This window comes from Nicotiana tomentosiformis, chromosome 6 (genome assembly GCF_000390325.3).
Source record: "Nicotiana tomentosiformis chromosome 6, ASM39032v3, whole genome shotgun sequence".
Lineage (NCBI taxonomy): Eukaryota > Viridiplantae > Streptophyta > Magnoliopsida > Solanales > Solanaceae > Nicotiana > Nicotiana tomentosiformis.
This window is the reverse complement of record NC_090817.1, coordinates 51,548,881-51,620,969: the sequence shown is the minus strand read 5'-3', so window position 1 is coordinate 51,620,969 and position 72,089 is coordinate 51,548,881. Positions and strand designations below refer to the sequence as shown.

General features: G+C 41.2%; 1 protein-coding gene and 1 long non-coding RNA gene across 3 annotated transcripts; both read left to right on the top strand.

The window, feature by feature from the left end:
- Positions 1–28,177: 28,177 nt before the first annotated feature.
- On the top strand, positions 28,178–62,357 carry LOC104107680 (uncharacterized). Of its 2 annotated transcripts, XR_011408561.1 has the most exons (5): positions 28,178–28,451; positions 28,530–28,591; positions 29,959–30,020; positions 48,082–48,171; positions 61,683–62,357. It is a non-coding gene; the product is annotated as an uncharacterized lncRNA (long non-coding RNA). The 2 variants fall into 2 exon arrangements; XR_688843.4 differs by lacking the exon at positions 61,683–62,357 and having other exon boundaries at positions 28,179–28,451; positions 48,082–48,536.
- A 1,344-nt stretch (positions 62,358–63,701) lies between these two features.
- Positions 63,702–64,868, top strand: LOC138893989 (uncharacterized). Its single transcript, XM_070178661.1, has 2 exons — positions 63,702–64,287; positions 64,345–64,868. The coding sequence occupies exons 1-2, from the start codon at positions 63,702–63,704 to the stop codon at positions 64,866–64,868; spliced, it is 1,110 nt and encodes a 369-aa protein (XP_070034762.1).
- Positions 64,869–72,089: the final 7,221 nt, after the last annotated feature.

The window sequence follows — 72,089 nt, the reverse complement described above, 5'->3', positions numbered from 1 at the left end:
GAATATGAAATTCTAGGAATGATTCGGGTATGTTATTCGTGGTGGATGTAGTGTTTTAGGAGAAGGGATTCACTCGTTTGCTTAAAGGTGGGGTTACTTCTTTAGGTGTTTATGTTCTAATGGAGCACAAGTCATTCGGCTAGTATTGGCGGTGCATTGGATATTAGAGCAGAGTGGATGACTCTCGAGGAGGTCCTAATTAGTTCAAGGTTCATATGTGGTATAGAGGGTTCCCCGGATTTGTATATATTTAAGATTTGAGATTTGCATTGGATTGTACCGAGAATTGCGGTATTTCTATATCAATAGTGATTCTACATTTCATTATTAGAGAGGTTAAAGGAACAACTTCAAATTCACAGAAGGTCTCTTCAGAGTGGGCATCTCAATTGTAGTACTAGTTGGTATTTAAGAGGGAATACTATTTGGGCCATAAGATGACGTGCTTTATGGTATCATCTCTTGAGGTGAGCTTTGGTTAAAGGATCGTAGTGTAATGGCAAGGAGAAGTGTTAACTTGAAGGCAAGTCTAGAGGAATTCGAAGAAATGGGTCAGCTTGGTAGTGGTTTGGATCAGCATAGTAATGGAAGTGATCGGTTCCTTTGGTTTGGTGAAACTCTACCGGTGTTTTGCGGTAATATTTTTGGGCTTGTCGATATGCTTGACTTAGTTGCGTTAGCGGGATTCGGTTCTGATGGCTTGGTTATATGCAAATGTGTTTCGAAGAGTTCTCGATGGCGTCGACCACTGCTTAAGATAGATAACTTCTACAAGTATAAGGAATCTGTTGCGTGTTATGATTTTTTTTATTTCTCCTGGATGGGGGTTAAGTGGGTGGTTTCTAGCTAATGGAGTATGTATCCTGCTTGTGATTTAGAGTTGATAATAGGATTCTCGTGTTTGCATATGATAGCATGATTGATAATGTGCGACATATGCGATTAAGGTTTGCATGTACAAGGTTTCGGTTCTGTTTTGAAGAGGAGGTCATGAGTTCTAGACGACATGGACTATTTCGGATGTTTAGAAGAATGTTAGCACTATCTGGTATCACCTGAGAAGGGTGTGCATTTCAGAAAGCGCATTGTATTTTATTTTGTGGATTCTTGATTATTATTTTGGTAATCGTCTGGTTGTTGACTGCTGATTTTCAAATTTTGCTATGTGGCGCGAAAGATTCATGGGAGTGTTTCTCGTGAGTTGATTGTGTATGAGGGATGTGTCAGTCATTCGAGTGGTAGAGTTGGGACCAGATATGGAGATTCTTGTATCCTTGGGATTTGGAGACTGGGAGTTCTCTAGGCAGATTGTTCCTTGGTTGCGGACGGTGAAGGTATGATTAAGAGTTTTACGGCTGATTGTATATGTTATGGTTAGGTTATGGTGGACTTTTTGGAATATTATTTACCTATTTGTGGATGATCATAGTTGATTTGGGGGCCCATTGGTAGGCCTAATAAGAATATGTATCCTACATCAGATCAGATTTTCTCACTTTTGCGCATCATTTACTGTGGGAGTGTCATCGGGCGGAGAGGATGTTATACGTGCCATGATTTGTTTCATATGTTGCTCTTTATGCTACGATGTGTCTGAGACTATGTGGCTATTCATGCGTACGATGTGGTTCTATTTAGGTCTGGTGGCAAGATTCGAGCGAGATGGCTCCTGATGTGTCGAATTATTTATTTTATCGTGGTTGTGATTTTCCCATCTGTGGTATTTTGTGCTATCCATTTATCTATAGTTATGGTCATGCATTTTGCGTGTCTGCTGTTGCTACATATGTGGTTGTTGATTGTGAGCATTATGGCTCGATTGATATTCCATGTGAATCGGTATGTTTGGATTGGGCTATGTGTCGCAGCGAGGTTTATGTTAGGATGATATTCTTTATGGTTATTTCGTATTTTTTACTTATCCGTTGTGGGGTGGATTCAATGTATGGTGTGGTTGGGGTTGCACCTGTTGGACTTGTTGGATAGTTCTTTCATTTGGTTCTCTTTCCATCTTCGGTTATATTCGAGTTGTTGCTTGTTGGGTACGGATTGTGTCGCATGTGACTAGGTGACATTTGGTATGGCTTGTCAGTCGAATAGCTTGTATTGGATGGGATGAGATCATTGGAGCTGGAATTAGTGCAATTAGACTTGGATAATGTATGTCTGGATAAGAATGTCATTTATCAGCTTAGAGTTTGGCAATAGTTTTTGTAGAGCAAAAGAACTCCGCAAATTGTTCATTAGGTGAGTGGTTTTGAGCTTATACATGTTTCTTACATCATTAGCAGTGTTGTGAAGGTTTTGAATAAGGTTTTTATTCAATATGGGTTATATTACCGGTATTGGGTTTAGTAATGAGCAGCTATTTTGGTCGGAAGATATTACTATGAGTACATGAGTTATGAGGTATATCGTATGATTAAGTGTTTGAATATTGTTACACTTGATGCAGCTTGGTTAGACTTATACAGTGAATATATTCGAGAATTGGTTCTTATAAAGGATTCCGGATGTTGGAGATTGGATTCTAAAGTTTATGGAATAAGGTTGAAGAAAGAATCTCTAGTTAGGTTGTGTTGACGGACTTATATGGATTGAGGTGATCTGAGATCAGCCAAGAGTATGTGTATGGTGAGTTTATACAATGATTTGATGGCTTTGGAAGGACTCTTGGCACGTTATAGGAAAAATATATATTTAAGTGGGGGAGAATGTAACAACCTGATCATCCGTTTTGAGTGTTAGCATTCCATTTAGTGGTTTGAGGTCTTTAGTAGCTTCATATGATGTATTATGACTTGTGTACATGGTTGGTTTTGATTTTCGGGACGTTCGGGATTGATTTGAAAGAGTAATTCTTAATTTAGAAGCTTTAAATTGGAAGAGTTGACCAAGGTTTGAATTATGAATAAACGACCTCGGATCATGTTTTGATTGTTCCAATAGGTTTGTATGGTTATTTTGGACTTAGGCGTATGTTCGGATTCGTGTTTGGAGGTTCCTAGGATGATTTGGCTCTTTTTGTCGAAGGTTGGCAGTTTGAAGGTTTAGAAATTTTATAAGTTTTACCATGAGTTGGCTTTGTGGCTATCAGATTCGGATTATTATTCCAGGACTTAGAATAGGTTTGTTTTGTCATTAGAAACTTGTGTGCAAAGTTTGGTTTCATTCCGAGTTGATTTAGTATGAATCAGACACTTGGTTGTGAATATTTGAAGTTCTTGAGTTTGAAGGTTGCATGATGAGTTTTGGTGTTTAATCCTCGGTTTTGATGTTATTTGTGGCTTTTTGAGCCTTTGGATAAGTTTTTATTAGGTATATGGACTTGTTGGTAGGATTCGACTGGGTCCCGAAAGGCTCGGGTGAGCTTTGGGATGGTTTCAGACCATTTTTAGCCCATTTAAGTCTGCTGGTTTTTGGCTACATGGGTGTACATCACGATCGTGGAGCTCTGGGCCGTGATCGTGGAGCTCTAGACCGTGATCGCGAAGCGTAAAATGCAATATTGGATTTGTGAATCGCTTTCGCGGAGGGAAGGTTCGCGTTTGCGAAGAAGAAATATTTGTTGTCAAAGCACTGACTTTGGGAGCTTATATCTTGCAAGAAATTTGGAGGTTATCCAAAATTGAAAGTTGTAGCCCATTGTTTCTAGTTTTCAGAAAATTAAACCATTTGTAATTTGGAGCATTGTACCCAATGTTATAGCCGTTTCACTAGAGGGTGTTTGGAAAGAGTTGAGAGAGTATTTCACAGGGTTGTTCAACACGATCGTGGAGCGTCTTGGCCGCAATCGCGAAGAAAAAAATTGTGCTGGACATTTTTGGAATCGCGATCGCAAGATTGGTGATCGCAATCACGAAGAAGGACAATTGGCAGGGCTTTAAAACATCCTATTTCGGGATTTTGGGTTCATTTTCTTTACTTTTTGAGTTCTTGGAGTACAAGTAAAGCGAATTTGGAGGAGATAAACACCCAAATCATGAGGGCAAGTAATTTTATCTTTGTTTTAATTATATATTTTTTTCTATAAATTATTACCCTAAATAAAGGATTTGAAGAGAAAAAATTGGGGTTTTTTAACATGAACTTAAGAGAATGAATTTTGGGGTTTTGAACATGAAATTAAGATTGGATTTGGAAACCAATTATCTATTTGGACTCGTATTCGAATGGGTTGTTGGAATTTGTGAGTTTAGTCACGTTACGGGTTGTGAGGTCGGGTTTAATTTTTGGTTGACTTTGAGTATATTAAAGTTTCGACTTTTATCGTTTGGGTTTGATTCCTTTGGCATTATTTGATGTTTTTGAGTTGCTTTTGACTAGATTCGAGCCGTACGGTGGTCGATGCGCGCATGAAGGCATTTTTAGAATATGGTTTTGGCTTGTTTGAGCTAACTAACATATCTAAACTTTGTTTGAGGGTAGTTGTCCCTAGGGTGTATGATATTGAGATGTGTTGGGGGTAACGCGCATACTAGGTTATGGTCATGTATGCGTACACCAGGGTATTCATGGATCGGGTAGACTTTAGGCTACTATGAGACTTGTTTTCTATCATGCCTCGTTATTTCTGTGTTTCTTTCTCCACTTGTATGACTACTTGAGCTATTAAGCGTGCTAGGGATCATGACTAGGCTATGTGCTTACCTGTTGAGACATGTTAGGACCATTGTTGTCATGTTGAACTGTCGCCTTGATTGTAATCACATTCCTAGTCATAATTTTTCATCTTCATGTTATATCTCAATCTCTGTACATTATTTGTATGTCATATCACATGTTGTTGATGCCTTCTATATGTGAAACTATTTGGGGTGAGTCCTCTGCGACTTGAGCCGCTGAGACTCGAGCACTTGATGACTGATGTGGGCCTTAGAGATGTATTGTGATTTATATTTGGATCGGGTTGCATGCCGTAACAGATTGATATTTGGATTGGGTTGAACGCCGCAACGGATTGATATTTGGATCAGGTTGCATGCTGCAACGGCTTGATATTTGGGTCGTATTGCACGCCGCAATGGGTATATTGATTGTTGGCTTATATTCGATCGGTGCTCGGGCAAGGATCCTCCCCTCCGGAGAATGGTATTCATAGTGAGCGCAAGCACAGGGTCATATATGTACTTTGGTGAGGGGCATTTATGCCAGCCATCCGTACAGTGCTGAGGTGGTTGTGTGTGTGATGGTGAGGGGCACTTGTGCCAAGCACCGTGAGCGTGTTGAGTGTGAGTATACTTGATGGCTTCACTGTGATGTTATTGTCTTGACATGTATGTTTTACATGTAAGCAAGAGATGTATTTCTCTCATGTTAGATGATAAATAAAATTTCTTACCTACTGTTAAAAGTTTGAAAACCACAGTTTCCTTGATAAACTCATGTTTTTGTGATTTTGGTAGTAACATTGGGCTTTGATGATTATACTTGGAAAGCATGTCTAATTTTTCGTATTTGTGAACGAGTTGAACACAATATCTCTTGAGTTGTTTACTTTACAATCATCATATATCATATGTTGTTATTGATTATTGGTGTTGGACACTGACCGTCTTCCGAGATCGTCACTACTTTCAATCTGAGGTTAGGTTTGTTACTTTTGTGGATGACGGGAGCTGGCATTAAACATGTATCTTTTTTCCGAATATAACTACCACTTGTCCTTGGTAGTTTCGGACTCGTACTCTGTTTATGTACATTCAAAGTGATATTTTATTTATTTTGTACCAGCTTTGTTAATTTAAATCTTATTGGCTTGTGATTTATACTACCAATCCATGGAATATTGTAGGGAAATTTAGTTATATCACTTATTGATTAATTATTATTTTCATTAGAATTATGTAACTGTTATTTGATTTACCTAGAGGGTTGGGGTTAGGTGTCATCACGACTAGGTGAATTTTGGGTCGTGACACGATCTCAGTCATCAATCCGCTCAGATCTCAATATTCCAACATCTCATAGTACCAAAATCAATATACTGCACAAATTATGCCAACGTGCCACAAATCCACTCAAAGGCATGTCACACAAGTAAGGACGTGAACAACATGTGAGATAACATGTAAGAAGTATGCAGGGATGGTGATATAACATGCGGATATAATATCAAGACTGAAGAGTATGACTACAGCTAAGGCAAACATCTCAACATAGCAAAAATAGCCCTATCATGTCTTAAACAGATAAGAACATAGCCTAGACATGATTTGTAGCATGAGTAATATCTCATGTAGTCATACAAGTGGAGAAAATACGATATTAAATAAGCATGATAGCAAAATAAGGCATGTAATGGCTGAAGAAGTACCCGGATAATTAATAACCACAGTTCATGCATATACACTCGTCACCTGCCATATACGTCACCCCCAACACAAAACAAATATCACAGCCAACGGGGAAACTACCCTCAAACAAAGCTTAGGCAAGATACTTACCTTATTCGGACTAGTCTTCAGTCTCGAATCGCGTCAAAACCTCGATCTTGCTCTCTAGTCGCATAAAAATAAGCCAAACATCATCAAGGGAAGTCAATAATGCCATAGGAAGTGATCCCAATCCAAAAGGCCTCGCTCTTTAAAGAAATTCCCAAAAGGCAACAAAAGTCAACCTAGACCCACGCGATCAAAATCCGAAACCAATACCAAAATCCGATGACACATAGCCTGCCGAGACCAAATATGTAATTAGTTTCTAAAATCGAGTACAAATCGGTACTCAAATCCCCAAAATACACTATCTTAAAGTGTAGATAAAAATCTCAAATTTTCTACCTTAGATCCACCAATCAAATACGAAAATTGAAGATAGAATCATGAATAATAATCAAATCCGAGATAAAAAATATTTACCCAATCTACGTGGGTGAAAATTGCCTCAAAAATCGCGCCCATTCGAGCTCCCAATCTCAAAATATGGTAAAATGCAACAAAACAACGAATATAATATGTTGTCAGGCATTCTCACTTCTACGGACCACGGCAGCTCGCTTTTTTGACTCCTCTGCTCTCTTCTACGAGTTCCAGTAATATAGGCCTTGATCGCATCTATGGCCACAATCTCGCATATGCGCACTGCAGGTGCTACTCCACAAGCGCAGAACCACAACTCCTCAATCCAGCCTAGCTCCGCAGATGCGCACATGCATCCGCAAGTGCGGCTCTGCACCTGCAACCATATTTCTGCAGAAGCGACCAACCCCAAGCCTCACCACTTTGTATCTGCGAACTCCATATGCGTAGGTGCGAATTCGCATCTGCGAGCAATCTTCCACAGATGCGGCGCACCAGAACCAGCAACCCATGCAAACTCTGAAATGATCTGAAATCCATTTGAAACATACTCGGGCTCCACAGGACCCCGTCCAATCATGCCAATAAGTCAAAATACATTATCCAAACTTATCCAAAGGCTCAAAAAGCCACATATAACATCAAAAAAAATAATTTGAAGATCAAAAATCGTTCTCTTAACTTCAAGAAATTCTCACTTGCAATCAAGCATCTGATTCATGCCTAACCAATCCGGATTCCAATCAAACTTTGCACATAATTCCCAAATGACAAAATGAACCTATTCTCACTTTTGAAATAATATTTTGAACCTGATACCATCAAAATCAATTCCTGGTCAAACTTGTGAACTCTCATATTCTTCAAATTGCCAACATTTGCCAAATAGAGCCAAAACTTTCTAGGAACATCCAAATTCAAATACGTACATAAGCCTAAGTCCAAAATAACCATACGGACCTATTGAAACCATCAAATATCGATTCTGATGTCGTTTACTCAAAAGTCAAACCTTAGTCATCTCTTCCAACTTAAAGCCTCCGAATTGAGAATTAGTCCTCCAAATCAACTCCGAACCCTTTGAAAGTCAAAACCAACCATACACGCGAGTCATAATGCATAATAAAAAGTTTCTCATAGTCTCAAACCCCTTAATAGAAGTTCTAAAGCTCAAAATAACATGTCGTATCATTACTTGTTCAAACCCAAGTGAGTAAGTTTTACAATTCAAGAGTTGGCATAAGTTTCAAAATATTTGATAACAAATGATTCCTAAAAAAACTAAAATTTCAGCAATAATTGAAATATCATCTTAAGTATGGTCTAGATCGTTACTGTTTTCGTCTTCCTTTTCACCATTTTCTCCACCTACATAAAAGGGTATAAAAGTCAGTACCCTCAAGCTCTAGTTGACAACTCAAGGAAGAATGAAAGGAAAGAAAGCAATTTAATTAAACTTCGTGTTAAATAAAAAATTTCTAGTGGCCTTTCATTCTCCATGATAATTGAGAGGAGTAGAAACAAATTCACAGTAGAGTATTTTCTCAAAAAAGTGACAGTAAGTTGAGAGGGGGAAGTAGAGAACTAGAGCAAGAAAATAGCAGAACAAGTAAAGAAGCTGGACTGACAATTAAAAAGGAAAATTCCTACATGAGAATGCTTGGAATTATCTCATACTTGTGGGATTCTCAAGAATTTTCAAGGCCTCAAATAGGCTGTGTAGTAATCTGCACATTACTGGTACTATTGTCTTATTTTGTGGATCAATTCACTACTAATTTCCTTTAGTTTCATGCTACTCCAAGTTAAGTGGGAAAATAGCATAGAAAAAGAAGTAGAATCTATCAACGTGTAGTTTAAAATCCCCTTACAACTTTACAACTTTGAGATGGATTGATGATGTTTAGTAAGGGCCAGATTTCTGCATTTAGAAGTTTTGTTAGCTACTAACAAAACATAATTATGCAACTAAGGTTGCTTCAAGATACAAATAAGCAGAGGGTATCGATATCTCATTGAACTTTAGGCTCCTTCAAGTGACCGAAGAAACCATTTTTGTGGAGACAAATCTGGAATCATGTACCATATATAATAACATGGAAACTACAACAGAATTAACCTCACTAGATAAAACAGAATGTTGTATAATCCTTTTTCTCTAATCAAGAATGTCGCATCATCAATTCTTGAAAATCCATGTGATGCCAATGACTGCAGAACAACCTACGCTTTAGCCTTGACACAGTGGTAAAGGTGCTCCAGTGGATAGTTTGCATGACATAAATGTCTTTAAATTATTTTGGTTTTAAAGATAGTAAAACTAGGTGAGGACATAATTTGAAGCTTCGCATGACAAATAGAAAGAGCAGTTAACGTGGATCTCTAAACCAAGAGTTACAAATCAATAGTGCATCATGATTATAACAACCAAATAAAACTGTCTAGTTATCTAACTACCAGTAAGGATGGCCTGAAGCATAAAACAACCTCACTCTTGTGCGCGGGTAAAAGGTTTACATTTGACCATTCCCAAACTACACGGCGCAGAGTCTCATGTTGCCATCATTTAAATCCTGACAATCCCCTACTCTTCCTTTCCAAAATTATAATATCCTAGAAGGACAATGTTGAGGAAGCATAGCCTCGTACCAAATGTGAAAATCATTAGCATGTTAAACACTGCTAGATATAGAAAATTAATCTAACAAAAAAAATGTGTGATCTACTTATACGAATAAACCAACATTCCACATGGGCCAGCTTACCATTTTTATTGACTCTAGCTAGATAAAGACTCTATAGTTTTCAACTGAGAAGATATACATATACCCAAAATCGACAGGGAGAAATAGAGAGAGAGGACGGGAGGGAGAGGATGCACCTTCAAGGATAGGTCCAATTGGAAAAAGTCCCCCAAAAAGAGTTTAGTTAAATGATTCACCAATTAACCAACAACAAACCAGAACCCAGATCGAAACCAAAACTATGATAAACCCAAAACCTGGACGTTGATAGCAGTGTTTCTTCAATAATATGAAAGAAATTAAAAACTAATAGCAGCAAGAACACGAAAAAATTTATACCACAATAACATAACATGCGGTCTAACCAAAGAACTATCCAGTAACAAAGAGCCGACAAGGCAATAGGAAAAGAATTACTAAACCAGTAAAAAAGAACATGATGAGAAATCCACACAACCAGTAGAAGGTCAAATAATATTTCTAGATTAATCAGACTTTGCCAGCATACTAATTTGCCTCTAAGAAAAATTGTCAAACATGTTGCATGCATGAAGCAAGATCACTCAGTTGCACGAGAGAGAAGAAAAAATTGTGAACAGAGAAAGTGAGTTTGGTAGAAGAAGCAAAATAAGGAGTAGAAGAACAAAGAGAATAAGGGGTGTAACATTTGGAGTAACTACTAACCTTGATTATTACTACCAGTAGATAGATAATTGATTAGTTGAATAGCATTTTGTTGTGCAGATGAAGCGTCTCCAGGTGAACGAGCACTAAAATTTATCATGTTAGGATCAAATCGTAATTCGAATTCAGACGTTGAAGTTGTGCAATGACGTTAAGTGTAATTTCTTGCTCCATAGCATCTTTTTGGGCATTGAATTTTTCCAGCATTCTTTGTTGCATCCTCTCTTCAATTTCCTCCATTTTTTGTTGCATCCTCTCATCAGAAGCATTTAAAGAGGATCCAAAATCTCTCATTTTCCTTTTTAAGATGGTCTTGGTAACCACGCGTCCATAAAATCTTATGCGCCTTGATGCTCAAATCCCATTACTAATGCAAATGTGTCAACAGACTGACTACCATCTTCACTTTCTGTCATGAACCCAATTTTCTTCTGTAGGATATCGTGACGGCACCTAGTCTCTAAGACTAGGTAAGCCTAACAACATGGGGAATATAACTAAAATAACAATTAAAGTCTCAAAATCCAACAACTAGTATAAAGTGTCATGCCCCAACCTCGGGTAGCGTGACCGGCGCTCAACAAAGTTACCTCGGTTGAGCAAGCCTGCACAGTGCCGTCTATCCAACTCACCCACAAATAAAGGGAAGAATACATTTCATTAATAAGTCAATAAGAAGTCATGTGAACAACACCGATTAATTTTCATTAGTTACGTCATTAACAAGTCTTCAAAACAATACGTTGTACAATCATAGTTAAAGTGGAACAGATGATACCATTAAGACATTTTTAGTTAACTTTCCCAAAAACAGATACAACACACACTATGTCTACGGAGCCTCTAACACGAACAGAAGATTGTTATGAACGTGCCGGCAACAAGGCCCCGGCTATACCTCAAAATGCTATGTACAAAGAATAGAAGATACAGGACCCCGAAATGAAGTGGGGCTCACCAAATCAGTTGAGGAGAGGGTGTGCTGCTATCACTGATCAATACCACCTGCATCCATTAAAGATACAGTGCCCCCGGCAAAAGAGACGTTAGTACATATGGAATAGTACTCATATGTAAAACTAAATACCCTCTCAATAGAACAAGCAACAGTAAACATAGAATAAAACATGATATCAATAAGGGACTCAAACAGCATCAAAGTGCCACATTAGGGGAAACGTAAATTTCAAGTAGGTTTCCATAATTTAAGTTGGAAGATCTTTAGCACCGATATACCACTGTGTTTTAGCACGGAGTCCGATCTCAGCCCGACCGGCTAAGCCATCTCACCCCGAGACATACACTCACAATACCACCATGTGCACGGCATGGTGTCCGATCTCAGCCTGATCGACTAAGCCGTCTCACCACAATACCATGTGGGTCGACATTACATCACATCTAACTAGCAATAATCTCATCCCATTTAAGGGGAAATTATCTCAACACACCAATCTCATCCCATATAAGGGGAAACAATCTCATCACATTAACACAGGAATTTACCCCCCAATCATTCCTATACCGGCATGTGTAATTTCGGGGTTAAGTTGTTCCGACCTACCCTTCCTCGGTGGCTAATCGATACTCCCAAAGTATTTACCTCTCAATTCATATTCTTTTACATGTCATTCATTTTATCGACATCATTGGCCATAACGCAATATCATTCTTGGCACATTGGTCGTACTTCATAATTCAGCTCACTATTCTATTTTAATTCATTATCATGAATAATCAACAACAGGGCGTTTCAAATTAAGACTCCAATCACATACATGAGCAAATTAGGGTCTTAGTCTCATATGACTTCTTACACAATTGACATGGTAGCTTTCATAAGAATTCATGCTTTCAAATCATAACATAGTAACACACAACCCATACTTAAACCACATCCTCAAACATTAACTTAATATAGCAAGAATCTTTGGAATGCATATTGAACACATAATTATTTCGACACAAGGCTTATTTGACAACAATTCAATTTATAAAGAGCATCACGAGACTTACAAGGACATTGCGGGGTTCAATTCTAAGAGAAGGGTTTAGCCAACATACCTTGCCTTGAGCCTTTTTAAATTACTACAATGTTCCGGAATTCATAGCTTCTTCGATCTATTTGGAAATATTGCAAAATTGAACACAAATTAGGAGAGATTTTATGGTTCTAGCTCATTTGAGCATTTTATCAAATACTGGGTGGGTATTATGATTTCAAGGTCCTCCCATGGTGGATTCTTTCACCCCACTACCCAAAATCTACCCTATTTAGCTCAACATTCTCCCCCCAACCCTTGATAGTACATGCATGTAAAAATAAACAACTCCCATACCCAAGATTTGCCTTACTAATTACCTATTATCAATTAGAATCACGAAATTGAGGGCTTGGAGTAGAAACTTACCTCTAGGATGAAAACCTAGTGATTTCTTCTTACAATTGTTTTAACTTTGAGCAAGAATTGATGGATGATGGGCTTAGTAACTCCCCCCCCCCCCCCCCTTGGCACTCCCTCTCTCTAGAATGTATGTTTTTGCTTCAGAAGTGGTCTATTACTCTAATATATCGAAATAGGGTCGTGTAAAAAAAATTAGAAAAAAGGAGCCCCGTCACAGATCTGTGGTCGCATATGTGACCGCATAATGATTCTGCGGTCCGCGAAATGGCCCCCGGAACTCAGCACTCCTTTCCCACTCTGTGACCATTATGCGGTCCGCAGACCTGTTCTGCGGTCTCATAATGTGTCGCAGAACCTCCCTCCAAAACAATCTTCATGTTGGTTCCACGGTTGATGTGCGGCCCGCGAAATGGTTTTGCGATCGCATAATTGACCGCACAATTCCATCCAAACTTGCCCAGTTTCCTGCTTCACTCTGCGGCCATTCTGCGGGCCGCAGAGTGATTCTGCGTCCGCATAGTGGGCCGCAGAAGTGTCTTCTTCTGCCAAAATTCTTCCTTTATTCCCTAGCGCAATTTTCAACCCAAAAAGTCCGTACCGCGGTGAGCAAGCTCGCCGCGAAGAATCTCTACAATCGTCAACACAAAAGCCTACTTTGGCACCACGAAACCCCGGGGTTTTAGGAAAAATTTATGGGGCCTTACATCCTCCGCCACTTAGGATCATTCGTCTTCGAATGAGGGTCAAAATTCACCATTAGCGCACAATGTGACTCAGTTTCTACAACACACACCAGTAGTTCAAATTTTTTACTAACTCCCTAAATTTCCAAAAGTTTTGCTAGAGTCTCCCCTATAATTGGGCCTATCCACCTGCCAAAGAATCCCAAAAGTAGTCCTAACAACATATACTGGAACCAACGACACAATATAACATTAAAACAAAGTCAAATGTGGCCTCACGAGCAGTATACCACCAAAAAGGAACACTTTTAACATCAACGCTACAAATGATACATAATTCGTAGAAGGTAACTCTTAGTATTTTCATAGAACACAACTTTATAAATACATGGCTATTTAAACAAATAAGGATACTTCTTCTTCATTTCTTCCTCGGCCTCCCAAGTGGCCTCTTCAACCTGCTGGTTTTGCCATAACACTTTCACGGAGGCAATCTCTTTGTTCCTCAATTTTAGGACTTGCCTATCAAGGATGGCAACTCGAATTTCTTCATAAGTCAATTCTTCATTAACCTTAATGGTCTCTACTGGAAAAATAACGGGCGGATCTCCAACTACCTTCTTCAACATAGACATAAGGAATATCGGGTGCACTAATGACATCTCAGGTGGTAGCTCAAGCTTGTATGCCACCTGACCAATCCTCTGAACGATTATGTACGGCCCGACATACCTCAGACTCAATTTCCCTTTCTTACCAAATCGCATTATACCCTTCATGAGGGGAACCTTCAAGAATACCCAATCATCTTTTTTGAACTCCAAATCCTTGCAACGCACATCCGAATAGGACTTTTGACGACTATGAGCAGTTTCCAAGCACTCCTTAATGATCTTAACTTTTTCCATAGCCTGATGCACGAGGTCTAGCCCTATCAACTCCGCTTCCCCAATCTCGAATCACCCAATGGGATATCTACATCTCCTACTATATAGATCCTCGAACGGTACCATCTGAATGGTGGCATGATAATTGTTGTTGTAGGCAAACTCTATTAGCGGCAAATGATCATCCCAGCTACCTTTGAAGTCAAGAACACAAGCGCGCAACATATCCTTAAGCGTTTAAATAGTTCGCTCGGACTGCCCGTTGGTCTGTGGATGTAAGGTTGTACTAAGATTCACCTGAGTACCCAAACCTTGCTGAAATTTCTTCCAAAAATTAGTCGTGAGTTGTGCCCCTTGATCTGAGATAATAGAAACTGGGGTGCCATGCAACCTGACTATTTTCTTGATGTACAACTAAACATATTGTTCTGCTTTGTCGGTAGTCTTAACATGTAAGAAGTGTGCTGATTTCGTGAGTCGATCCACAATCATCCAAATCGAGTCAAATTTACGAGGAGTGCGAGGTAGACCTACTACAAAGTCCATGTTAATTATTTCCCACTTCCACATTGGAATTTCTATGTTCTATGCCAACCCACTGGGCCTTTGGTGTTCGACCTTCACTTGCTGACAATTTGGACATCTTGCCACAAAGTCCTCTATGTTCCTCTTCATATCGTTCTATCAATAGACTTCCCTAAAATCATAATACATCTTTGTAGAGCCCGGGTGCACGGAATACCTAGAAGTGTGAGCCTCGGTCATGATTCTTTCCCGGAGATCATCCATATTTGGAACACATAGTCGCCCTTGGTACGTTAGTGTACCATCATTAACGCCAAGAGAAAAGGCCATGGTCTTATGTTTTTCAATCCCCTCCTTCAATTGTACCAACAATGGATCGTTGAATTGCTTCCCCTTGACTTCCACCACAAGCAACAATTCAGCCCTATTTTGCACAATCACCCTTCCTTCACTAGAGTCCGCAAGACAAACTCCCAAACTAGCCAACCGATAAACATCCTTGGCCAACAGCCTTTGATATGCCTCCAAGTGAGCCAAACTGCCCATAGATTTCCGGCTAAGAGCATCCGCTACAATACTAGCCTTCCCCGGATGATACAGGATGTCGATGTCATAATCCTTAAGTAACTCAAGCCATCTTCTCTGCCTCAAATTCAATTCTTTCTATTTGAAAATATATTGAAGGCTCTTATGGTCTGTGAATACATCCACATGGACCCCATACAAATAATGACATCATATATTCAACGCAAAGACCAACACTGTAAGCTCTAAGTCAGTTCTTTTCATAATTCTTGAGTTGCCTAGAAGCATACGCTATCACCTTGCCATGTTGCATTAATACACACCCAAGTCTGATCCTTGAAGTATAGCAATATACCACAAATCCATATGTACCCTCTGGTAGAGTCATCAATGGTGTCGTAGTTAATCTTGATTTCAACTCTTGGAAGCTCCTTTCACAATCATCTGACCATTGGAATTTAACCGCCTTTTGCGTCAATTTAGTCAACGGAGAGGCAAGAGTAGAGAAACCCTCCACATATTTTCTGTAATATCCAGCTAATCCTAAGAAACTACGAATCTCTGTTGGAGTAGTAGGTCTAGGCCAATTCTTCACGGCTGAAATTTTCTGGGGGTCAACCTCAATTCCTTTTCTAGAGACAACATGACCCAAGAACGTAACAGATTTAAGCCAAAATTCACATTTCGAAAACTTTGCATATAACTGGTGCTAATACAAGACCTGCAAAATTGCTCTGAGATGATCGGCATGGTCCTCCTGACTCCGCAAATAAACAAGAATATCGTCGATGAACACTATCACGAAGGAGTCGAGGAATGGTTTGAAGACCTGATTCATAAGATCCATGAAAGTTGTGGGGGCATTTGTTAGCCCGAAAGACATTACCAGAAATTCAAAGTGCCCATACGGGGTTCTGAAAGCTGTTTTCGGAATATTCTGCTCCTTGATCTTCAGTTGGTGATACCCGGACCTTAAATTGATCTTGGAGAAGTACTTAACACCCTGCAATTGATCAAACAAGTCATTTATCCTTGGTAATGGGTACTTATTTTTTATTGTAACCTTGTTGAGCTGTCGATAGTCAATACACATTCTTAGCGACCCATCCTTCTTTCTTACAAATAGAATTGGTGTGCCCCAAGGCGACACACTCGGCCGGATGAAACCCTTCTCTAACAAATCTTTCAATTGTTCCTTTAGCTCTTTCAATTTTGCTGGTGCCATTATGTAGGGTGAATTAGATATAGGATGCATACCTGGCATCATATCAATCCCAAACTCAATCTCCCTGTCTGGCGGGATCCCAGGGAGCTCATCCGGAAAGACCTCTAGAAATTCATTCACAACAGGCACAGACTCAAGTATAGGTGCCTCAGCATCGGTGTCCGTAACCAGGACCAAATGGTAGATACACCCTTTGTTAATCATCTTTGTGGCCTTAAGGTAAGAAATAAACCTTCCCTTTGGCACCACATTATCCCCCTTCCATTCAATCACTGACTCAGTTGGAAATTCAAACCTAACGGTTCTGGTTCGATAGTCAAGATTAATGGAACATGAGTAAAGCCAATCCATCCCCATCATTACATCAAAATCAACCATCCCCAATTCAATGAGATCAACCATGGTGTCTCGACCACGCACCGTGACAACACAATCCTTATAAACCCGTGTGACCACAATAGACTCACGAACCAGAGTAGATACAAAGAACGGCTCATGGAACTGTTCCGGTTCTATCCCAAATTCCATAGCAACATAGGGAGTAACATAGGACAAAGTGGAACCGGGATCAATAAGAACATACACATCATGAGATTGGACAGTCAATATACCTGTGACAACATCTGGAGAACCTCTGAACTCTGGCGACCCATCATAGCATAAAAACGGTTGGGTCCTCCCGAACTCTGTGCGCCACCCCTAGCTGCACCACGCCCTGCGGGTGCTGGGGTGCCTCAAGCTGGAGGAGGTGATGCGGATGTAGTAGCTGCAGAACTAGCTGGCTGCGCTGTACCTCTGCCCATGATCTGGTGAGATGAACGGCAATCCCTCTGAATGTGACCCCTCATACCACACCCGTAGCATATGGGCTGGTCCATGTAGCATGTCCCAAAGTGCATCTTCCCATAACTAGGGCATGGGGGCCTCCGCTGCTGCTGAAATTTCCCACCAGATCGACCCTGCTAGTAGGATCCCATGTTGCCCTGGCTGGGCCTAAAATAGTTCCCCTATTGCTGACTGGGCCCCGATGGCGGTGCACTGACTGAAGAATGAGAAAAAAACTGGGATGGCCCTGATGATCCTCCCCTGAAAGTTGTCCTACCACCACCACCACCAGAAGTACCACTGAAGTTACCTACTGACTGGGCCCTGTTGCTACTCTCTCGTTCTATTATATTCTTTAGTTTGTGGGTCTCTGTGGCTTGATCAAATTCCACCCTCTTACCATAGTTCATATCATAGTTTAAGGCAGTTGTAGCGGCCTCATTAATAACTAAGGGGCTAAGGCCCTGCAGAAATCGCACACTCTAGCCTCCATAGTAGGCAACATGTAGATGGCATATTTGGACAGGCATGCGAATCTCATATGATACTCCCACACACTCATGCTCCCCTGTTTTAGGTTCTCAAACTCGGTGGCATGGGTTGCCTTAGTCTCGGCAGGCAAGAAATGATAAATGAAAACATCTGCAAATGCAAATTCACTCCACCGTGTCGGAGGGCTTCAATCCTCACGGAAGTCCTCCCATATCTCAAACCAAGAATAGGCCACCCCTTTCAGGTGGTAGGAGGCCAACTCTGCTCCCTCCATCTCAATAACACGTATACCTCAGAGGGTCTTGTGCATCTGGTCAATAAAATCCTGGGGGTCCTCCTCAGGATCAATACTTGTGAACACTGGAGAGTCCAACTAGAGAAATCTGTTCACCCTGGAACTAGTGGAATCCCCTGGCTGACTAGCCGAAGTGGGTGCAATATCTGATCTCTGGGCCTAGGAAGCTACTATTTGGGCCAACATTTGTATGGCTCCCATAAGATCCCCATCAGATACACCGGGACCAGAAGCTGGGGCTGGAGGTGGAACTGGAATATCAGTTGTAGGGATCGTTGCACCCTCAATAGGTGCAGGAACTGGTGCGGTCTGACCAGGTGTATTGGAATCAGGCAGTGTAGTAGTCGGGGGAATATTCTCACCCCTCGAGTGCTCACCCGTATCATCAAGTAAAGGATCAAGTGCCACTCTTGGGGTGGCATTGGCTCCTTGTCCAGTTCTTGCTTTCTTCCTAGGCGCCATATACTGAAAATTAGAGCAGTGCACGAGTTAAAGGAGGAACAATCTTACAATCAGCTTTATCGCACGATCTAGAATATCAAAGAAGGGTATCATTCCTAAATGCGCAAGTAGCCTCTTAATTATAGATGTGGTTGACAACATACCGATAAGATGGATTCTACTAGACACGGCTCTGACATCCTAGGATACTTTAAAACCTTAGGCTCCGATACCAAGTTTGTCATGCCCCGACCTCGGGGAGCACGATCGACGCTCAATAGAGTTACCTCAGTTGAGCAAGCCTGAATAGTGCCGTCAACCCAATTAACCCACAAATAAATAGAAGAATACATTTCATTAATAAGTCAATAAGAATTCATGTGAACAACACCGGTTCATTTCCATTAGTTACATCATTAACAAGTCTTCAAAACAGTACGTTGTACAATCATAGTTAAAGAGGAACAAATGATACCATTACAACATTTTTAGTTAACTTTCCCAAAAACATATACAACCCACACTATGTCTACGGAGCCTCTAACAGGAACAGAAGAGTGTTATGACAGTGTTGGCAACAAGGCCCTGGCTATACCTCAAAATGCTATGTACAAAGGATAGAAGATACAAGACCTCAAAATGAAGTGGGGCTCACCAAATCAGCTGAGGAGAGGGTGTGCTGCTATGACTGATCAACACCACCTGCTATGGAACCACTTGCATCTATTAAAGATGCAGCGCCCCCGGCAAAAGGGACGTTAGTACAAATGGAATAGTACTAGTATGTAAAACTAAACACCCTCTCAATAGAACGAGCAACAGTAAACGGAGAATAAAACATGATATCAATAAGGGACTCAAACGGTATCAAAGTGACACATTAGGGGAAACGTAAATTTCAAGTAGATTTCGGTAATTTAAGTTAGGATAACTTTAGCACCGATATACCATCATGTTTTAGCACAGAGTCTGATATCATCCCGACCGGCTAAGCCGTCTCACCCTGAGACATACACTCATAATACCACCATATGCGTGGCATGGCGTCCGATCTCAGCTCGATCGGCTAAGCCGTCTCACCACAATGCCGTGTGGGTCGACATTACATCATATTTAGCTAGCAATAATATCATCCCAATTAAGGGTAAAACATCTCAACACACCAATTTCATCCCACATAAGGGAAAACAGTCTCATCATATTAACACGGGGATTTACCCCTCAATCACTCCTACACCGGCACGTGTAGTTTCGGGGTTAGGTTGTTCCGACCTACTCTTCCTCGGTGGCTAATCGATACTCCAAAATCATTTGTTATTAAAAGTATTTACCTCTCAATTCATATTCGTTTACATGTCATTCATTTTATTGACATCATTGTCCATAACGCAATATCATTCTTGGTCGTACTTCATAATTCAGCTCACTATTTCATTTACAATCATTATCATGAATAATCGACAACAAGGCCTTTCAAATTAAGACTTTAATCACATACTTGAGCAAATTAGGGTCTTAGGCACATATGACTTCTTACACAATTGACATGGTAGCTTTTATAAGAATTCACGCTTTCAAATCATAACATAGTAACACACAGCCCATACTTAAACCACTTCCTCAAACATTAACTTATTATAGCAAGAATCTTTGGAATGCATATTGAACACATAATTATTTCGACACAAGGCTTATTTGACAAAAATTTAATTTATGAAGGGCATCACGAGACTTACAAGGACATTGCGGGGTTCAATTCTAAGAGAAGGATTTAGCCAACATACCTTGCCTCGAGCCTTTTTAAATTACTACAATGTTCTGGAATTCTTAGCTTCTTCGATCTATTTGGAAATATAGAACAATTGAACACAAATTTGGAGAGAGTTTATGGTTTCAGCTCATTTGAGCATTTTATCAAACACTAGGTGGGTATTATAACTTCAAGGTCCTCCCATGGTGGATTCTTTCACCCACACTACCCAAAGTCTACCCAATTTAGCTCAATATTCTTCCCCCAACCCTTGATAGTACATGCATGTGAAAATAAACAACTCTCATACCCAAGAATTGTCTTACTAATTGCCTATTATCAATTAGAATCACAAAATTGAGGGCTATGGAGTAGAAACTTACCTCTAGGATCAAGACCTAGTGATTTCGTATTACAATTTCTTCAACTTTGAGCAATAATTGATGGATGATGGGCTTAGGAACTCCCCCCCCCCCACTCCTTGGCACTCCCTCTCTCTAGAATGTATGTTTTTGCTTTAGAAGTAGTCTATTACTCTAATATATCGAAATAGGGTCGGGAAAAAAAATTAGAAAAAGGAGCCCTGTCACATATCTGCTATCGCATATGCGACCGCATAATGCTTCTGCGGTCCGTGAAATGGGCCGCAAAATGGACCCCGGAACTGCACACTCTTGTCCCACTTTGCGGCCATTATGTAGTCCGCAGACCTGTTCTACGGTCGCATAATGCGCCGTAGAACCTCCCTCTGGAAAAATCTTCATGCTGGTTCTGCGGTCGATGTGCGGCCCGCGAAATGTTTTTGCGACCGCATAATTGACCGCACAATGCCATCCAAACTTACCCAGTTTCCTGCTTCACTCTGCGGCCATTCTGCGGCCCGTAGAGTGATTTTGCGGCCGCATAGTGAGCCGCAGAAATGTCTTCTTCTGCCAAAACTCTTCCTTTAATCCCCCAGTGCACTGTTCAACCTAAAGAGTCCGTACCGCGCTCGTCACAAAGAATCTCTACAATCATCAACACAAAAGCCTACTTTGGCACCACGAAACCCCAGGTTTTTAGGCAAAATATATGGGGCCTTACATAAAGGAAATCTCCATAACTCAGTATATACATAGTTGCCCAAAACCTAGCGAAATATAAGTAACAAGTTCTAAGTAATAGTACTGGATAATACTATACATCAATGTCTATAAAAGGGTAATCAAATAAGGAAATCAAGGCAGAAGGGGAAGTCGAGGCCTACGGACGATGGCAGGTATACCTTGAAGTCTCCACGCTCGTACTCAAATCACTAATGCCTGGACTGGTAGGAGGTACCTGGATCTGCACAAAAAAGATGTATAGAAGTATAGCATGAGTAAACCATAATGGTACCCACTAAGTGCCAAGCCTAACCTCGGTAGAGTAGTGATGAGATCAGGTCAAGGACCTACTGGAATAAATAAAAGACTGAACAAGTGTAAGGCAGAGTAATAATGACAATAACGAAATTGAAACAACAATTAGCATATCAAGGTTAGCTACACGGAACCAAAACAATTAGTGAAACATGGAGAAAGACAATTAATAATATGCTAAGGAAACAACAATCAAAGACAAGTGCAAAAATGGAGAAATGCCAACAAGAGTCACTACCGAGGTACTGCATCGTAACCTCAAATCACAATAATAAATTACAATCTTTTCTTATATCACCGCGGGAGCCTTTACATTTAGTTTTGAAAATTATTTTCATGAAATAGCATCCCGCATTTTAGCTCACCTTATCACACCGCATGACTTCTAGTAGTTTCCCTACTAGCCACGCATATCAAGCCCACGTTATCTCACCGTATGTGTTTCAACCCCAAAATCTTATACCACCGCATGCATATCAATATCACAATATATCACAATTCGCACCTCAAGTGCCCAATATCACAACTTGCAAGAGAAACCAAACAAATATAGTAGTTTTGCAGTAAAGAGCCCATGGCTCAACCACAATGTACACAAGAGTCTCAACAATAACAACCGGAATGAACAACTCAATAGAATGGTATTTCACAACTTAACACTTTGCCTCAATGTGAATCATGGCCTTTATATCTCAATACCAATTTCAACAACAAGATATTCCACGATTTAACAACTTCAAGTAAAGAGTTCAACGATCAAATATCGAATACGGAATAAAGGAAACAAGAACTTCAATTAAACATGTAGGGCAATTAGCATATAAGAGAATAAGACAAGTAGACATGTGAAAATAGACTAAAAATGATGACTATAACATGTTAAGGTAACTCAATTACGGTATGAAAGGAATATACATAGCTAAAACTAGTAATTTCCATATTTAGCCCATGTACACACTCGTCACCTTGCGTACACGGCTTTCACATATCACAATTATCACAACCAACACAAATTCTAAAAGGTAATTCCCCCACACAAGGTCAGGCAAGTCACTTACCTCAAATCACGCTAAATCAATCCACTAGTAGGCCTTTCCCTCGATTATCCAACATCGAACAGCTAGAATCTAGCCAAAACAACTTCATACCATAAATATAAAATATAGAAAACTAATTCGAACAATAAAATTACGATCTTTGCTAAGAAATAAAAAGTTAACTCAAAAAGTCAATCTGGGCTCGCGTCTCGGAACCCAACAAAAATTATAAAATCCGAACACCCATTGGATAACGAGTTCAACCATACAAGAATTACTCAAATCCGACCTCAAATTGCCTTTCAAATCCCCAAATTTTAGTCGAAGGAGTTTCTACTATTTTTCCCCAAATTTCCAACACAAATCCCTAATTAGATGATAAAAATGACAATAGATTCGTGTAATTTAACCAAAACCGAGTTAGAAATTCTTACCCTATTAATCTCTCTGAAAATCTCCCGAAAATTCGCCTCATAATGAGCTCTCTAAGTCCAAATTATGAAATAAGAGATAGAACCCTCGTTTTGAAATTTAAGCTCTGCTGTCAGTGATTCCTTCTTCGCGAACGCGGAAAATGCCTCGAGTTCGCGAAGCAAAAAAATGTTGCTGCCCCAAATAACACTCCACGAACGCGGAAGACCAAACGCGAATGTGACACACTACTTCATCAAGCTACGTGATCGCGGAACACACCACGCGACCGCGATGAACAAAAATGCGTGGACCTGCAGCCCCCTATTCCTTCTACGCGGACACAACCTCCTTCACGCGTTCGCGATTCACTGAAAGCCAGTTATCCGTGATCGCGGACCTCTTCTCGCGATCGCATAGAGTAAATTTCCCGCAGTGCCAAACTACTCTTCGCGATCGCGTTAATCCACTCATGATCGCGTATAAGAAAACCAGAAGCACCAGATTCAGCAATCTTCAATGTTTCGAAAAGCGCCGAACATGGTTTGAATTACACCTAAGGCCCCTGGGACCTCAACCAAACATACCCACATGTCCTATTACACCATACGAACATGCTCGAAGTGTCAAATTATATCAAACAATATTAGAATCATGAATCGTACATCGATTCAAGCTTAAGGAACTTATGAACTTCCGAATTCCCAAATTAATGTCGATTCATACCAAAACAACTCTGATTGGCCTCAAATTTTGCACACAAGTCATAATTGAGATGAAGGACCTATTCCAACTTCCGGAATCTAAATACGGCCCTGGTATCAATAAAGTCAACTACCGGTCAAATTTTCCAACCTTTCAAACCTTCAACTTTCCAACTTTTGCCAATTCACGCCGAAACGACCTACGGACCTCCAAATCAATATCCGGACATGCTACTACGTCTAAAATCACCATACGGAGCTATTGGAACCGTCAAAACTCCATTTTGGAGTCGTCTACACAAAAGTCAAATTACGGTCAACTCTTTCAACTTAAAACTCCAACTTAGGGACTATGTGTCTCATTTCACTCCGGAACTCACCCGAAACCAAAACACCCCGGCAAGTCACATAATCACAATATATCATAGAGGAGGCAATAAATAGGGGATCGGGGCTAAAACACTCAAAATAATCTGCCGGGTCGTTACATCCTCCCCCTCTTAAAACAAACGTTCGTCCTCGAACGAGTATAGAGACATACTTGTAGTGGTGAAAAGATGAGGATAACGGCTACGCATATCATGCTCGATCTCCTAAGTCGCCTCCTCGACTGGTTGACCCCTTCACTGAAGCAACGTTCTTCGACCTCAACTTTCGAACCTACATGTCCAAAATGGCCGTCGGCTCCTCAACATAAGACAAATCCTTTTCCAACTGGACTAGCTGAACTCCAACACATGAGACGGATCACCGTGATACTTCCGAATCATAAAAACATGGAATGCGGGATGAACTGCAGCTAGACTTGGTGGTAGTGCAAGCTTGCAGGCCACCTCTCCAATCCTCTTAAGAATCTCAAAAGGTCTGATATACCTAGGGCTCAGCTTGCCCTTCTTCCTGAACCTCATAACACCCTTCATGGGAGAATTCCGGAGCAAGACCCGCTTCCCAACCATAAATGCAATGTCACGAACCTTCCGATCCGTATAACTCTTCTGTCTAGATTGGGTTTTACGAAGTCGATCTTGAATCAATTTAGCCTTTTCTGAAGCATCCTAAACCAAGTCTGTACCCAATAGCCTAGCCTCACCCGGCTCAAACCAACCCACCAGAAACCGGCACAGCCTCCCATACAAAGCCTCATACGGAGCCATCTGAATGCTTGACTGGTATTTATTGTTGTAGACAAACTCCGCAAGCGGCAAGAGCTGATCCCAAGAACCCCCAAACTCCATCACACACGCACGGAGCATATCCTCCAATATCTGAATAGTGCATTCAGACTCTCTGTCCGTCTGAGGGTGAAATGTTGTACTCAAATCCACTCGCGTGCCTAGCTCACGTTGTACGGCCCTCTAGAACCGCGATATAAACTGCGTACCCCGGTTAGAGATGATGGATATCGGCACGCCATGAAGTCTGACAATCTATCTACAATCACCACCGGAATGAAATGAGCCGACTTGGTCAACCTATCCACAATCACCCATACTGCATCGAACTTCCTCTGAGTCTGTGGGAGCCCAACAACAAAATCCATAGTAACCCGCTCCCATTTCCACTCTGGAATCTCTAACCTCTGAAGCAATCCACCTGGCCGATGATGCTCACACTTCACCTGTTGACAATTTAGGTACCGAGCTACATATTCCACTATGTCCTTCTTCATTCTCCTTCACCAATAGTGTTACCTCAAGTCCTGATACATCTTGGCGACACCCGGATGAATGGAGTACCGCAAACTATAGGCCTCCTGAAGAATCAGCTCACGCAAACCATCTACATTGGGCACACATAGCATGCCCTGCATCTGTAAGACACCGTCATCCCCAATAGTGACCTCCTTGGCATCACAAATGAGGGTCATCATACTGACGCTCTCTGATACAATCGTAAAGAGAAGACCAAGAAACCACACAAGCCAAAACTCGACTCGGCTCCGAAACAACCAATCTAACAAACTAGTTGGCCAAGGCCTGAACATCCAATGCTAATGGCCTCTCCGCTGCCGGTAGATATGCTAAACTGACCAAGCTCTCTGCCTTGTGACTCAAGGCATCAGCCACCACTGGCTTTCCGGGATAATATAGAATGGTGATATCATAGTCCTTAAGCAACTCTACCCATCCCCGTTGTAGCAAGTTAAGATCCTTTTGTTTGAACATATGCTGCAGACTCCGGTGGTCGGTATAGACCTCACAAGAGACACCGTACAAATAGTGCCGCCAAATCCTTAAGGCATGAACAATAGCTGCAAACTCAAGGTCGTGGACAGGATAGTTCTTCTCATGTACCTTTAGTTATCTAGACATGTAGGCAATCACCCTAGCGTCCTATATCAACACCACGCCGAGACCAATACGCGACGCATCACAGTACACAATATAAGACCCCGAACCCGTAGGCATTACCAACACTGGGGCTGTACTCAAATCTGTCTTGAGCTTTTGTAATCTCTCCTCACACTCCTTGGTCCACCTGAACGGAGTAACCTTCTAGGTCAATCTGGTCATAGGTGCAGCAATAGATGAGAAACCCTCTACGAATCGACGGTAATACCCTGCCAAACCAAGAAAACTCTGGATCTCCGTAGCTGAAGACTGTCTGGGCCAACTCTGCATTGCTTTAATCCTCTTCGGATCTACCTTAATCCCCTTACTGGACACTACATGACCCAAAAATGCCACCGAATCAAGCTAGAATTCAGACTTTGAAAATTTTGCATACAACTTCTTTTCTCTCAATGTCTGGAGCACGGTTCTCAGGTGCTGCTCATGATCCTCCCAGTTCCGGGAGTACACCAAGATATCGTCAATAAACACAATGACGAATGAGTCAAGATAGGGCTGGAATACACTGTTCATCAAGTGCATGAATGCTGCTGGGGCGTTGGTCAACCCAAATGACATCACAAGGAACTCGTAATGACCATACCGAGTCCTAAAGGTAGTCTTCGGGATATCTGGCTCCCGAATCTTCAACTGATGATAGCTTGAATGCGAGTCAATCTTTGAGAACGCTCTAACACCCTTTAGCTGATCAAATATGTCATCAATGCATTGCAATGGATACCTTTTCTTCACTGTAACCTTGTTCAACTGGCGATAATCAATACACATATACATAGAACCTTCCTTCTTCTTTACAAACAAGACTGGAGCACCCCAATGTGATACACTGGGCTGAATGAAACCCTTATAAAGCAACTCCTGCAATTGCTCCTTTTACTCCTTCAACTCTGCTGGAGCCATATGATATGGTGGAATAAAAACGGGCTGAGTGCCCGGTAACAAATCAATACCAAAATCGATATTCTTGTCGGGCGGTATGCCCGAAAGATTCGCCTGAAATACATCTGGATAATCCCTCACTACCGGAACTGACTCAATGGTAGGAGTATCAACATTGACATCCCTCACATATGCTAGATATGCATCACATCCCTTTCCAACCATCCGATGTGCCTTAAGGAAATACACCATCTAGCTAGGAACATAATATAAAGTACCTCTCCACTCTAGCATAGCCAACGTCACCGTCTTGGTGTGACAATCAAGGCTAGCATGATAGGGCGACAACCAGTCCATGCCCAAAATAACTTCAAAATCTATCATATTGAGCAACAATAGATTGGCTCTGGTCTCAAAACCACCAAGAACAACTAAACATGACCGATACACACGGTCAACAATAATGGAATCCCCCACATGCATGGACACATAGACAAGGGAACTCAAAGAATCACGGGACATACCCAAATACGGTGCAAAATAAGATGATACATAGAAATAAGTGGAGCCTGGATCAAATAAGACTGATGCATCTCTATGACAAACCGGAACAATACCTGTGATAACTAAGTCGGATGCAACCGCCTCTGTCCTAGCAGGAAGAGCATAATATCTGGCATGGCCTCCCCCTCTAAGGTGACATCTACCTGCCCGACCTCCACTCCTGGCTGTTTGTTGTATAGCCCCATAAATTTTGGATGTTTATTCGGGCCAATTATAACTTTAGTGATATTTTTTGGTGTACCCTGACTCACACGAGAGTTGTGTCAACATGAAAATATGTAAATATATTTATGGTATTGATTAGACATGATTTGAAATAGTTAAATGGACAAATGAATCAAAACGTGAGAGTTGGAGTAAATACTGCTTCAATTGTGCAGTCTTATTTAGTCATTGTATTATAAAATACATTCCAGCATAAATGTTGCCAACTTTCACTGTGAAGCCCCTAAAATAGATTGAAGTCTTGAACTTTACACGTGGGAATTTATGGTCAAGCCCACTAAGGTGCCCACATAATTGATATTTAAGAAATTGGCATATTTAATCTGTTTAGTGTGAACACTAAGTCTCACTTAGCTATCAAGATAATAACATGTAACACATAATCTGAAAAGGGAAATCAGATCCAAAAGGATGGTGGAATAGAGCACTGCAAGTGAGCTCTTAAGCTCAAAACTATACCCACTGGACGACGGACGCAGACCATTCAATTTTGTAAAGTGGAGTCAAGATTCTTCTTTGGGCCATTCTTGTTTAGAGAAGAAAGAGCAGCGTATCAGCTCATCTGGTATGCAATAGCGGCACATTTATTGAAGTTCTAGGTGAGTACTAAATGGTTATTTTGAGTAGATTTCATTCATTTAATATAAGTATTAACACCCAACTCATTGAAATTCTAGATTTGTAAAGAAATTATTCAAGAACATGAAAAAGGGGAAAAGCTAGATTTTTCTACTACAAGGTAATTCTACCGCTCCCTCTTCAATTATGAAGTTCAAATGATGTTATTGAGTATATTTGAGTATGAAAAAGGTGATGGAAACTTGATATTAAAATAACCCCAAAATGGGTGTTCTTGACATTAAAGAGCTAAGGAAGGGGAATATGAATAGTAACTAGCGATAAGGATTGAGTTAAATAATGATTCTAATAATCTCTTAGAGTTGATACTCGCTTTAAAATGATATTTTGGAGTTAATTAAATTGTCGGAGTAATCGAAAATAAGGATATTAGATGGCTTGATGCCGATTATGAGCCCGAAAATGTTATAGATTGATATAGATTGATATCGTTGAACGAGTTGAGTTTGTTGGGTAAGTTTAGAGTAATTTGGAAAGCTAAGATGAGGTAAGTTAAGATGTGCCTTCTCCTAAGGATTATTTGATGAATTCCATGAATTCTAATACTTGCTGAAGTTTCTTTAAATGTTAGTTTGGTTTGTTGGAGCGATCGAACCTTACCGTCCATGTTTTTAACATTATGATATACTCTATGCTATCTTATAGTATCGTACATGCATAAATTGTATTGTTGGTCATTTATTGTCTTTTATTGAATGATGACACTTTAAATCATATTTTTCTACTTGACTTGGATCAGGTGATTATCGCAAATATTGAAACTCATTATCTTGTGATTTTATAATTTATCGAGATATTTTGAAAAAGGTTATCATTTTATCGAAGTCAAAGGAACCTTATCAACATATATAATTGAACTATGGGCCTTGGGAGCCAATTATCGAAAATATTTATAGGACCTATGGGTCATACAATTTAAAGAAAATATTATTTGGGAGGACCATAATTATTATCGCTACAGAACACACGTTTCATTGTGTACCATATATTGTCTAATGAGACACCTTACTGTGGTAGCACTATCGTCAAAATCCCATAGTAATGGGTGAGGCGGCCTCGTGACCAGGCGATAGTTACTATCATCAATATCCTTCGGGAGAGACGCCCAGGTTGATCAGGGGATTGTCAACATATAGACATCAATTATCGTTGTTATTATAACTATTGGAACTCCCTATTTAAAGTTTTGTAGACTATTGAAAGATTTATAGCCTATTGAAAGATTTACAGCCTATTGAAAGATTTATAGACTATTGAAATGTTTAGAGTTTACTGAAATGCATTTAATGTTTATTTCTTTTCGTTATTCATTTTATGAATTGTCATACTTATTTTACTTCATGTATTTTACGTATCCCTGAAGTATCGTTCCAACCTTATCGGAAGGAGTCAATGATACTAACGGGGTACGATTTCTATGAAATTGTGCTCAGCCTCCTACGTGGGGCAACTTATTTGATATTTCAGATATCGTGGAATTGGAGTTGACATCACAAGCTAGACGTTTTTTGCATTCTCTACTATACTTGGTAAGCTCGTTATTTTATTGGTGGGCTTATATCTAGTGATTTTATTATGTCCATTTATGTCCATAGAGGTTCTAGTGACATTGTGGGGAGGTCTAGTCATTCAGATGATATTAATATATATTTTATTAAACTCTTATGTTCATTCCGCACTTATGTATCTTAGCCAAATGCCTACTTATGTTTTGAGTTAAAATAAAGACTTTTACCAAACGATTCAAGACAATATTTCAAATGTTTAAGTGATACTTCAAACCTTGAAATAATCATGAATGGGTAGATATGGTCAAGTGGTTCGCTTGGTGTAAGTTACAGGCACTGGGTGCCAGTTGTGTCGTGTGCAGGTGGAGTAGCAACTGGTGCGGTAACCACGGCCTGAGAAACCTGAGGGCCCTGTAGAATACGTGGGATCTGAGTAGTCTGTGGAGGTGCACCTCTCCTGAGTCTTGGACAATCCCTCACCATATGTCGAGTGTCACCACACTCAAAATAAGCTCTCGGAGGACATGGCTGCTGGGACTGGTTCGGTCCTGGTCGGCTGGGCTGACCGTTGAAAGCACCCCGTGTAGGAGATGCACTAGACAGTGGTGGTGCATAATGGGTAACCTGGGGCCTGGGAGTGGCTGGAATACCGCAGGAAGCTGGAAGTGCTGAATGAACAGGGCGACTCACATAGCTCCTACCATGAAGGGCTGCAACTGGGGCAAGGGCACCACTGTATGTGCCAGGATCTCGAGGTCTCTTGGCCTCCCTATCCTCTTTCTCTACAGACCACATACCCTCCAATCTCATAGCGATCTCCACTACTTACTGGTATGAGATGTTCATCTCCAACTCTCGGGCCATGCTGAATCTGATACCAGGGCTGAGCCCCTCGATAAATCGACGAACTCACTCTCTGGCAGTAGCAACCAAGGTTGGTGCATGCCTGGACAAATCATTGAACTGGACTGCATACTCTGATACGGTCATAGAACCCTGGCGCAACTGCTCAAGCACTGCACACTCTCTCATAAATATCTCTAAGAACTGATCCCAGGTGAATGAAGTTGCCTCGGCCGGGCTACCCAACTCATACGCCCGCCACCATTGATAAGCCGCTCCATTAAGCTGGAACGTAGTGAAAGCAACCCAACTCGACTCCACAATACCCATAGTACGGAGGATACGGTGGCACTTTTCAAGAAAACCTTGGGCATCCTCTAAAGCCAAACCGCTGAAAGTAGGAGGGTGGTATTTCTTGTACCTCTCGAGCCTGAGCTGCTCCCCCTCGGAAGTTGCTTCCCTAACATCGGGATGAACTGGGGGGACCGGCTGCACTGGTATGACCTTTGGGACCTAGTCAACCTGGACCCGCTTCTCTGGGGTGCGGGCGGCGGGAGTCTATGCTCCTCCCCGGCCTGAGATGTGGTAGGAGCAAGTAGAATCAACCCCGTCTGAGTCAAAGTGCCGAACATACGCAGAAACTGGGCGAGAGTCTCCCGAAGTGCAGGGGTAGTAACAGGCATCTCAGGTGCCTACTTTTCAACTTGAGCTATTGGTGGATCCTCTATAGCAGCTCGGGCAAGTGCTCTGGCTACACCATATGCCCGTCCTCGGCCTCTAACCCAGACTCTCACGGCTCTAGTAGGGGGCGCGTGTGTCTGATCATCAGATCCTATTGTGCGTGTCCTCCTCATCAGTGAGAGAATAGAAAGACAGAGATTTAGAATTTCGAAGTCAACAAATTCGCACGATAAGGAATCAAAGAAGTGAAACTTTTCCTAACATTTCCATAGCCTCCCGAAGATAAGCACTAACGTCTCCGTACCGATGCGCGAGACTCTACTAAACTTGCTTGTGACTCATAATACCTATCAACCTAAAGCTCTGATACCAACTTGTCACGATCTCAATTTTCCTTCGTAGAATGTCGTGACGGCACCTAGTCTCTAAGATTAGGTAAGCCTAACAACATGCGGAATATAACTGAAATAACAATTAAAGTCTCAAAATCCAACAACTAGTATAAATGAAATCTCCACAATTCAGTATATACATAATTACCAAAAACTCGGCGAAATATAAGTCACAAGCTCTAAGTAATAGTACTGGATAATCCTACATATCAATGTCTATAAAAGGGAAATCAAATAAGGAAATAAAGTCAGAAGGGGACTCCGAAGCCTACGGACGCTGGCAGGTATACCTTGAAATCTCCACGCTCGGACTCAAATCACTGATGTCTGGACTGGTAGGAGGTACATGGATCTGCACAAAAAGATGTGCAGAAGCGTAGTATGAGTACACCACAACAGTACCCAGTAAGTGTTAAGCCTAACCTCGGTAGAGTAGTTACGAGGTCAGGTCAAGGCCCTACTGGAATAAATAAAAGACTGAACAAGTGTAAGGCAAAGTAATAATGACAGTAATGAAATTTAAACAACAATTAGCATATCAAGGTTAGCTACATGGAACCAAAATAATTAGTGAAACACGGAGAAAGACAATTAATAATATGCTAAGGAAACAACAACCAAAAACAAGTGCAAAAATGGAGAAATGCCAACAAGAGTCACTATCGAGGTACTGCCTCATAGTCTCAAATCACAAGAATAAATCACAATCTTTCCTTATATCACCGCAGGAGCCTTTACATTTAGTTTTGAAAATTATTTTCCCGAAATAGCATCTCGCGTTTTAGCCCACCTTATCACACTGCATGACTTCTAGTAGTTCCCCTACTAGCCACGCGTATCAAGACCACCTTATCTTACCGCATGCGTTTTAACCCCAAAACCTTATACCACCGCATGCGTATCAATATCATAATGTATCACAATTTGCACCTCAAGTGCCCAATATCACAACTTGCCACAAAATTCAAACAAATACAATATTTTCATAGTAAAGAGCCCATGGATCAACCACAATGTACACAAGAGTTTTAACAATAACAACCGGAATGAACAACTCAACTGGATGGTATTTCATAATGTAACACTTTGCCTCAATGTAAATCACGGCCTTTATATCTCAATACCAATTTCAACAACAAGATATTCCACGATTTAACAAATTCATTTAAAGAGTTCAACGATCAAATATTGAATACGGAATAAAGGAAACAAGAACTTTAATTAAACATGTAGGGAAATTAGCTTGTAAGAGAATAAGACAAGTAGACGTGTGAAAATAGACTAGAAATGATGAGTATAACATGTTAAGGTAACTCAATTATGGCATGAAAGGAATCTACATAGCTAAAATCGGTAATTTTCACATTTAGCCCATGTACACACTCGTCACCTTGCATACACGGCTTTCACATATCACAATTATCACAACCAACACAAATCCTAAGAGGTAATTCCTCCCCCCTCCTCCCCCCCTACAAAGTTAGGCAAGTCACTTACCTCAAATCACGCTAAATCAATCCACTAGTAGGCCTTCCCCTCGATTATCCAATACTGAACGGCTCGAATCTAGCCAAAACAACTTCATACCATAAATATAAACTATAGGAAACTAATTCGAACGATAAAATTACGATCTTTGCAAAGAAATAAAAAGTCAACCTGGGCCAGCATCTCGGACCCCGATAAAAATTATAAAATCTGTACATCCATATGATAACGATTCCAACCATACAAGAATTACTCAAATCTGACCTCAGCTCGCCTTTCAAATTCCAAAATTTTAGCTTAAGGAGTTTATACCATTTTCCCCAAATTTCCAACTCAAATCCCTAATTAGATGATAAAAACAATAATAGATTCGTGTAATTTAACCAAAACCGAGTTAGGAATTCTTATCCCAATAATCTCTCTAAAAATCTCCCGAAAATGCGCCTCACCCCGAGCTCTCTAAGTCCAAATTATGAAATAAGAGCTAGAACCCTCGTTTTGAAATTTAAGTTATGGTGTCGGTGATTCCTTCTTCGCGAATGCGGAAAATGCCTCGCGTTCGCGAAGCATAAAAATGTTGCTGCCCAAAAAAACACTCTGCGAACGCGGAGACCAAACGCAAACGTGACACACTGCCTTTATCAAGCTACGTGATCGCGGGACAGTACACGCTACCGTGATGAACAAAAACGCGTGGACCTGCAACCCCCCATTCCTTCTACGTGGACGCAATCTCCTTCACGCATTCGTGATTCACTGAAAGCCAACCTTCCGCGATCGCAGACCTCTTCTCGCGATCGCGTATAGCAAATCTCCCCCAGTGCCAAACTACTATTCGCGATCGTATATAAGGAAACCAGAAGCACCAGATTCAGCAATCTTCAATGTTCCGAAAAGCGCCGAACATGGTCCGAATTACACCTGAGGCCTCCGGGAGCTCAACCAAATATACCATCAAGTCCTAAAACACCATATTAACACGCTCAAAGTGTCAAATCACATCAAACAATACTAGAATCATAAATCGCATATCGATTTAAGCCTAAGAAATTTATGAACTTCCGAATTCCAAAACTAATGCTCATTCATACCAAAACAACTCCGATTTGCCTCAAATTTCGCACACAAGTCATAATTGACATAACGGACATATTCCAATTTACGGAATCCAAATCCGACCAAGATATCAATAAAGTCAACTCCCGGTCAATTTTTTCAACCTTCAACTTTCCAACTTTCGCCAATTCACGCTGAAACAACCTACGGACCTCCAAATCAACATCCGGACATGCTCCTAAGTCTAAAATCACCATACGGAACTATTGGAACCGTCAAAACTTCATTCCGGGGTCGTCTACATAAAAGTCAAACTATGGTCAACTCTTTCAACTTAAAGCTCCAACTTAGGGACTATGTGTCCCGTTTTACTTTGGGACTCACCCGAAATCAAAACCAAACGCTCCAGTAAGTCACATAATCACAATATAGCATAGAGGGGGCATTAAATAGAGGATCAGGGCTAAAACACTCAAAACTACCGGCCAGGTCATTACACTTTCTTGAGTTGATTGTATTTTCTCTATTTCAGCCTACAAACTGAGTCAATAATTAAGAACAAATAAATGATCTCGACAAACTTTAAATTAGAAATTTTGTACAATTTTACTAATTGTATCCTCATATGACGCTTTGTATACTCGACCAGGTTTTCTTTTTCTTGTAGCCACAAAGATGTCCTTACTTGATAGATTATCATAAGTTTCCATCTTTTTGGCTAGTTACATAAAAATGATAGGAAAACTTTCCATGTAAAGCTAACAAGTTTATATTTAAAAAACTTAAGATAAAACATCAAACCTCGCGGATTAGAGCAAAACTTGCCTTTCCAACTGTGTGTGGATACCTCAATTTTTTTCGATTCTCAATATTAGTTTTGGATATTTTCTACAAATAAAATGAGCCAATAGATTTGGCAGCATCAACGAAAATATAAGTACAGATTTGGCAGCATTGATGAAAATATAAATCGATAGATTTGGCAGCATTGGAAATAAAATGAGTCAATATAAAAGGCAATTCTTTTAAGTGGAAAGGAATGCAGTTGTTCTTTCACAAATATTGAATGGTCCTATACTGTTGCTCCAAAATTCACTTCATCCACAGAAGGAAATCCAAATTATAATTAAGGTTCACATCATAACTATCTTGGAAGGTAAGTATCAGGCTTACCCATCAAATTGACTAAAATTAGATAAAAGAACAGTCACTGGCAGAACAGTCACTGGCTTACTCCGATCCTTGAAGCCAGTTGTTCTCCTTCACTGGTAGAACAGTCACTGGCCAAGTATATGGGCAAAAATAGCACTCCCAACTGAGTTTAACCACCTGGTGCTATCCAATTTCAAAAGCAAGGCTAGTTGTATATTCATATCTGAGTGTAGCGACTGTAGAATAATGCGAGAATTAGATTATTACTTTCGACCATTGATGGTATATAAACAATTGCCCCCAAATGATGCGAGAATGTACTGATTATATGTGATTAAATGCTCAAAATAAAGGTAATTTAATTCATCTGCCCAGCTTGTTAACACAGCACATTGAATATACTCAGATTTAGAGTATATTCTACTATAAAGGTCAGCTTCAATGATCCTGAAGCAATATTAAATACTTAGCATAATTAGCTTCAATCATTTATCTTTATGCAACGTGACAATGACTTTTCTACAGCCACCGCAGTAGACAAGTTGCTGAATTGTGCAGTGTTGGAAAAAAAAAAGGAAAAATTACCTTATTACTGGTCAATGCACTTATGCTACTTACCCTTGTCTTGTAATAGCAAATTTTATCTTTCTTTTTGTATACGGTCGAGATCGAGTTCTCCTACGACATGAAAGGACGGACTCGGAACATGACAATGTAAGGCTGAAGATCGGCACCGAGTCACACCGGGCTAGATCCCGGGGTTAGGATACCTGCCTTCGAGAATATTGAGTCCGAGACCTCGGAGTCGACCCTAGCCCGAACGAGCTCTAAGAAATATTGTTAGCATAACCAACATAAGACCGAAATATCTGTAACCGGGCAGATATTGCGGAGGGAATATCGGCGTGTATAAGTAAGGAACCGGGTATCAACAAATCAAGGGATTTTTACCCTTTATAGAATTGTACCTAAAGTAGGACTCCTCTACTATATAAAGGGGGTCTGATAAATATATAGAACACATTGTAACACGCATTCAAAGCCAATACATCATTATATTTCTCTTTACGCTCTTGTTCTTCTGTGTCCTGATACTGATCGAAGTGTACCTGGCTCGAGGGTGATTAACCTTCCAAGGCTAAGACTGTTCAATTCGTGTGGTTTGCATTTACTTTACCATTATTTATTTCAATTGCAATCTAATTTATCTTTTTGTGTGAAGTTAATCCACATATCCTTAAACCCACTTACAAATTCAATTGTTATCCGATTTTGAGGGTAAACTGTTTGGCGCCCACTGTGGGGCTAAGGATAATAGTGGTTATTTGATACAAATCTCCATAGCACACACTACTTTACACTTGTTCTTTGAAGTGCCTCTAATTGCAGGTTAAAATTTAAAATGTCAAACTCTCAATCAGCACCCCTACATGTTGACAATGAGTCTGGTCATCACGGTGAAAATAACAACATAGCGCCCGGTGACGAGGTACCGCCCGTTGATCCCATCGGAATTCCGGCTGCGGACCCGATTGGCGCTAATTCACATGTGGCTATCGACACTAACCTGCCTACCGACCCCGAGAATATCATCCGTGGCAGAGCCCGATCGGCAGCTCAAAATACACAAAACATTGGAGGAGACGGGATCAGTTTATGGGTGATCTTTGAAATGTTACAGGCTCAACAGGCGGTGATAGCTCAGTTACAGAACCAAAGCCATGCATCGAACAGAGTTGAACCCGATCCACCCCGGGAAGTCACCCGCAATGATGAACAGGTCGCAGAAAGGTCAAACGAAAATGAATCAGGGGCTAACCCCGAGATCATAAAGATGCTCGAAGAACTGACAAAACGAGTAGAATCGGGGGAGAAGAAAATTGAAGCTAATGAATAAAAGGTGGAAACCTAGAATTCCAAGGTAGACCAAATCCCAGGAGCACCGCCGATATTGAAAGGCCTGGATTCCAAGAAGTTCGTGCAAAAATCTTTTCCTCCGAGCGCGGCTCCAAAGCCGATCCCTAAGAAATTTCGCATGCCCGAAATGGTTAAGTACAACGGAACGACCGACCCAAATGAGCATGTAACCTCTTACACATGTGCCATCAAAGGGAACGACTTGGAGGATGATGAGATCGAGTCTATCTTGTTGAAGAAGTTCGGAGAGACCCTATCAAAAGGAGCGATGATATGGTATCACAACTTACCTCCTAATTTTATTGACTCATTTGCTATGCTTGCGGATTCTTTCGTGAAAGCACACACTGGGGACATCAAGGTCGAGACCAGGAAATCGAACCTTTTCAAAGTAAAACACAAGGATAGCGAGATGCTCAGAGAGTTCGTGTCCCGATTTCAAATGGAACGAATAGACCTGTCACTAGTCGCTGATGATTGGGCCGTTCAGGCTTTCACCCAAGGGCTCAATGTTCGAAGCTCGATGGCTTCACAACAGTTGAAACAAAACCTGATAGAATATCCGGCCATTACTTGGGCCAACGTGCATAACCAGTATCAATCGAAAATCAGAGTCGAAGATGATCAACTCGGGGTCCATTTAACCCGTCAGAATTATCGACAGAGTCAAGAGAGACATCGATCGTAAATCGAGATCAAACAGGGATCGTATCAGCTGTATAATGGAGACCGAAGAAGCAGTGGGTCCGGGCGAAACTCTATGAGAAATGAAAGGATAAGTGATCGAGGTCGGAGCAATCGGGGACTCATGAGCAAAAACAGCTTCGACAAGCCCATCGAGCCTAAAGAAGCACCGAGGTTATCGGAATATAACTTTAACGTCGATGATGCCGCCATTGTATCAGCTATCGGATGCATCAAAGATACCAAATGGCCTCGACCTCTATAATCTGATCCAACCCAAAGGTATCCTAACCAGATGTGTAAATATCATGGCACTCATAGCCACAGAACGGAGGATTGCCGACAGTTGAGAGAGGAAGTTACCCGACTATTCAACAACGGGGATCTTCAAGAATCCTGAGCGACCGAGCCAAGAATCATTTCAAGAATAGGGATTCTAACAAACAGACCGAACAAGATGAATCTCAACACGTCATTAACATGATCATCGGTGGGGTCGATGTCCCTCAAGGGCCGTTGTTGAAGCGCACCAAAGTGTCCATCACGAGGGAAAAACGGACTCGAGATTACATATATGAAGGAACCTTGTCTTTCAACGACAAGGACGTGGAAGGGATCGTGTAGCCCCACAATGATGCACTAATAATAGTTGTACTCGTAAATAAATTTCGAGTTAAGCGCGTGTTAATTGATCCAGGTAGCTCGGCCAACATCATCCGATCGAGGGTCGTGGAGCAGCTCAGTCTACAAGATCAAATTGTGCTTGCAGTCCGAGTAATAAACGGATTCAACATAGCATGTGAAACCACTAAGGGGGAGATAACATTACCGGTGAACACCGCCGGGACCATCCAGGAAGCTAAGTTTTATGTGATCGAAGGAGACATGAGGTACAACGCTTTGTTAGGGAAGCCATGGATCCACAGCATAAGGGCAGTGCCCTCGACTCTGCACCAAGTGTTAAAATTCCCAACACCAGGTGGGATTAAAACAATCTACGGAGAAAAGTCAGCCGCAAAGGAGATGTTTACGGTCGAAGAGGCGATTCTGATATCCGCACTTGCAACGACAAAGGGGTCGGGATCGGTCGCAAAGCAAGAAGCTAAATAGGAATTACCGACACCAGTCCTGACTCAATCGGAGAAACAGGGGACTGATAAAGATGATGATTACGGGGTCCCCAGATCTTTCATTGCCCCCGATGACTCAGATGCTACAAAATTAACAGTCGAGGAACTAGAGCAAGTCGCATTGAGTGAACATTTTCCCAATCAAAAGGTATACTTGGGTACGGGGTTAATCCCCGAGCTCAGGAAAAAATTCATTCAATTTCTTATAGCTAATGAATATTATTTTGCTTGGCCCCACCTTGATATAACAGGGATCCCGCTGGAGATAACCACTCACAAACTGAGCCTGGACCCGAAGTTCCACCTGGTCAAACAGAAGAGGAGACCCTAGTCCGAGGTAAAAAAATGCTTTCATCAAGGACGAGGTATCTAAACTCCTTAAAATAGGGTCCATTCGGGAGGTCAAATAACCGGATTGGTTAGAAAATGTAGTGGTAGTCTCTAAAAAAGGGAATAAATTAAGAATGTGTGTAGACTATAAGGATTTGAATAAGGCATGTCCCAAGGACTCCTTCCCTTTGCCAAAAATCGATTGCATGATCGATGCCACGGCCGGCCACGAGATCTTAAGTTTTCTCGTTGCCTACTCCGGGTACAACTAAATACGGATGAACCCGAATGAATAGGAAAAAACCTCCTTCATCACTAAGTACGGCACATACTGCTATAACGTAATGCCATTCGGATTAAAAAATACTGGTGCCACTTACCAACGCCTAGTAAACCGGATGTTCGAAGAATAAATAGGAAAATCAATGGAGGTTTACATTGACGATATATTGGTTAAGTCCCTGCGAGCAAAGGACCATTTAAAACATTTGCAGGAAACCTTCAGCATATTGAAGAAATACAATATGAAGCTGAACCTAGAGAAATGTGCGTTTGGAGTTGGATCAGGTAAATTCCTCGTGTTCATGGTATCCAATCGAGGAATCGAGATCAACCCCGACAAGATCAAAGCCATCGAATATATCACGGTTGTGGACAATGTGAAGGTCGTGCAAAGATTAACCGGGCGCATAGATGCCCTGGGGCGATTGATTTCGAGGTCCTCCAATAAGATCCACCGGTTCTTCACACTATTGAAGAAAAGGAATAACTTATCATGGACCCCGGAGTGCCAACGGGCCTTGGAGGAGCTCAAGCGGTATCTATCGAGCCCATCGCTGCTTCACATGCCGAAGACAGACGAACAACTATACTTGTACTTGGTAGTATCGGAGATAGCGGTAAGTGGAATCCTGGTCCAGGAAGAACAAGGTATGTCTCACCTAGAAAAGCTGGCTTTCGCTTTGCTAAGCGCCTCTAGAAAGTTAAAATCATACTTCTAGTGTCACCCCATATGTGTCGTGACTACTTACCCGTTGAGGAATGTTATGCATAAGCCCTGAGCTCTTGGGCCGGTTGGCCAAGTGGGCCGTGGAAATCAGTGGGTTCGATATTGAATATTGACCCCGGATCGCCATTAAATCTCAAATTTTGGCAGACTTTGTGGCCAACTTTATGCCGACCCTAATACCCGAGGTCGAAAGAGAGTTATTAATCAACTCAGGGACCTCTTCGGGGATATGGACCCTCTTTACGGACGGCGCCTCGAACGCAAAAGGGTCCGGACATGGCATTATATTGAAGCCACCAACAAGAAATGTAGTTAGACAATCTATTAGAAGTGTGAACTTGAATAACAACGAGGTCGAATATGAGGCCATGATTGTAGGTTTCGAACTAGCCAAAAGCTTGGGGCAGAGGTGATCGAAGCCAAGTGCGACTCCCTTCTTGTGGTAAACCAAGTTAATGGGACATTCGAGGTCAGAGAAGAACGAATGCAAAGGTACCTAGATAAGTTGCAAGTAACATTACATCGGTTCAAAGAATGGACTTTGCAACACGTACCTCGGGATCAAAACAGTGAGGTCGATGCCTTTGCTAACTTAGGATCATCGGTCGAGGACGACGAGTTTAACTCGGGGGCAGTCATACAACTTATGAGATTAGTAATGTAAGAGGTCCATACCGAGATTAACTCAACGAGCCTAACTTGGGACTGGAGAAATAAATATATAGAATATCTGAAGACCAGAAAAATGCCCTTGGATACAAAAGAATCGAGGGCCCTGCGTACAAAGGCAGCCCGGTTTAGCCTGTCCGAAGATGGAACCCTGTTCAGAAGAACATTCTATGGCCCACTCGCGATATGTCTAGGACCAGGGGATACCGAGTACGTTTTGAGGGAAATCTACGAAGACACCTATGGAAATCATTCAGGCGCTGAATCATTGGTTCGAAAAATAATCAGAGCCGGCTACTACTGGACCGATATAGAAAAGAACGCGAAGGAGTTCATACGAAAATATGATGAATGTCAAAGACACACTCCGATGATTCATCAGTCCGGGGAGCTACTGCATTCGGTTTTGTCACCATGGTCGTTCATGAAGTGGGGAATGGATATCGTTGGCCCCCTTCCGTGGGCACCTGGTAAGGCTCAATTTATATTGTTTATGACTGACTATTTTTCTAAGTGGGTGGAAGCCCAGGACTACGAAAAGATCAGGGAGAAAGAAGTCATTGATTTCATTAGGGACCACATCATATGCCGGTTTGGGATGCCGACCGAGATCGTATGCAACAACGGGAAACAATTCTTCGGCAGCAAAGTAAGCAAGTTTCTCGAAGATCATAAGATCAAAAGGATCCTATCGACACCCTACCACCCTAGTGGGAATGGACAAGCAGAATCGACCAACAAAACCATACTCCAAAACCTCAAAAGGAGGTTGACCGACGCCAAAGGAAAATGGAAGGAAATCCTTCCCGAAGTCTTATGGGCATACCGTACGACATCGAAGTCCAGTACCGAGGCCACCCCGTTCTCACTGGTTTATGGCGCCGAAGCTCTGATACCGGTAGAAGTCGGAGAACCAAGTCTCAGGTTCTGATACGCAACCAAGGAATCAAACAACAAGGCTATGAATACGAGCCTAGATCTATTAGACGAAAGGCGCAAAGCAACCTTTGTCCGGTTGGCCGCCCAAAAATAGTGGATCGAGAGATATTACAATCGAAGGGCCAACCTTCGATATTTCAATATCGTGGACTTGGCATTAAGGAAGGTCACGCTAAATACCTAAAACCAGAACGAAGGGAAGTTGGGACCAAACTGGGAAGGCCCTTATCAAATTATCGAGATCACCGGTAAAGGATCGTACAAACTCGGAACAATGAACGGTGAGCAACTACCGAACAACTGGAACATATCTCACTTGAAGCGATACTACTGTTAAGGTACGACCTCATTCATTTCCTTTTATTTATTTGCATTCCGAACTAACACCTTCAGCCGATCATCAAAGTACGATACAATCTTTAGGCTTGAAAGCATGCGTTGCACTCTTTTTCCCTTGAACCGATTTTGTCCCAAATAGGTTTTCTGGCAAGGTTTTTAATGAGGCAACAGTAAATCGTGCTAAATTAGAATTGAAGGCCGGTTACGAACCGGTATCGAAGATCACGACAACAGTATTCGAGGCCTATCTACGATCGGCCCCAAACACTAGGGGGCATTAGCCTCGGATAACGATTTTAGAAAGTAAAGAAACTTTATGATTGAATGGTCTCGGCTCAATCAATAGGATTTACTGTAAGGGCCAAACGGTCAAATGAACCATGCTCGCATAGACTGCTCGAGCCCTGGAAAAAATCTTGTACACATGTGTAACTATTACGCACAAGAATAAAAGAAGTCTCTACCTTGCGGATAAATATCTTGTCCCTTAAAAATTTCTCTTCTTTCTTAAAGAATTTCCTACATACGATCCCCTAAAGGTATCAAGCCCAAGGGCCGCCTTATCCGGGTTCAAACAATCACTCCTAACCAGGAACTGCCCTCCAAAAACAAACTCGGACCGCTCGGGCTATCGGAGCCCGGGGGCACAAGACCTATTAGGCAGCGCCCGAACCTTAAAGGCTACGGCTATCCCCATTCAGGGACTGTTATCTTAGGCAATCCCGGATAACTTGAGGTGAAAATCCCACTGGGCAACACCCGAACCAAGAAGGCTATGGCCATATTAAAATAGCTCGGAGATGTCCGTGACCCGCAATAAAAAACAAGGCCTTAAAAATTTTCAAAACCGGTTCTAAAGGCTACCCTCGGCAAACTATAATCTAAAAATTATAAGTACTTTGGGGAAACGTTTCCGGTCATACCAAACCCCCATGATGCCTTAAATAAAATAATATCGAAGGCAAGGCTTGTTTGAATCTCCGAACATGACCTAACTATCTCATGCTAAGGCATTTCGATCTTTGCAAACATAAATAATAAAGCAAAGTACACAACAAAACTCAGAGATTGCCGAAGGGAAAAACAAGATTTATATTATATATACGTAAAGTCTTTACAAAGGCCAAACGGCCTTGACAAAAAGTTCAAAAGTACATAAGTACAAAAATACAAAAAATGTACATGACACTTAAACGGCCTAGTCTTCACCGGAGCCCGCTTCGTCGCCAGGGTCTTCGGAGTCTCCTCCACCCTCGGATCCGCTCGAACCCTCAGATTCTTCCTCGCGATAAGCCAACCTCTTGGCCTCGACTTCGAGCCCCTTAGCACTCTCGATTTCTTTCGACAAGTCAAAACCCAAAGCATGAATCTCCTCGAGGGCGTCCCTTCGAGATTTCCACTTCACATGCTCGACGATATCTTTCGTTCGGACCTGGGCTGCCTCGGCATCGGCCTTATATTGGGCCACCATTTTGTCGGCATCGGCTTTAACAACAATGACCACCGACTTGGCCATTTCTAGCTCCTTGGCAAGATTTTCTCGACCGGAGACAGCTACACTTAGCTGAGATTGGATCTCCCAAACCCTTTTGGCCTGAACCTCGGCCTTTTCTTTTGCCGTTCGAAGCTGGACCTCAGCTAAATCCAGTTGCGCCCGAGTAGTCTCCTTTTTCGAGGCCAGGCGGTCTGTCTTGCCCCTCCATTCGTCGGTCTCGGCCTTGACAGCATCCATCTCAGCTCGCAATTATTCGATCCGATCAATTTTTTGTTGGACCTGCGGATTTCGATCGTTAGTCACCGAGCCTAGTTCATCGTCATTAACCTCAAATATTTTTATCTGCTCAACCAAATCGGCATGCTCCTTCTGAGCTACCTCCATCTCAGCTCGGAGGCTCTGAGCCTCCCCCTCACGCTGCTCGCTAAGAAGTTTGTAAGAATCTCTCTTCTCAGTGAGCCCTCGGACCTCGGCCTCAAGCTATTTTATCTTATCCCAATATCGGAGAAAGGTCTCATGATGAAGCACCGAGGCTTGCAGATACAAAGAAAAATGTTAAGATTATCTACAAAATAGTCTAAGTATGAATTGAAATCATCAAGAGATATTTAAAGTTACCCGGTTTAGCGCATGTTGTGCTTCATTGAACAGGCAGGGCGCATCTACATCATTCATCTTAGCTTGGTCCTCCTCGGTCACCAAGCATCGAAGATTGCTGGCCACCTCTACACGGGCGGAAAGGATCCGGGCATCCTCCAGAATGGAGATGACGATCAATCGCTTCCGGTCGGGATCCACACTCGGAGCTGGAAACCGATTGACCAGCTTCGGGCTTGAAGAAGGCCCGCTTGTTCCCGAAGATAGACTTTTCTTCGGAACCTCCAAGTCACCCAACTCGGTGACGTCCTCCGTGGAAGTAGAATCTATGCCATCAAAAAATCCGCGGAAGGGGTTGTCCGCTCCGAGGACCCCCTCGTTGGGACGTTCCTTCACCGTCTGAGCCTCGTTGTACATGGACTCAGTGAACGAAGGAGACTCGGTGATGTTGATCACACCATGTGCTTCCTTTAGGGTGTCACCCACATCCTGAGAAGCTTCGGCCACGGCCTCTTCGTCAGCCTCCCTAACTTGAGGAAGATCGGCCTCATCTCTCTCCGGTTTCGGATTCACCTTCGAGTCGTGACGACACTCGAGCCACCAGATTGAAGTCTTCTTCTTCTTGTTCTTCTTCGGATTCATCCCTCAGCCGATAGAGAGAATCTGAAGATGGTGCTCGAGCGCTGGTGCTTTCTTTGGATTTACACACTAACCTTCTCCTTGGCTTCTTCTTCTCCGAGCTCGGAGAACTCGGAGCCCTTTTTCTTTTCTTCTCTTCACCCTGTCTCGGAGCAGGGGACTCGATGGGCAAATCATCGCTACCGGATGGGGGCCTCATTTTGACATACTTGGATAAACCTGCAAAAGGAAATAAGACAAGTGAGGACTTAATGATGCAAAAGGAAAACCAAATATTACTCATGAAAGAGATCTCACCGTGCGAACGGGCCTCCCATCGTCCCTTTGAAAGCTCGCGCCATGAACACTCGGAATAAGGCCTTTTTAATACGATGCCCTTGACCCACTCCTTGAGTCGAGGAACTGCATTTGGGACCTGAGCAACAGTTGCACCACCACAGAACACCGATAAGAATGAAGGAAAAAAATGATAAATTAAATTTTAGAAGAAAATTTATACTAACGTGACATGTTTCACTTCTTAGGGGACGGCATGTGCTCGGCCGGGATCAAGTCTGAAGTCCTCACTCAGACGAAATTGCCTAGCCAACCTCGATCCCTATCTTTATCGATACTCAAGAATGGGGCCTTACTAGCCCGACGGGCGAGCTTGATCAGTCCCCCCAGTAGAGTCGGGGACCGTACAAATGCATGAGGTGTTCGATAGTGAAAGGGCACACTTCGATCTTGCTTATAAAGAAACGGAGGAGGATTACGATCCTACAGAAAGAAGGGTGAATTTAACCGAGGGTTACCTCGTATCTTTTGCAAAAGTAGATGATAACCGGATCCAAGGGGCCCAGCATGAAGGGATAAGTGTAAACACTTAAAAATCCCTCGACATGGGTGGTGATGGCCTCGTCGGGTTCAGGAACCACCACATGTTTGTCAACTCAGTTACAATCCTTTTTGACTTCGGAGAGAACATCCTCGGTGATCGAGCAGATGTACCGCGAGACTACCTCGCACCGGCCCGGTGTGGAGGAGGGCTTTTCAACCTTAAAATCAGCGTTGACCGGGAACCCTCCCCCCTTCCCCCCCCCCCCGGGGGGGATGAAAATTTTTAAAGGAGGTTCTGGTACTGGTTCCTCGATAACAGTATGCAAAACGATCTCTTCGGGCCGCGAGGTAGGAGTTTCTTTTTGGGGAACGGTTTTTGAAGTCTTCGCCATTTTATTGAAAATGAATGAAAAAAAGAGGAAGAAGAGGAAGTTAAAAGAGTACACTTGATGAGTTGGAATGAAGACAGAATAGAAGTTCTTATAAAACGATCTCAAATAACCGAAATATAAGTGCCTAAAATATTAATATTGCTAAGGTACGAGGGCAGAAGGTTTGAATGTAAAGTTTGAATGAGCAAATGAGAGGGTATTTATAGTTTTTCAACAACGGTTCATATCCAGGAGTGGCCGACCAGCAACTGACAAACATTTAATCCCATTAAGACTTTACTGACGGGACGTTTTGACTGTTTTGCTGTTTCTGTCGTGTGGTGTCGAATAAAAAATTGAAAGCTCATGTCGTTTCTCGTCATCTTCTCTCCGAAAAATGAGGGTACTATTTGTATACGGGCAAGATCGAGTTTTCCTACGACATGAAAGGACGACTCAAAATATGACAATGCAAGACTAAAAATCGTCCCCGAGTCACACCGGGCTAGAACCCGGGGTCAGGATACCTGCCTTCGAGAACATTGAGTCCGAGACCCCGGAGTTGACTCTAGTCCCGAACGAGCTCCAAGAAACATTGTTAGCATAACCAACAGAAGATCGAAATATCGTAACCGGGCAGATGTTGCGGCGGAAATCTCGGCGCGTATCAGTAAGGAATCGGCGATCCACAAATCAAGGGATTTTTACCTTTTATAGAATTGTACCTAAAGTAGGACTCATCTACTATATAAAGGGGGGTCTGATAAATATATGAACACATTGTAACATGCATTCCAAAGTAATACATCATTATTACTTCTCTTTAAGCTCTTGTTCTTCTATGTCCTGACACTAATCGAAGCGTACCTGGCTCGAGGGTGATTAACCTTCCAAGGCTAAGACTGTTCAATTCGTGTGGTTTGCATTTACTTTATCATTATTTATTTCAATTGCAATCTAATTTATCTGTTTTGTGTCAAGTTAGTCCACTTATCCTTAAAACCACTTCCAAATTCAATTGTTATCCGATTTTGAGGGTAAACACTTTTCTAAGGAAAGCATATACTGATATTTAAAGAACAATTTTGAAGAGCTCATCGCTATCAAGTTTACCTTGTGGGAATCAGAGTTCCAATAGTTAAGAAGATTCTTAAAGTGAGATTCCTACATATCTATCGACCTACTCTCCATTCAAATCATGTCATTGACATAGGCTTCAAAGTGGTCTTTTCTTAATTGATTTTTATACTTTCTCCAAACAACCTGAGTTGAATCAAAAGCCCGTGTTTTTGCGTCCTCGTGAATGTCATATTTTTCCTACAAATTTTGTGCAATTAGGTTTGTGTAAAAAATATGAAATATCATTCACGCTTATTGAAAATTGTGAACTTCAAACTTTGATATATTTATACATATCATCTTTTGTGTCTAGTTTCCTCCATTTATAATGACCTGGTCAGATTTGTGCATTTGAACTGCGTTTTCCTATTTGCTATTTCCCGTATGCTTGATTGTCATTTTTTGACTTGTAGGGATGGTTCGTTTGGTTCCGAGAAGGCTTTGGAGTAAATTGGAATACTTAGTTCCATTTTTGGAAGCTTAAGTTGTAAGAGTTAACCAAGGTTAGATATTTGTATAAATGACCTTGGATCGTGATTTGATTTTTCCAATACGTTCATATGGTGATTTTAGACCTAGGCGTATGTTCGGATTTGGATTTGGAGGTACCTAGGGTGTTTGGGCTCTATTTACCGAAAGTTGGCAATTTGAAGGTTTGGAAAGTTTAATAGTTTGACCGGGAGTTGACTTTGATGCTATCAGGTTCACATTGTTGTTTCGGGACTTAGAATAGGTGTGTTTTGTCATTTCAAACTTTTTTGCAAAGTTTGGTTGCATTCCGAGTTAGTTAGGCATGAATCGGATGCTCGGTTGTGAATGTTTGAATTTCTTGAACTTGAAAATATGCTACATGTGTTTTAGTGCTTGAGTCATGGTTGTAGATATTATTTTGGTATTTTTAGCTTACGAGCGAGTTCATATGAGGTTTATATACTTGTATGGATATTCGGAGTGGGGCCTGAGGTGTTCGGGTGAGTTTTGGATTGGTTTCAGATTGATTTTGGAAAGTGCAAATTTTGTTGGTGCGGCAGACATCGCATTTGCGATGTTCTGCTTGCATTTGCAAGTTCCGCATTTGTGATATGTAGCTAAGAAGGAAGGCTTTGCCTTTTTGAAGATGGTGTCGCAATTACGATGTCCGCTTTTGCGAAAGGGGCTTCATATTTGCAACGATTGATTTTGACCATGTGGGCTCGGAGTTATATTTTTTGACTTTTTGGGTATTGAATAAAAATTGAAGCTTTATTGTTTGGAATTGATTCCTATAGCATTGTTTGACGTTATTGAGTTGTTTTTTGGCTTGATTCGAGCGGTTGGAGGTGATTTCTAAGGGAAAGTCGATTTTTTGCTAATTAAACATTTTGTATTAACTACCAATGTAAATATTTACAAAGAAGAGCAGATCACCACGACCTTCTTCAAAGAAAAAACTGGAAAAACATTACATAAACCTGCACTTCCTATGCTTTTAGCCTTCTTTACACAATTGATCTCAAAGTGCTAATGACTTATTATTTACATTTACTTAGTAGAACATGTGTATGTCCTTCAGCTCTAATGTTGCATATACAAGCCATCCCTAGCTAGGACCTCCCATGCAGTAGCTTGTTCAAAGATCCTTGAATTCGCTCGATCCACATTGTGTAGATGTATTCTGTATAGACTAGCTTGAGCATCCTAGCCATCTGTGATCTTCCCTTGGACTTCATTACAATCCATTGCTATCTAACATGCCAAGATCCTGTAAAAGGATGCTAAATTTGAAGCCAATGCAAGAGCCTGTTCCATAGATTTCTGCCATACCCACATTCAGCAAAAATGTGATCCCTTATTTCAGGCATTTGTTGGCAAAAGCAGCATGTATCATCTATTTGGATACCAAAAGTTCTTTAGTCTATTTGCAGCTAGAATTCTTTCTTGGACCTGAAGCCACATACTGAAGATTGCTTTTGGTCTTGCTTGATTCTAGCACATCAAACTTTTCCATGGGACTTTTTGCAGGGTCCCTAGCAGTTGCAGATACATTTGTTTGATAACAGTGTTATGTTGATCCTGCCTACTATTAATAAGTCTCAGATTACTTCTTGCCTCAAATATTTTTTTAACCATCCAACATGCTTGTTTTGGTACTCCCATGCTAGTAAAAACCTATTTTTTGATGTACTAGCTATGGATTCATTAGATCCAATACTTGTCTTTTTTGTTTTCCATCTCCCAGAAGGTTTTGGTTATAGCAGCTTTGTTCTACAAATCCAGGTTGATCAGATTTAGCCCCCTGCAGCTCTTGGAGAACACATCCTATCCCAAGCAACCAAGGATTTTTTGGTTATTGTATTCACCCCTAATCAAACATAGTTTCTACAATAGGCTTCAATTGCTTTAATGACTTAAGCATGAATGATAAGAATTTGAGCCTAGTAATCTTGTATGCCAAAGATCACAGTTTGAACCAATTGAATTCTACCAGCATAAGAGAGTTTCTTTGTTGTCCATGAAGAGATTCTGGCCACTATTTTGTCAATAAGTGGTTGCCATTGCATCACTAAAAGCTTCTTAGTGGCAAGTGGTATGCCTAAATATTTGAAAGGAAGAGACCCTTGACTCTATCCCAAAGTCTGTTGTATCTCTTGCTTCAATTCAGTACTAACCCCTCCATAGTATATTGAGCTTTTGGCCAGGTTTGCTTTAAGTCCAGATGCTTCTGAAAAAGTATTAAATTTTCTATGTAGAAGAGCAATAGAAGTAGCATCCCTTCTTGTGAATAATTGGAGATCATCAGCAAAGCTCAAATGAGTCAGATCAAGCTTTAAGCACATAAGGTGATAGTGAAAAGCCTTCTCCTACTTGAGTGTCTTTAAATTATTGCTCAGATATTCCATTGTTATGGCGAAGAGAAAGGGAGACATGGGGTCTCCTTGCCTGAGTCCTCTAGCCGCATCAAATAGTTTGGTAGTCTCCCTATTAATGAGAATAGTATAATTAACAATTGACACACTCTAAGATTCATTTAATGAATTGGTCTAGAAAGCCTAGGCCTTCTAGAACTTGATGCAAGTACCTCCAATCAATTGTATCATAAGCCTTCTAAATGTCTACCTTGATGAGGCACCTTGGAGATATATTTTTCCTAGAATAGGCTTTAACTAACTCATGAACCAGTAGGACATTATCTGCTACCTTCTGCCTGGTATAAAACTTACCTGAGTATCATAATCAATTTAAGCAATAACTTTTTGTAACGTATTAGCTAGCACTTTAGCTATTAGTTTATACAAAACTCTGCAGCAATCAATAGGTATGTATTCTTTAACACTAGAGTATTTTTTCTTGTTGAGGTAAGTATCTTGCCTAATCTTGTGTGAGAGAATAACCCTTAGGTTTGGACCTTATTTTTTTAATTGTTATGTCTGTAAAGTAACATATATGCAAGGTGGCGAGCGTATATACGGGTGCTATATATGAAGTATGATCGGATTAGATTCTAGGCTTCTATTATACCTTAATTTGATTGTGTGCTCTCTATGATACATTTATAATCCATTGTATGACCACGTGTGTGATGATCCCAAATCTCACCAAAGTCGTAACGATGCCTACCACTGCTTGCTAAGCAAGCTAATATTCAATATACAAAAAACAACTTCAATAACAATAAGGAATAGTCTCAAAAGCAGAATATGGTAAATAATTGTAGTAATATAGCGACACAGCTGAAATACTATCCCAGAACCTAGTGGCAACAAATACATGAGCTCTATATAATAAATAAGTACAAAAGTCTGAATAACGATACAATGCTATTAGAAGTACATAAGAGGTAGCAACAAAAGTAAAGGAAGGGACTCCAAGGCCTGCAGACGGAAATAGCAGTGCTACCTTGAAATCACCAATGGGTACCGGTGCAACTCTCTAACAATCAGCTCTATCAGCAACATCTGAATCTGTGCATAAAGTGCGTAGTGTAGTATGAGTACAACTGACCTCATGTACTCGATAAGTAGCAAGCCTAACCTCGGATTGAAGAAAGTGACAAGATTGGCAAAGTCCGCTACTCACTTTCAACAGTCAACAGTAATAATAATAGCATAATAGTAAGAAAATAAAAAAGGGAAAGCAACTCAAGAATAGCAAGTTCAACTTATCCACATTAATAGGAAATAGGCTCACTTTCCAATCAAATAAATGAATTCATCAATCTCAAGATATAAAACATCAATTAGCATGAGGAAGATGCGTCTCTATGCCTGCATGAGGAGTAACAATGCAAAAATCAACGAATTCACAGTTAGATTATCAAATAAGAACAATCTCAGCATTGTACGGGTGCCTGACATAAATCCTCTCACTTAGCACATACTAAGAGCCTACACTCACATGGACAAAGTAGTATGGGTTATCGCCTGACTTCGGAGGGGTGGATCCTAGCCCTAGCGCATGATCGGATCAAAATTCAACTATCATAACTCAATCCAATGGCTTGGCACATGCGTCACCTCAATATCAATACCACTCAGCCCAAAAAGGAAGTTTGGCATATGCGTCACCTCAATATAAATATTTATACAACTCTATGGCCCTAGTTCAGACATTAATTCGCTCAAATCATAATATTCCAACGTCTCACAATATCAGAAATCAATTTAATGCACAAATTGTACCAACGTGCCACAAATCCACTCAAACTCGTAGTACTCAAGTAAGGAAACCAACAACACGTGAGATAATAGGTAAGAAGTATACATAACTAATGATATAACATGCGGATATAATATCATGACTAAAGAAAGTATGACTATAATCAAGGCAAACAGCTCAACATAGTAAAATAGCCATATCATGCCTCAAACAAATAAGCACATAGCCTAGACATGATTTCTAACATGAATAATAGATCAGTAGTCATAAAAATAGGGAAAACACGATAACACGAAGGCGTGATAGCAAAACAAGGCACATAGTAGCCTAAAGCCTACCCGGATAATGAATAACCACAGTGCATACATATACGCTCGTCACCATGGACGTGTGTCAACCCCAACACATAACAAGCATTGTAATCTACGAGAAGAATATCCTCAAGCCAAGCCTAGGTAAGATACTTACTTCAAAGAGTGAGAATCAATACTCCAAAAATCCCTTGCCACTCGAATCGGCCTCCGAACGGGTCAAATCTAGCCAAAAATAACTCAATAACGTCAAAAATGGCTATTGAAATCGATTCAAAGTAATACAGCTCCAATATTTATCAAACTGCAAAAATTTAACCCGTGCTCGCCTCCCGGAACTCGACCAAAGTCACAAATCCTGACTACCCATTCGAATATAAGTCCAAATATACAAGTTTCAACCAATTCCGACTCCGATTCGAGGTTCAAATTTCCATTTTTCACTATCCAAAACCATAGTCAAAATCCTCAAATTTCTCATTCAAACCACATAATCTATGTGTAATAATCCATGGGTAATCAAGATAAAATATTAAAATCAAGTAGAAATCACTTACTTCTTGCCTTGTGTGATACTCCTCTTCTAAAATTGCTCTTCCCCAAGTCCAGGCTCAAAATATGAAATAATGGGTCTAAGTCCTGAAATAAGACAACTTATAATTCTGCCCAGTGATACCCTTCGCGAACGCGGCCCAAGCCTCGTGTTCACGAAGCACAAACAGCCCTTGGTCCAAAAATACTCTTCGCGACGGCTGTCTGCCACCCGCGAATGTGATGCAGTCGTATCCCCAACCTATGTAAACATGCCCATGCCTTCGCGGACGTGAAGGCTAAACCCAGCCGACTCCTAACCAGCTACTCATCATACGTGAACGCGAGCCTTCGCTCGCGAACATGAAGACCACCAGACCCAACACTTACGCGAATGCAAAGAACAAAAATACTATTGCCTAAAATAAGCCTTTGCAATCACGTGACCTGCTCTGCGATCGCAAAGCACACCAGACACCAGCAATAATTCAGCAATCCAACCAAGCTCAAATGATCCGAAATCTATATGAAACACTCCTAAGCCCCTTGGTACCCTGTCCAAACATACCAAACAATCCCAAAACATAATACAGACTTATTCGAGGTCTCAAATAAGTGACATAGGCTCCGAAATTTATGACACAGGCTCTCAGCATATCCTCCAAAATATGAATGGTCCGCTCGGACTGCCCGTCCGTCTGAGGGTGAAATGTGATGTTCAACTTAATCTGCATGCCCAAATCATGATGAACGGCTTCTCCAGAAGTGCAAAGTAAACTGAGGGCCTTAATCCGAGATAATAGACACAAGCACAACATGCAAATGGACAATCTCCCTGATGTAGATCTTAGCCAACTGCTCCGAAGTGTAAGAAGTCATGACTGGAATAAAATGTGCAGACTTGGTCAGTCTATCCACAATGACTCAAATATCGTCAAATCTCTTCAATTCCATGTCAAACCTACCACAAAGTCCATAGTGATGCGCTCCCACTTTCACGCTGGTATCACAATCTTCTGAAGTAACCCATCAGGTCTCTGATGCTCATTCTTGATCTGCTGACAATTCAAACACCGAGGAATATATCCAACAATGTCTTTCTTCATCCTCTGCCACAAATAATGCTGCTTCAAATCATCGTAAATCTTTGCAGAAGCTGGATGAATAGAATATCACGAACTATGAGCCTTCTCAAGAATCAACTCTCTTATGCCATCCACATTAGGAACACAAATCCATCCCTAAAGATGCAATACAACATCATAACCAATAGACACTTCGTTAGCACCACCTCGTTGCATCGTGTCCTTAAGGACAAGTAAATGGGTATCATCATACTGACGATCCTTAATGCGCTCAGACAAGAATGACTGAGATACAATACAAGCAAGAACCCTCTCAGGCTCCGATATATCCAATCTCACGAACATGTTGGCCAAAGCCTGAACATCCATAGCCAAAGGCCTCTCACCAGTGGGAATAAATGCTAAACTCCCCATATTCTTTGCCTTTCTACTCATGGCATCTGCTACCACATTGGCCTTCCCCGAATGATAAAGAATGGTGATATCATAGTCTTTCAATAACTCTAACCACCTTTGTTGTTTCAAGTTCAAATCCTTTTACTTGAATAGATGTTGAAGACTCTCATGATATGTATACACCTCACAAGACACACCATATAAGTAATGCCTCTAAAGCTTGAGCACGTGAACATAGTTGCTAACTCTAAATCATGCACTAGATAGTTCTTCTAATGGGGCTTCAACTAGCGCGACATGTAGGCAATCACTCTACCATCCTGCATCAATACACACCCTATGCCAACCCAAAAGCATCACAATAAACTGTATATGATCTCGATCCTGAAGGAAAACCAACACAGGAGCCGTAGTCATAAATGTCTTGAGCTTCTAAACGCTCTTGTCACACTCATCTGACCACTTGAATGGAGCGCCCTTCTGAGTCAACTTAGTCAATGAGGCGGCAATAGATTAAATCCCTCTACGAAGTGACGGTAGCAACCAGCCAAAACACAAGAAGCTTCTGATCTCTATAGTGATAGAAGGTCTGGGCCAACTCTAATCTACTTCAATCTTATTCCTTGATCCCATCACTAGATACCTCATGACCCAAGAATTCTACTGAGTCTAACCAAAACTCACACTTGGAGAACTTAGCATATATCTTCTTCTCCCTCAAAGTCTGGAGCACGATCCTCAAATACTGCTCATGCTCCTCCCTACGTCGGGAATACACCAACATAACATCAATGAACACAATGACAAATGAATCCAAATAAGGCTGGAACACAATGTTCATCAAGTGCATGAAAGCTGCTGGGCAATTAGTCAACCCAAACGACATCATCAAAAACTCATAATGCCCATAGCGAGTCCAGAAAGCAGTCTTAAGGATGTCCGAAGCCCTAATTTTCAATTGGTGATATACTGATCTCAAGTCAATCTTCAAGAACACTCTAGAACCCTAAATCTAATCAATTAAGTCAGCAATGCACGAAAATGGATACTTGTTCTTGATGCTCAACTTGTTCTACTGCCGATAGTCAATACATATTCCCCTATCCTTCTTGTTAACAAACAACATCGGTGCACCCCAAGGTGAAACACTAGGCCTGATGAACCCCTTATCCAATAACTCTTGCAAATGTTCCTTTAATTACTTAAACTCCGTTGGAGCCATGTGATATGGAGGAATAGAGATAGATGCATGCCAAGTTCTAAATCAATGCTGGAAAAAAATCACTATCGGGTGGAATTCCCCGTAGGTCTACTCGAAACACATCCAAAAACTCCCTCCATACTAGAACTGACTCAACAATAGGAGTTCCAGTGCTAACATCTCTCACAAAGGCTAAATATGCTAAACATCGCTTCTCAATCATCTGTTGAGCCTTCAAAAACGAGATCACTCTACTAGGAGTGGAACCAAGAGAACCTGTCTACTCCAACCTCGGCAATCCCAGCATCGCCAACATCAGTCTTAGCATGACAATCTAGAATAATATGATACGGAGATAACCAATCCATACACAAGATCACATCAAAATCCACCATATCTAACAATAGAAATTCCACCCTCGTCGCAAAACCACAAATAGTGACCACATAGGACCGATATACTCGATCCACCATAATGAATCACCAACACGTGTAGACACATGCACAGGAGCATCAATAGAATCACGAGGAATATCCAGACAAGAAGAGAAGTATGATGAAACACATGAATAAGTGCAACCAGGATCAAACAATACTTAAGAATCCTTGTTGCAGGCAAAAACAATACATGTAATCATAGCATCATAGGTAACAACCTCGGTCCTCCATGGAAATGCATAGCACCTGGCCTGACCTCCACTAGACTAAGTTTTCCGTCTAGGGCAACCACATCCTAGATGGCCTCCACCCCAAGCTAGTTGAGTGGGTGGTGTAAACACCAGTGCAGGAACCATAGCCGGACCTCCTTGTTGCACTAGACCTCTACGAAGATTAGGGAAAAACTTCCTGGCATGCCCTAACTCTCTACACTCGTAGCTACCTCTAACTGGAAATAATTATTGGGCCTGAGTCAAACCCCGTGAACAAAATAGCCACTAGAAGAATCGGGTACTTATGAATCCTGAAGAGATGGAGAGCGATGAGGACTCTATATTGAAAGTGTACTTAATTAAATAGCATGGAAGCTTCCCGATTGGGTGGCGGTGAATGATAAGTTGGCCTGATAGAATGGCCTCCTCGGAATCAACCTTGGCATCCAAATGGGGCACCAATGAAACTCCCTAAACGTCGAGACCTCTTGTCTATACCCCATATCATCTCCCTGGTCCCAATGCAAATGCGCTCAATATGATGCGCTATCTCAACAACCTGGTGAAATGTTATCCCGCTCTCTACCTCTCTAGCCAAAGCAATGTGAATACCATGGTGAAGACCATCAATAAATATCCTCACTCTCTCCTCCTTAGTGGGTATCAAAACTGCAGCATGATAAGATAGCTCCGTGAACCTTATATCATACTCAGTCATTGACATTGGACCCTACTGGTGGTACTCAAACTACCTCTACAGCTCCTCTCTCCTAGTGCAGGGTATGAAATGCTCCAAAATGACCCTGGAGAATTGAGCCCAGGTAAGAGGAGGTGATCCTACTAGTCTTCCCATTTCATAGACCTACCACTACCTCCTGGCCCGACCTTGCATCTGAAAGGTGGTAAAGTCAACTCCATTGGACTAAACTAAAATTGCGCAGAATCTCATGACAACGATCCAAGAATTCCTAGGCATCCTCTGAAGGTGTACTATTGAAGTGAGGAGGATGCAACTTGGTAAACTTATCCAGTCTTTTCAACTCATCAGCTGACATGGCGGGCCTATCCTCAGGCTGCACGGCAATAATAGGCCATCACGCCCTTCTCACCAACGTGGATGATGACAGTGACCATGGATGGATAGAGCAGTTTGTCATCATCGCTACCAGGGATATCATCCCTGCCACAACTCCATCTTTTCCTGAATTATGTAATCGTTCTTGTAAGTTTGTAATTTATTCACTCTTTCCTTCATAAATATGTCATTTCCCGCCATTGTTGTCCTCTTTGTTTTCATTGTTTTAGCTAGCCGGTGGACACCACCATGGTTTCAAGGCCTGGACCAGTAGGTTTAGAAGATTCTGGATATTACAATGCTAGAAACCTGTCGGTGGAAGGAAATGGATCCCAAGTATGGATAGAAGGCCAAAAACCATGGTAAACTGAGCCCTTCTTCCTTTCATATTTGAATGAACACAAGTAACCTTCGCTAACTGCAATTTTTGCTTGATTCATGACTCCCGCAGGGCTCTGTCACCTGCCTCGAAGTAAATATTTTGGTTGACCTCGCAGAAGCTGCGAGGGTGCTGCAAAATGCCCTTGCTCGAAGCAGTACCCTCGAATCTGCTCCCGGTGATAGTGCTTCCTCTCGGAGTCCCCAGCCAGAGAACAAGCAACCAAAAAGGTGGCATTCTTCCTTGACTGGGACTCAAAATAAGAAAATAAAGAAGGCCACGAATGAGCCTGTCATGGTCACAGTGGTCATTGAAGATGAAGGGGAAGCTAGTGATGAAGAGGCTTCCCTTCAAAGGAGAAAATGATCTTCATCAGCTCAACCGGATGCTCAATCGGGAGAGCATCAAACCCCGATTGAAGGTGAGGTCTGATCACTTTGGGGTGAAATGGAGATAGTAGAGGATGTCGATTCTTGCTTTCCGACCCCTGTTGCTATTTATGGTCCCATGAGCTCGAACCACAGGCCTCTTCTACCTTCGGTTACCGAGCAACCAATAATCAGTGTTGCTCCCGTTGCAGCTGCTTCTCAACCTTCAACGCCAACGACTTCACTCCCCTCTGCACCAGTTGCACCTTCACCACCAGCACCCACTGCATCTCCTCCACCGGTAACAGATACTCAAGAGGAGGGTGCTTCTCATCCCCGGTCTCCAGACCATGGGAATTTGGGGCACAATTACTCACCCCCTTCCCCAGATCCCCGAGGGAGAAGAAGTACCACTTTTTCGATTTCAAAGGGATGCCATCTACTGTCCAGGTCGGTGGAGCTTGCGAACTATCTGAAGCCGTTGTCTTTAGAGAAAGATAAGAAGAAGATACGCTCCCTTTCGGGGGAGGATTTGTGGAAAAGTTCCATGCATGACGCGGCAGCGGTACTGTATTTGCTTTCTGATTCCTTGCTCTCTACTTATTTGTTATAACGGGATTTCTAACCTTGATATTCTTCTTTACAGGCCAACTTTATTACTTTCGAGGGACTTCAGAGATTGATTCTTGACAAACAAGTACTTGCCTTTGAATGGGATCAACTTTTGGTTGAGATGGATCAACTTTTGGTTGAGATGGATGAACTTACTACGCGTCTCCTGGTGCTGGGGCGGGCGATCTTGAGTCCTGGTTGCAGCAAAGTTAGGAACAAGTGATGTCCTATATCCAAGAAGCCACTCAATTTCCTGCACAGCTCCAAGATGCTAAGGCTAAGTAGGTTGAGCTTCAAGATGCTGTGCTTGTTGCTGCCGAGCGCGCGTCTGCCTCTATTGAACAAGTGAATAACTTGGAGGCAGCCTTGAGCTCCAAAACCGAGAAAGCTAATGCTGCCGAGGAGAAGAGGACTAGATTGGATGAGAGATTCAAGAAGATAATGGAGCAAAACTAGCTTCACTTATCTATAATCCGCGATCTTGATTCTAGCCTCGACGCCACAAGATCCAAGAAGGATGGCCTTCAGGCCGAGGTTGACAGGCTTAAGGCAAAGCTCCAACACCAAGGGGATTCCCTCATATTTGAAAAGATGTATTCTATGTATCATATTAGGAGAAAAACCTTGGATAAGGCCAAAGCGGGCATCGTTGAAATTGATGATTGTATCGCCAAGGCCCGAGCACTGGAGTTAACAGCTCGAGAATGCCTCCCTACTCAGCCTGCCACAACTGACTCTTCAAGCACCGGTTTTGAGTATTCGGGAACCGAGGATGAAATTGAAAAGAATGATGATGAAAGCCCAGGACCCGAACCGGTAGCTGATCTGCCATCTTCCACCAGGGGGACGCAGATGCTTCTCTCCCCCCGGCCTCCGGCGGCGATAGTGCCTAGATTATTTCCTTTTGTTATTTTTCTTGTACTTTTGTAATTATTCCAAACCTTTCATCGAGTTTGGAACTTTTGATAAATAAATAAGAATTTTGTTTAAGTGTTGTGCAAGATACATTTTCTTTGCATTGAGTTAGTAGAGCTTCGGGCACATTTTCATCCGATAGATTCTGATTTCGGGCATAAATTCTTTTGGAATCAACCCTTTACTTTGAGGGTTTAATAAGAGAGGGCCCTCTTATGTTTACGGAATTCATTCCGGCACAAGCATTTGAAGTTTTTTGTTAACTTTCAAATGATCAAATCAACTCATCGTTTGGACAAGAAACAAGATAAAAATAAAAGCACTTTATTTTATTCCTTCAATCTTTAAAAGTAAATAAGCATTCGTTTGCTGGAAAAAAAAAAAGAAACTACTAATAAATGTGGCGAACTTGTACAACTTATTTCTATGGGGCAGGCCATGCAGTCCCCCGTCCCGATGAGATATTATTGTTCTCGGTTCTCGTAGTCCCCGATTTTTGATAGCATTCTGTTGCCGTATCTAATACTATCCCCTCCCCCTAGTGTTCGAATGCGAAGTATGCAAATTGGAACACTGGAAGTCTTCCTTCGTTGGTGGAAACAACTCGTGAACAGTTGAAGAGTCTTTGGTTCGATGGCAAGTTTTGTTTCCCATTAGGAACTTGCCATCGAGCCAAAGACTATTTAACCATCCCATAGTGGTTTATGATCTCAATGCCTTGTCGTTTAAAAGTCTTAACTTTGTAGATGATGCTCCCTTCATAGTATGCTTTCTGTTGTTGCCTCGTTAAAACCATTGCCAGAAAAACTTGATTGGGAAAAAATTTGGTCAAAGAGAAAAAGAATGCAGCACATACTTTCAGTATTGATAGGATCCATCAGCTGTAATACCTTTTGAGGTGAGCCACATTCCAATTATTGGGTAATGTGACTCCGTCTTGATTTTCCAGCTCATACGATCCTTTACCGGTGATAGCTGAAATCTGATAGGGACCTTCCCATGTCGGACCCTGCTTCCCAGCGTTGATTTCCCAAGTGCTCTGAGTTACTTTCCTCAAAACCAAGTCTCCTACTTTGAAGTAACAGAGATTGGCCCTCCAATTATAGTATCTTTCGATCCTTTGCTTCTAAGCCACCATCCTCACATGTGCCAAATCCCTACGTTCATCAAGTAGATCCAGCTTCACCAGCAATGCCCCATTATTTGCTTCTTCATTTTCTTAGGAAACCCGTAAGGTTGGTTCCCCTACTTCCAACGGGATTAGAGCTTTTGCGTCGTATACGAGATAGAAAGGTGTCTCTCCCGTGTTTGATTTTGTCGTCGTCCAGTACGCCCATAGCACGTTTAGTAACTCTTTGGGACACTTGCCTGTAGCATCTTCTAACCTCTTTTTGAGGTTTTGGATAATCACCTTATTGGTTGACTCTGACTGTCCATTAGCGCTCGGATGGTACGGTAAGGATGTAATCCTTTTGATTTTCAAGTCTTCGAGAAATTTTGTGACTTTGGAGCCTATGAACTGTGGTCCGTTATCACATGCAATTTCCTTCAGTAATCTGAATTGGCAGATTATGTGTTCCCATAGGAAATTGACCACTTCATGCTCACCGATCTTTGTGTAAGGACCTGCTTCAACCCATTTAGTGAAGTAATCGGTTAAAATTAAAAGGAATCTTACCTTTCCGAGACTCGGTGGCAGCGGACCAACTATATCCATCCCCCATTTCATGAAGGGTTGTTGGTAGGCTATAATCTTGTTGTTTGGTTGCTTATTACACTCCAATTTACTGTACTTTAATTGAGTTTGAGCTTTAATCGCTAGAGTTTTGTACTAATTATGTGTTTTATGCTTTGTAGGAGTGATTCTGAGCTGTGTAGATGTTATGGAATGAATTTGAGTGATTTGGAGCTTTGAAGTCTGTGTAAAAGCCCAAGGGAATAATCCGGGATCGCGTTCGGGGGTCGAGACTCTAAAAAAAAGTGTACACCCGCGGCGCGTGGGGCGGCACGTGGTGCGCCATGCCTGTACATTATCCGGCTGCCTGACAAATTTTAACTCTCTGAACTTTCCCACAACCGCTTCGCGTGGCGCGTTGCCCCATGCGGCGCGCCTGTCCAATTTTTATAGAGTTATTATCCCAGTTCGCGTAGGAAAAGGTATTTTCATCTGGGCCCGATCCTACTTAGTATAAATATATGTAAAAACGTTATTTTATGGTCTTTTGACACATCTAAGACCTAAGGAGGCTAGAGAGAAGGTGGAGAAGCGAAAGTACAAGGAATTCATCATTCAATCTTGACTCAAGACGAGAGTTTGGATCGTTTTATGTTTTTTTTATATTTGTGATAAATTACTCCATATCTATGGACTAGTTCTCCTTTAGGGTTTGATGGATTTGGTGTTTTGATATTTGTTTGTGGATTATAACTCTAGTTTTTATGTATTGAATTATTTTGGATGTTTTATAGTTGCATTTATATTCACATGTTCATGTAATCGAGAGAGGCATAATTTGTGATATATTTCCATTATCTTGTTGGTGGAATTCATTAATTCTTCTTAGTAATCGAAAGAGGATAGTTGAATTGTTGATTAAACCTAGTTAGGAGGATAATCGAGAGAGGTTCTCCTAAAGACGATTCCACTACGAAGTCGTGCATATCTTCATCGAGCATAAATTGGTTCATATTGTGAGGTTGAGACTTAATCGAGAGAGGGGTTTCTACTAACGGTGAACTAATAATTGAGTGAATTCGAGAGACTCACTTGAATATTAGAAGTGAATTAACTAGAGTTAAATCCCAGACATTTATCTTGCACCTATCCAATCAATCCCTATTTTCTCCCATTGATATCTTTTTTGCTTACTTTTGTTTCGATTGTCATTCGTCAATTAGCTTTAGATTCTTAGTTAATTTTAATTTTTAATCACATAATTCTAAATTGTTGATTATCTTTGATAGCAATCTAGCTACAAACTACAATAATATTGTTAAACTCCAATCCTTGTGGATACGATATTATATTATACTATATTCAACTAGCGAGCATATTTTAGTGTGTGTTTTGCGCTAGTCAAATTTTGGCGTCGTTGCCGGAGATTGGCAATTAACAGTTTTTGAAATAGTTTGTAGTTCTAATTCAGGAATTTTTCTTTTTTACTTTAGTTTTTTGTCTCTTTTTACGTTTGGTGTTCCTTGATTGTACGCAGGCTACATGTTAGATTGGTGCATGACTCGATCGTCTAAAAGGAAGTGCTACCTTACGAACCAGAAATTGAGAAACAACTGCGACAGTTGAGGAAGGAAAGAAATCTCCCCGAGAATACAGAGAAAGTTAGGCAATCCTCAACCAAGGAAGTTATGGCGGGAGATGATGATAATGTTGATTTGGCTGCATGAGAGGCAACCCAGCAAAGAGAAAATGATGCACGAGATGCTGAGGAGACAGATCTTTGAAATGCACAACTTGTCTATGAAGAGGAGAGGGCTCAGAGAATTGCTCAGAATCTACCGTTGGGTGCAGACCAGTTCGGAAATATACCTCCAGGGGCTGGGAGACCACTGGGTGATGATGCTAGACTGGTCTACAACCAAGGCTTATCAAGTGTGAGACCACCTCCAGTTGCAGCTAACAATTTTGAGTTAAACCAAGGGTTGCTCCAAACGCTTCAAAATATTTGTGTCTTCAGAGGGAAGCCAAACGAAGATCCAAATACACATCTAATGGAATTCAAGGAGATTATGAACACCTTCCAATACAATGGTGTTTCACAAGATGCAGTGTATAAAAGGTCATTCCCCTTCACACTCAAAGATGATGCGAAGCAGTGGCTTCGATGCTTGCCCTAGGGGTCGATTAAAACATGGGATGAGATGACTAGAAAATTTCTTGACAAATATTTCTCATCAGCTAAGACGGGCAAGTTTAGAAGAGAAATCCATAACTTCTGCCAAAAAGAGACTCAAACTGTGTTTGAAGCGTGGGAGAGGTTCAAGGAATTAGTTCGAAAGTGTCAACATAGCGGAATTGAACTCTGGATGCAACTCCAGTACTTTTGGGATGGTTTGACACCAGCCTCACGTAGAACATTGAGTAATACAGCTGGAGGCCCTTTGATGAAAAAGACACCAGAGGAGATGGTCACAATTCTAGATGAGTTATCTGAGGATGCAAATCAGTGGCCCTCTGAAATTACTGAAAGAAGAAGATCAACTAGTGTTCACCAAGTTGACGCTAACACATCTGTGCAGGTACAACTTGATGCCATGGCGAAAGAGATAAGGAAGTTGACCTTAGCTTCAATACAAAGAAAGAATAACGCAGCTTGTGATATATGTGGAAAAGGACACCCTACTAATGAGTGTCAGGCCTCAACTGAGAAAGTAAATGATGTGGGAAATTATAACTTCAATGCAATGGGTCAGAAGCACCCCGGTTTTTTGTGGAGTTCACCTGGGGGTACTGCAAATGCATGTCAACAAAACAACTCTAGATTCTAGGGACAATGATCTCCAGGCTTCCAAAATCAGCAAAGGCAGCAGTTTCAACCTCAACAATCCAATCAACCTGGGCTAGAAGATCTGATGAAGTCCTTTATTGTCAAGACAGATGAGAGATTAGATGCTCATGGTGCAGCTATCAAAGAACTTGGCTCAGGGCTGAGAAACTTGGAGAAACAAGTGGGACAAATTGCCACCGTATTGTTTGAAAGGATCCTAGGTATTTTGCCAGCTGATACTGAAAGAAACCCCAAGGAAATGGTAAATGTTGTAACTCTGAGAAGTGGACAAGTAGTGAAAGAGCCCACCCCTATCCAAAAAGAGGCGGTACCTGAAAAAGAAAGTGGGGAGCAGCTGAAAAACGAAGTTGATAAGAAGAAGAAAGGCAAGAAGGGAACTGAGAAAAAGAAGAAAGAAGAGAATTCAAGAAGGGATGAATCTAATGAGAGCGATCATATGCCTGCTTTACCGTTTCCCCAAAATCTTTATAGAGAGAAGCTGTACAAGCAATTTGAGAGATTTCTAGATATGCTGAAATAAGTTAATGTAAATTTTCCATTCACAGAAGTGCTCTCTCAAATGCCAGCTTATGCCAAGTTCTTGAAGGTAATCCTTACAAAGAAGAGAAAGATAGAAGAAACATCAGTAGTCAAGCTCACAGAGCATTGCAGTGCAATCTTGCAAAACAAACTCCCACAAGAGTGTGGAGATTCAGGGAGTTTTGCTATACCTTGCTCGTTAGACACTCTTAATTTTGATAAGTCTTTATGTGATTCGGGCGCATCAATTAATCTAATGCATTTGTCTATTAACAGGAAGCTTGAGAAGGAGATTGGAGAGATAAGGTCTGCACCAATATCTTTGCAGCTGGCAGACCAAACAACTATCATACCCGAGGGGATAGTGGAAGATGTCTTAGTTCGGGTAGATAAGTTTATATTTCCTATAGATTTTATAGTAGTAAATATGGAGGAGAATAAGGAGGTCCCTCTCATCTTAGGAAGACCATTCTTAGCAACGGACAAAGTAATCTTAGACATACACAAGAGAAGACTCATGCTTAGAGTGGGTGAAGAGACTGTAACTTTTGAGATGAATGTAGAAACTGGGGTGAAGAAGGAGAAGCCAGCTGCAAGTGTTGAGTGAAAACTGAAGAGCTCGAAAGAAAAGGCTGCAACGAGTGGAAACAATAAGTGTGGGGTGTACCCCAAGAAGGCTGAGAAGAAGTTATCTGCATGGATGTGTGCATTGGTTCGGGCGCGTGGAATGGAGCCCGACTTCGACTCAGACCCCGACTAAAAATTCAGAGAAGTTTCCTTTACCTTATGCTTTTTAATTGTGTGTCATGGGGACATGCCACAACTTAAAGTGTGGGGTGGGGAAAAATTGTATGTTGTATGTATCTATGTTAGTAATTTAGTTTTGTTGTTTTAGTAGTTAGAGATAGAAAAATGAGAAAAAACATAAAATTTTAAAAATTTTGACTTTTTCCGACGATGGATATCATTTGACGGGTTTTTTGAGGGATTAAAGTCGAAAGAAAAAAGACAAAAAAAATTTCTTTGGTAGTTAGTGTAATAATTCCCCCTTTATTTTTCTTTGTGTCGTGGTTCATTTCTAAGGGTTTTGTTTGAATCGGGTGTAGTTAGTTTTTGGTTTTGTAGAATAGTAGGAAACCTTGTATTATGATTTGAATTGGAGGCAATGTTTCTTGACTTTATTATGACTTGAGAATAGTGAGTACTTAAGTTGTGACGCTTAGGCTCAATTTTTTACTCTTGCATAAGCATCTTAAATTGTATGATTTTAAATTTGCTTAACTGCTTTGACTAGAGTATCTTGATAGTCCAATCTTGAGTGAGTTATGTGCCAATGTGTGAGTGAGTTATTCTGTGCATTGCATTTGATGTCTAGAACTTGCCCCGTGTGTTTGCAAAGTGAAATAGTAAGTTTTATTCAGTCTTGGAACTAATATAGACATTTCTTTGTTGAACCAGTTATATGCTTTTACCCACTTAATTGTTATGTATCGTAGTTAACTCCTTTGAGCATGTAATCCTGATTCTTTGGCAACCACATTACAAGACCTACCCATTTATTTGAATTGACAATCTATTTGAACTGTGTACCTCTCGTGAGCACTTGAATTTGTTATGAATCTTTGTAAAAGTTGAAGTGTGGGGTGGTTGGTTTGGCTTTTGAGTAGAACTAATGAAATAAGGAGAAAGGTGCAATGTTTTGAAAAAGTAAGAGCCACTTGAATTGAAAAGGAAAAAAAATATTGTATGATTGTGCAAAATATTCCATGATAAATGGTAACGCTTGCTGTAATTGTGCTCAAAGAAGTGGGAGTTAATGTATAATGATGTTAAGGTGGAGTATGGTTTGACATAAGGGTGGGGTTTTGAATGTTAAATTGTATGTATTAAAGTGCTTAGGGAGGTGTAGTCACTCTTATATCTAAATATATCCTACATGTCCCGCAACCTACATTACAACCAGTTAAAGTCCTACTTGATCCTTGACTGAATGAGCTCGATTAGTTGAGTATTACACTACGGGCAAGCCTATGGTTCATCTTTTGTGGCATATGAATGTTGTTTCTGAGAGTGAGTGAATTCTTTCTATCTTAAGTTCCTAATTGTTCATAAATTTGATTGTGTGCGGAACTACTCTCTATTGTTGTGTGAGGGCACTTAATTCATTAAGGAAAGGTAATATCATTGACCTCAGTGTTAGAGTAGTTGAGCGGGTTATAAATAATGCTTTGTGCTTTTGAGTAGAATTTTGAGGCTATGATGTTACATTATTGTGCTTAGTCTATTTTAAATATTCTTGGTATGATGAGTTATGAGAGTTTCTAAATAAGGTTGTGTCTATATAAAGTGTGATTTGATTGTTCGAGGACGAGCAATGGTTTAAGTGTGGGGTGTTGATGGTAGGCTATAATCTCGGGTTTTAGTCACTTACTACACTCCAATTTACTGCACTTTAATTGAATTTGAGCTTTAATCGCTAGTGTTTTGTACTAATTATGTATTTTATGCTTTGTAGGAGTGATTCCGAACTATGTAGATGTTATGGAATGAATTCGAGTGATTTGGAGCTTTGAAGTATGAGTAAAAGCCCAAGGGAATAAGCCGGGATCGTGTTCGGGGGTCGAGAACCACGTCTAGCGAGCATATTAGTGTTTTGCGCTCGTCAATGGCCATGGGGACAATATCGAATGCAAGAGTTCCGCCGGTTAGTGCACCAACTGTGCATAGAGCTGGCGCTTGCCGTATTTCTGAACGAACATCTTTGTGTCTTGTTCCATCCGGGGCCAGTAGTATCCCGCCCTAACCATATTTAGTACTAAGGAATCTGCACCGGAATGGTTCCCGCAAATTCCTTCAAGGACGTCTCTTATCACGTAGTCCGCCTCCGATTCTCCTAAACATCGGGCTAACGGGCCTTGGTATGATCTCCTATATAATTTCCTACTCATGAGGAAGTAAGGAGCTACTTTGGTGCGTAATGCTCGAGACTCCTCCGGGTCTTCGGGCAATTTTCCATGCCTAAGATATTCGACAAACTCATTTCTCCAGTCCCAGACTAGGTTGGTTGTGTTCACTTCACAATAGCCATCCACATCCAATACCGAATGTAGAAGTTGAACAACAGTACCGGAGTCATATGCTTTCATCTCTGTAGACGACCCCAAATTAACCAATGTATTTGCCTTCACGTTCTCTTCTCTCAAAATGTGTGTGATCAACCATTCCTTGAATCGTGCAAGCAATGCCTGAACTTTATTCACATACTGTTGCATGCGTTCCTCTTTTGTGTCGAAAATACCGTACACTCGGTTTACTACCAGCTAAGAATCACATTTGATCTCCATAACCTCATAGCCAAGTCCCGGGGCAATTTCGAGCCCTACAACAAAAGCCTGACACTCGGCTTCATTGTTAGTTAACGGAACAGTCCTAATGGCGTGAAATTCCTTCTCGTTTTGATCCATCTGTTCGCACATCTCCCTCATAAATCTCTTGAGCTCGGTTTTGAAGGGATTATTACCATTATCATTACCAGATCCGCTATCGGTCCCCCGTCACCGTCGAAACCGACCTCACCCCTTGGGGTGTTGTTATCAACTATTTGAGTCGTTTGGTTCTTAGGAACATTGTGAAGAAGAGAGGCCCTCCCGTTTGTGTTGGTGGAAGCACCTGACAACGCTTGCTTCAACTCTGTCATCACCTGATCCTGCCTTAAAAGGTAGACCATGATGGCTTTCTGTTGTTGTCTTAGGATTCTTACTGTTTGCTCCATGTGTCCCTCTTCCGCGTCATCAGGAGTTGGCTCCCGTACATGCTGGGAGTACTGCCCTTCATGAACCAGGGTTGCCTTGTCCCCTTCGTTTTGGGTGTCATTGATTGAATCCTCATGTTGAGGCAGATTTTTGTGTCCCTGGATGTTGTGTGCGATGTTGACATCATTGGCTGTAATTTTTGATTCCTTGCTACGGAAAAAATCAAACAAGTTAGTAATAAATGCAAGGATCAACTCAATCACGCAACTGTCTAAGCCCCATGGTGGGCACCAAACTATTTACTCATAAAATGGTGCGGTTGAATTTGTTACGTGGTTTATAAATAAGCGAACTGATTTGATCCAAAAATGATAAATAAACAAGATTAAAAGTAAGACTTAGCGATTAATATTGAAGAAAATGATAAGCCTAGCTCCGAGAACAGCGTCTCCGGGGATAGAAATGAGAACAATATAAAAGAGCAAATAAAGTTGTTTAACTAAGACTGAAAGTAGAGTACAATATAAGTTTTGCCAAGAATTTCGCGTCTTACAATGGCTACTGAGCCTGCTATTTATAGTTATACCTTGAAAAACAAGATCCTAGGATCAAGCCCCTCTTAAATGGCAATAAAGGAGCCATTGATGAATATGTAATGGCAGGCCATGAAAAATATTCTTTGCAATGCAACGGCTGCCCATTTAATGTTAGAGAATATTCTTCATTGTATGCTATACGATGGCAAACATCCGAACTGCTCCCGTTGACCAGGCTCCATTCGGGGTTTATCTGATACCAACTGCAGTCGTTGTTCCCGGTGTTGGTTGTCATGTTATTCGCCGTTTACCTCTCTTCGATTTCACATGGCATGCTATCATTTGATCATTTATTACAGAACAATTTTACCCTATACAGTAATAAGATCATCAAAATTAATTTAGGAAATGCTTTTGATAGATTGGAGTGGTCTTTCAACTATCATGCACTCATGTTCTATAAATTTCCCCCAAAATTTACCAAGTTGATTATGTCTTGAATATCCACGAGTAGCATATTTGTGCTTGTAAATGGTTCAAGAACAAGCTAGTTTTCTCCAAGTAGGGGAATTAGGCAAGGAGACTCGATGTCCCCCTATATCTTTATATTATGCATGGATATGCTATCTAGGTATATTACTCATAAAGTTGACATCAGAAAATGGGATCTTATAAATATGTCATGACCCCAATTTCCCACCTCAGGATGTCGTGATGGAACCTAGTTTCTAAGACTAGGTAACCCTAACATTCACTGATAGCTTAACAGAAAAGAAAAAAAACTAAGATGATAATATAAACCGATAAAACTCATAATAACTCCAAAAAGGAACATCAGTAACAAAATCCCCAAAACTAATGGAACTGGGTCATAAGCTCTACATAATGTTTTAAAATCTCTAATACAACACTGTCTGATAATAGGATAAATAATAGCGAGAAAATAACAGAAGGTGACTCTGAGGTCTACGGGCGTCGAGCAGGTATACCTTGAAGTCTCCGAAAATAACTGATCAATCACTGGCGTCCGACATGAGCAGGTGTACCTGGATCTGCACAAAAATATACAGAAGCATAACATGAGTACGCCACAATGGTACCCAGTAAGTATCAAGCCTAACCTCGGTAGAGTAGTGATGAGGCCAGATCAAGACACCTACTAGAACAGAGTATAGTATAATCTAATAATAGAAAGTGAGGAATTGAATGACAATAGGGTGTACAATAATGTAAGCTAACAATTTGAGGCAATAAAGACAACAAGAAGTGAACACATGAATAGAACAACAAGTAATCAAATATGGATAATTACTAGTAAGACAAATGAAGAATCAACAAGAACTGTTCAACCAACAAGCCTTTCACAATCTCAATCATAATCTTTCCTTATATCGTCGTGTGAGCCTTACATTTAGATATTTTTGAAAATATTTTTCCCGAAATAGCTACGCGTGCTTTAGCCCCCTTATCTCACCGTGTGTCTTCAAGTAATTCCCTTACTAGCAACACGCGCATAAATTCCACCTTATGTCACCGTATGCACATCAACCCATATCCTTATATTGTCGTATGCGCATCAATATCACAACACAATAACAACTCGCACCACATGTGCCCATATGCCGCTACTTGCCAAAAATCAACAATACCAATATTACCACAACATATAGCCCACGACTCAACCACGATATGAACGAGAATCTCAATAATAACAAAATAAATTGAGGAATACTCAATAAGGAAAGATATCTCAACAATCAACAATCTCAACCCCAATGCGATAATAGCTTTCAAAACTTCAACATCAACAACCCAACAAGAATATATTCCTACGAAATAACAACTTCACGTAAGAGTAATTCAATAATAAGAGAGGTAACAACTTCAACTAAAATATGTAAGAGCAAACATAATAATAAAAGATAGAACAAGTGCTAGCAACATCAAATAGATCATGTGAGAGTAAATTTAACAATGAAAAACTGGTCAAAATGCCACATATAGACCGTGTACACACTCGTCACCTTGTGTACACGTCTTCAACATAATACAAATAACACAATCAACCAAAATCCTAAGGGGTAGTTCCTCCATACAAAGTTAGACAAGATACTTACCTCAACCAGGCCAAATCAACCCTCAAAAATAGCTTTCCCCTAACATTCAACTCCACACGGCTCAAATCTATAAAAAAAAAATGACTTAATATCATCAAATAATACAAGGGAAACCAATTAAGATATATAAAGATATGATCTTTATGCAATTCCCCAAATGTGAACAAAAGACAACCGCGAGCCCGCCCGGTCAAAACTCGGGTCCAAGGGTAGATTCTGACTACCCATAACTCCACGAGTCTATATATGTGTTTTGTTTTCAAATTCGAGTCGAAATCGATTCTCAAAACCCAAATATTTATTTTTCAAAACTGTAACAAAAGTCCCCAAAACTTCTTATTGATTCTCAAAATTTGATGTTAAATCTCATATATAATCATGAAATATTGTTGGAAATTGATTAGAATCACTTACCAAATGATTGTAGATAAAACTTCCCTCTCCAAATCACCTCTTACCGAGTCTAGGGTTTTAAAATAAGAGAAATGAGATGAAATCTCGACATTCCAACCTTTTGTTCAGTTGCAGACGTCGCAATTGTGACACTGATGCCTCGCAATTGCGGCTACTGACAAACCCAGGAGATGTCGTAATTGCGACACAGACTTCGCAATTGCGAAATCTGCCCTCTTCGCAAATGCGACCCAACTATCGTAAATGCAAATTAACCCACCTAGGCCTAGACATCGCAAACTGTGATACCTGAGTCCCCCTTGTCATGTTTGCAATTTCAATGTTGGTGCTCGCAATAGCAATAACTGCCGCACCAGCACACCAACAACCTGTATTTGAGTCCAAACCTTTCCGAAACATGCCT

Bases quoted from the DNA above. Each gene is read 5' to 3' on its own strand.
- LOC138893989 (XM_070178661.1), top strand. From the start codon at position 63,702: ATGACTAGAAAATTTCTTGACAAATATTTCTCATCAGCTAAGACGGGC. The intron at 64,288-64,344 runs GTACTGCAAATG...AATGATCTCCAG, and splicing joins TTTGTGGAGTTCACCTGGGG to GCTTCCAAAATCAGCAAAGG.